Source organism: Triticum aestivum, chromosome 6A (assembly GCF_018294505.1).
Source record: "Triticum aestivum cultivar Chinese Spring chromosome 6A, IWGSC CS RefSeq v2.1, whole genome shotgun sequence".
Taxonomy (NCBI): domain Eukaryota; kingdom Viridiplantae; phylum Streptophyta; class Magnoliopsida; order Poales; family Poaceae; genus Triticum; species Triticum aestivum.
The window spans coordinates 69,873,126-69,945,214 of NC_057809.1; the positions used below are offsets into that span (position 1 = coordinate 69,873,126).

Here is a 72,089-nt window from a genome sequence, read left to right on the forward strand (position 1 = left end):
TGCTGGAGCGCGGGCGCGGAGTGGTGGCTTGCCGCGGCAAGCGCCTTGCCGCGGTCGTTGTCTTGTCGCGTCTGGGAGCTTGTCGCTCACCGGGCCTTGCCGGGGCGCGTGGTGCGTCGCGGCAAGTTCCTTGAGGTGCCTTGGTTGGCCTTCCCGGCAAGCTCCTCTTGCCGGGGTCTTGAGATGCCTTGGTTGGCCTTCCCGGCAAGCTCCTCTTGCTGGGGTCTTGTCTCCTTGGCTTGGATACTTTGTTCTTGAATGGCTCCAAAGGAACCACGAAGGACCCTGGCGGTCACCGGGCAAGCCTTGCCGCGGGATGCCGCGACTGCCCGTGCACAAGTTCGGGATACTAGGGTACCCCTACTCTAGTACACCGACATGGCTCTCATGATAGTTTCATATGGTAATTTTATTTTCTTTCTTGGAAAGTGTTCCATGCCCTTTTCTAATGGAAACTGAAATCTAATATTTCCTTCCTTCATATCAATAATCGCACCAACCGTTCTAAGGAAAGGTCTACCAAGAATAATAGGGCAAGAAGGATTGCAAACTATATCAAGAACAATGAAATCTACAGGCACATAATTCCTATTTTCAACAATAAGAACATCATTAATCCTTCCCATAGGTTTCTTAATAGTGGAATCCGCAAGATGCAAGTTTAGAGAGCAATCATCAAAATTACGAAAATCTAGTAAATCACACAAAGTCTTGGGAATAGTAGAGACACTAGCACCCAAATCACACAAAGCATAAAACTCATGATCTTTAATTTTAATTTTAATAGTTGGTTCCCACTCACCATAGAGGTTTCTAGGGATAGAAACTTTCAACTCAAGTTTTTCTTCATAAGATTGCATCAAGGCATCAACAATATGTTCGGTGAAGGCTTTATTTTGACTATAAGCATGTGGAGAATTTAGCACGGATTGCAACAAGGAAATACAATCAATTAAAGAACAACTTTCATAATTAAATTCCTTGAAATCCAATATAGTGGGTTTAGCAACATCTAGATTTTTATTTCTTTCAATCCCACTTTCATCAATTTCATCATTAAGATCTAAATACTCTGAATTTTTAGAACGCCTTCTAGGTAAAGGAAGATCATATTCTGTTTCATCCAAATTTATATTGCTAAATAAAGATTTAATAGGATACACATCAATAACTTTTAGATCTTCATCTTGATTTTCATAAGTATTGGAAGAACACACCTTAATAAAGGCATCTTTGGAAGCACGCATCCTAGCGGTTCTTTCCTTGCACTCATCAATGGAAATTGTCATGGCTTTGAGAGACTCATTGATATCATGCTTAGGAGGAATAGATCTAAGCTTTAAAGAATCAACCTCAAGAGAAATTCTATCAACGTTTCTAGCAAAATCATCAACTTTAAGCAATTTCTCCTCAAGCAAAGCATTAAAATTCTTTTGTGAATTCATAAACTCTTTAACACTATTCTCAAATTCAGAGGGCATCTTATTATAATTTCCATAAGAGTTGTTGTAGGAATTCCCATAATTATTAGAAGGATTACTAGGATATGGCCTAGGATTAAATTCCCTCTATAAGCGTTGTTACCAAAATTATTCCTACCAACAAAATTCACATCCATAGATTCATTGTTATTCTCAATCAAAGTAGACAAAGGCATATCATTAGGATCAGAAGAAACACTCTTAGTAGCAAATAATTTCATAAGTTCATCCATCTTTCCACTCAACACATTAATTTCTTCTATCGCATGCACCTTTTTATTAGAAGATTTTTCAGTATGCCATTGAGAATAATTAACCATAATATTATCTAGGAGTTTAGTAGCATCTCCTAAAGTGATTTCCATAAAAGTGCCTTCCGCGGCTGAATCTAAAAGATTTCTAGAAGCAAAATTCAATCCGGCATAAAAAATTTGTATGATCATCCACAAATTCAAACCATGAGTAGGGCAATTACGTATCATTAATTTCATTCTCTCCCAAGCTTGTGCAACATGTTCATGATCAAGTTGTTTAAAGTTCATAATATTGTTTCTAAGAGAGATGATCTTAGCGGGAGGAAAATACTTAGAGATAAAAGCATCTTTGCACTTGTTCCATGAATCAATACTATTCTTAGGCAAAGACGAAAACCAAGCTTTAGCATGATCTCTAAGCGAAAAAGGAAATAGCTTCAATTTAATGACATCATTATTGACATCTTTTTTCTTTTGCATATCACATAAATCAACGAAGCTATTCAGATGAGTAGCGGCATCTTCACTAGGAAGGCCGGCGAATTGATCTTTCATAACAAGATTCAACAAAGTAGTATTAATTTCACAAGATTCAGCATCGGTAAGAGGAGAAATCGGAGTGCTAAGGAAATCATTATTATTGGTATGGGTGAAGTCACACAATTTGGTAGTATCTTGAGCCATCGCGACAAACAAGCAAACTAGCACACAAGCAAACAAAAGCAAACGGGCAAAAAAGGAAAATAGAGAGGGAGGATAGGGAGAGAGAGGGCAAATAAAATGGCAAGGGTGAATTGGGGGGGAGGAAAACGAGAGGCAAATGGCAAATAATGTAATGCGAGAGATAGGGATTGTGATGGGTACTTGGTATGTTTGACTTTTTGCGTAGACTCTCCGGTAACGGCACCAGAAATCCTTCTTGCTACGTCTTGAGCTTGTGCTGGTTTTCCCCCGAAGAGGAAGGGATGATGCAGCAGAGTAGCGTAAGTATTTCCGTCAGTTTTTGAGAACCAAGGTATCAATCCAGTAGGAGCCCATGCTCAAGTCCCTCGTACCTGCACAAAACGATAGCTACTCGCAACCAACGCGATTAGGGGTTTTCAATCCCTTCACGGTCACTTACGAGAGTGAGATCTGATAGATATAATATTTTTGGTATTTTTGGTATAAAGATGCAAAGTAAAAAGTAAAGGCAAAATAAAAAGCAAAGCAAGATTAAAGTGATGGAGATTGCTGTGATGAGAATAGACCCGGGGGCCATAGGTTTCACTAGTGGCTTCTCTCAACATTATAAGTATTCTATGGTGGGTGAACAAATTACTGTTGAGTGCTACGTCTTGACCTTGCGTTGGTTTTCCCCAAATAGGAAGGGATGATGCAGCAGAGTAGCGTAAATATTTCCCTCAGTTTTTGAGAACCAAGGTGTCAATCCAGTAGGAGCCCATGCTCAAGTCCCTCGTACCTGCACAAAGCGATAGCTACTCGCAACCAACGCGGTTAGGGGTTGTCAAGCCCTTCAGGTCACTTACGAGAGTGAGATCTGATAGATATAATATTTTTGGTATTTTTGGTATAAAGATGCAAACTAAAAAGTAAAGGCAAAGTAAAAAAAAACAAAGCAAGATTGAAGTAATGGAAATTGATATGATGAGAATAGACCCGGTGGCCATAGGTTTCACTAGTGGCTTCTCTCAAGAGCATAAGTATTCTACGATGGGTGAACAAATTAGTGTTGAGCAATTGACAGAATTGAGCATAGTTATGAGAATATCTAGGCATGATCATGTATATAGGCATCATGTCTGTGACAAGTAGATCGAAACGATTCTTCATCTACTACTATTACTCCACTCATCAACCGCAATCCAGCATGCATCTAGAGTATTAAGTTAAAACAGAGTAACACCTTAAGCAAGATGACATGATGTAGAGAGATAAATTCATGCAATATGAAATAAACCCCATCTTGTTATCCTCGATGGCAACGATACAATACGTGCCTTGCTGCCCCTTCTGTCACTGGGTAAGGACACCACAAGATCGAACCCAAAGCTAAGCACTTCTCCCATGGCAAGAACTACCAATCTAGTTGGCCAAACCAAACGGATAATTCAAAGAGACTTGCAAAGATAACCAATCATACATAAAAGAATTCAGAGAAGATTCAAATATTATTCGTAGATAGACTTGATCATAAACCCACAATTCATCGGTCTCAACAAACACACCGCAAAAAGAAGATTACATCGAATAGATCTCCACAAGAGAGGGGTAGAACTTTGTATTGAGATTCAAATAGAGAGAAGAAGCCATCTAGCTACTAACTATGGACCTAAAGGTCTGAGGTAAACTACTCACACTTCATCGGAGAGGCTATGATGATGTAGAAGCCCTCCGTGATGATGGCCCTCTGCCGGTGGAGCTCCGGAACAGGCCCCAAGATGGGATCTCGTGGATACAGAAAGTTGCGGCAGTGGAATTAGGTTTTTGGCTCCTCTTCTGATAGTTTGGGAGTACGTGGGTATATATAGGAGGAAGAAGTACGCCGGAGGAGCAACGAGGGTCCCACGAGGCAGCGGGCGCGCCCTAGGGGGGCCGCCCCCCACCCTCGTGACCGCCTCTTTTGTTCCTTGGAGCAGGGTCCAAGTCTCCTGGATCACGTTCGGTGAGAAAATCACGTTCCCGAAGATTTTATTCCGTTTGGACTTCGTTTGATATTTCGTTTATCTGAAACACTAAAATAGGCAAAAAAAACAGCAATTCTGGGCTGGGCCTCCGGTTAATAGGTTAGTCCCAAAAATAATATAAAAGTGGAAAATAAAGCCCAATATAGTCCAAAACAGTAGATAATATAGCATGGAGCAATCAAAAATTATAGATACGTTGGAGACGTATCAGGCATCCCCAAGCTTAATTCCTGCTCATCCTCGAGTAGGTAAATGATAAAAAGAGAGTGTTTGATGCGGAGTGCTACTTGGCATAATTTCAATGTAAATCTTCTTAATTGTGGTATGAATATTCAGATTAGAAAGATTCAAGACAAAAGTTTATATTGACATAAAAAATAATAATACTTCAAACATACTAACAAAGCAATTATGTCTTCTCAAAATAACATGGCCAAAGAAAGTTATCACTACAAAATCATATAGTCTGGCTATGCTCCATCTTCACCACACAAAGTATCTAAATCATGCACAACCCCGTTGACAAGCCAAGCAATTGTTTCATACTCTAACTTTTTCAAAACTTTTTCAATCTTCACGCAATACATGAGCGTGAGCCATGGATATAGCACTATAGGTGGAATAGAATGGTGGTTGTGGAGAAGACAAAAAGGAGAAGATGGTCTCACATCAACTAGGTGTATCAACGGGCTATGGAGATGCCCATCAATAGATATCAATGTGAGTGAGTAGGGATTGTCATGCAACGGATGCACTAGAGCTATAAGTATATGAAAGCTCAAAAAGAAACTAAGTGGGTGTGCATCCAACTTTCTTGCTCATGAAGACCTAGGGCATTTTTGAGGAAGCCTATCATTGGAATATACAAGCCAAGTTCTATAATGTAAAATTACCACTAGTATATGAAAGTGATAACATGAGAGACTCTCTACTATGAAGATCATGGTGCTACTTTAAAGCACAAGTGTGGTAAAAGGATAGTAACATTGTCCCTTCTCTCTTTTTCTCTCATTTTTTATTTGGGCCTTTTCCTTTTTTATGGCCTCTTTTTATTTGGGCTTCTTTGGCCTCCTTTTTTTATTTATTTTATTTTTCGTCCGGAGTCTCATCCCGACTTATGGGGGAATCATAGTCTCCATCATTCTTTCCTCACTGGGACAATGCTCTAATAATGATGATCATCACACTTTTATTTTTCTTATAACTCAACAATTACAACTTGATACTTAGAACAAAATATGACTCTATGTGAATGCATCCGGTGGTGTACCGGGATATGCAATATGACAATGATGAATGTGTCATGAACGGAACGGTGGAAAGTTTCATGGCAATATATCTCGGACTGGCTATGGAAATGCCATAATAGGTAGGTGTGGTGGCTGTTTTGAGGAAGGTATATGGTAGGTGTATGATACCGGCAAAAGGTGCACGGTATTAGAGACGCTAGCAAAGGTGGAAGGGTGAGAGTGCGTATAATCCATGGACTCAACATTAGTCATAAAGAACTCATATACTTATTGCAAAAATCTAGAATTTATCAAAGCAAAGTATTATGTGCATGCTCCTAGGGGGATAGATTGGTACGAAAAGACCATCGCTCGTCCCCGACCGCCACTCATAAGGAAGACAATCAATAAATAAATCATGCTCTGACTTCATCACATAACGGTTCACCATACGTGCATGCTACGGGAATCACAAACTTTAACACAAGTATTCTTTAAATTCACAACTACTCAACTAGCATGACTTTAATATTATCACCTCCATATCTCAAAACAATTATCATGCTTCAATCTTTTCTTAGTATTCAACACACTCAAAAGAAAGTTTCACAAATCTTGAATACCAAGTATATTATTATTAAGAAAATTACCATGTTATTAAGAGACTCTCAAAATAATTTAAGTGAAGCCTGAGAGATCAATAGTTTCTTTAAAACAAATCCACCACCGTGCTCTAAAAGATCTAACTGAAGCACATAGAGCAAAATTATCTAGCTCAAAACATATAAGTGAAGCACATAGAGCAAAACTACTTAACTCAAAAGATATAAGTGAAGCACATAGAGTATTCTATCAAATTTTAATTCATGTATGGCTCTCTCAAGAGGTGTGTATAGCAAGGATGATTGTGGCATACTAAGACACAAAGACACAAATAATACAAGACGCTCCAAGCAAAACACATATCATGTTGGTGAATAAAAATATAGCTCCAAGTAAATTACCGATGGAAGTGGACGAAAGAGGGGATGCCTTCCGGGGCATCCCCAAGCTTTGACTTCTTGGTGTCCTTGGATTATCTTGGGGGTGCCATGGGAATCCCCAAGCTTATGCTCTTTCCACTCCTTGTTCCATGATCCATCAAAAGAATTCACCCAAAACTTGAAAACTTCACAACACAAAACTCAAAGTAGAAAACTCGTGAGCTCCGTTAGCGAAAGAAAACAAAAGACCACTTCAAGGTACTGTAATGAACTCATTATTTATTTATATTGGTGTTAAACCTACTGTATTCCAACTTCTCTATGGATTATAAACTATTTTACTAGCCATAGATTCATCAAAATAAGCAAACAACACACGAAAAACAGAATCTGTCAAAAACAGAACAGTCTGTAGTAATCTGTAGCTAGCGCAAGATATGGAACCCCAAAAATTCTAAAATACATTTCTGTACGTGAGGAGTTTATCTATTAATCATCTGCAAAAAGAATTAACTAAATAACACTCTTCAAATAAAAATGACAGCAGTTCTCGTGAGCACTAAAGTTTCTGTTTTTTACAGCAAGTTCAACAAGACTTTCCCCAAGTCTTCCCTACGGTTCTACTTGGCACAAACACTAATTAAACATAAAAAAACACAACCAAAACAGAGGCTAAATAATTTATTTATTAAATAACAGCAAGGAAAAATATTGGATTGTCTCCCAACAAGCGCTTTTCTTTAAAGCCTTATAGCTAGGCATTGATAATTTTAATGATGCTCACATGAAAGACAAGAATTGAAGCACAAAAGGAGCATCATAAAGCATGTGACAAACACATCTAAGTCTAACATACTTCCTATGCATAGGCATCTTATAGGCAAACAAATTATCAAGACAAGCAAAAACTAGCATATGCAAGGAAGAGGAAAGAAACAATAGCAATCTCAACATAACGAGAGGTAATTTAGTAACATGAAAATTGCTACAACCATATTTTCATCTCTCATAGTGATTACATGTAGGATCATAAGCAAATTCAACAATATAGCTATCACATAAAATATTCTCAACATGATCCATATGCATGCAAAGTTGGCACTTTTCCGAAATAGTGGGATTAACATTAACTAAAGTCATGACCTTCCCAAACGCACTCTTATCAAAAACTTCATAAGATTGAACATTCTCTAAATATGTGGGATCTAAAGTTGACATTCTTCCAAACCCACTTTCAATATTATTGCAAACATTATAATCAATCTCATATTCATCATGGGGTTTAAATAAATTTTCAAGATCAAAAGAAGAATCACCCCAATCATGATCATTGCAACAAGTAGAGGACATAACAAAACTAGCATCCCCAAGCTTAGGGTTTTGCATATTATTAGCACAATTTTCATTAATAGAATTTATAATAACATCATTGCAATCATGCTTTTTATTCAAAGATCTATCGTGAATCACTTCATAACACACTTCATCGCAATTTTCAGATTCACGAATTTCAAGCAAAACTTCATAAAGATAATCTAGTGCACAAAACTCACTAGCAATTGGTTCAACATAACTGGATCTTTTAAAAAGAATAGCAAGCGAATGAGGATCCATAAATCTTAGGTTCTCTGTTTAGTAATAAATAAATGACTATTCCAACCATACGAGCAAACAAAAAGCAAACGGGCAAAAAGAGGCAAATAGAGAGGAAGGATAGGGAGAGAGAGGGCGAATAAAATGGCAAGGGTGAATTGGGGGGAGAGGAAAACGAGAGGCAAATGGCAAATAATGTAATGCGAGAGATAGGGATTGTGATGGGTACTTGGTATGTTGACTTTCTGCGTAGACTCCCAGGCAACGGCGCCAGAAATCCTTCTTGCTACGTCTTGAGCTTGCGTTGGTTTTCCCCGAAGAGGAATGGATGATGCAGCAGAGTAGCGTACGTATTTCCCTCAGTTTTTGAAAACCAAGGTATCAATCCAGTAGGAGCCCATGCTCAAGTCCCTCGTACCTGCACAAAGCGATAGCTACTCGCAACCAACGCGATTAGGGGTTGTCAAGCCCTTCACGGTCACTTACGAGAGTGAGATCTGATAGATATAATATTTTTGGTATTTTTGGTATAAAGATGCAAAGTAAAAAAGTAAAGGCAAAGTAAAAAAGCAAAGCAAGATTAAAGTAATGGAGATTGATATGATGAGAATAAACCCGGGGGCCATAGGTTTCACTAGTGGCTTCTCTCAAGAGCATAAGTATTCTACGGTGGGTGAACAAATTACTATTGAGCTATTGACAGAATTGAGCATAGTTATGAGAATATCTAGGCATGATCATGTATATAGGCATCACGTCCGTGACAAGTAGATCGAAACGATTCTGCATTTACTACTATTACTCCACTCATCGACCGCTATCCAGCATGCATCTAGAGTATTAAGTTAAAACAGAGTAACGCCTTAAGCAAGATAACATGATCTAGAGAGATAAATTCATGCAATATGAAATAAACCCCATCTTGTTATCCTCGATGGCAACGATACAATATGTGCCTTGCTGCCCCTTCTGTCACTGGGTAAGGACACCGCAAGATCGAACCCAAAGATACGCACTTCTCCCATGGCAAGAACTACCAATCTAGTTGGCCAAACCAAACGGATAATTCGAAGAGACTTGCAAATATAACCAATCATACATAAAAGAATTCAGAGAATATTCAAATATTATTCATAGATAGACTTGATCATAAACCCACAATTCATCGGTCTCAACAAACACATCGCAAAAAAGAGATTACATCGAATAGATCTCCGCAAGAGAGGGGGAGAACTTTGTATTGAGATTCAAAGAGAGAGAAGGAGCCATCTAGCTACTATCTATGGACCCAAAGGTCTGAGGTAAACTACTCACACTTCATCGGGGAGGCTATGATGATGTAGAAGCCCTCTGTGATGACGGCCCTCTTCCGGTGGAGCTCCGGAACAGGCCCCAAGATGTGATCTCGTGGATACAGAAAGTTGCGGCGATGGAATTAGGTTTCTGGCTCCTCTTATGATAGTTTGGGGGTACGTGGGTATATATAGGAGGCAGAAGTACGCCGGAGGAGCAACGAGGGGCCCACGAGGCAGGGGCGCGCCCTAGGGGGGCGCCCCCCACCCTCGTGACCGCCTCTTTTGTTCCTTGGAGCAGGGTCCAAGTCTCCAGGATCACGTTCGGTGAGAAAATCACGTTCCCGAAGATTTTATTCCGTTTGGACTTCATTTGATATTCCATTTATCTGAACACTGAAATAGGCAAAAAACAACAATTCTGGGCTGGGCCTCCGGTTAATAGGTTAGTCCCAAAAATAATATAAAAGTGGAAAATAAAGCCCAAATATAGTCCAAAACAGTAGATCATATAGCATGGAGCAATCAAAAATTATAGATACGTTGGAGACGTATCATTGAGCAATTGAAAAAATTGAGCATAGTTATGAGAATATCTGGGCATGATCATGTATATAGGCATCACGTCCGTGACAAGTAGATCGAAACGATTCTGCATCTACTACTATTACTCCACTCATCGACCGCTATCCAGCATGCATCTAGAGTATTAAGTTAAAAACAAAGTAAATCCTTAAGCAAGATGACATGATGTAGAGAGATAAATTCATGCAATATAAAATAAACCCCATCTTGTTATCCTCGATGGCAATGATGCAATGCATGCCTTGCTGCCCCTTCTGTCATTGAGTAAGGACACCGCAAGATCGAACCCAAAGCTAAGCACTTCTCCCATGGCAAGAACTACCAATCTAGTTGGCCAAACCAAACGGATAATTCGAAGAGACTTGCAAACATAACCAATCATACATAAAAGAATTCAGAGAAGATTCAAATATTATTCATAGATAGACATGATCATAAACCCACAATTCATCGGTCTCAACAAACACACCGCAAAAAGAAGATTACATCGAATAGATCTCCACAAGAGAGGGGGAGAACTTTGTATTGAGATTCAAAGAGAGAGAAGAAGCCATCTAGCTACTAACTATGGACCCAAAGGTCTGAGGTAAACTACTCACACTTCATCGGAGAGGCTATGATGTTGTAGAAGCCATCCATGATGACGGCCCTCTTCCGGCGGAGCTCCGGAACAAGCCCCAAGATGGGATCTCGTGGATACAGAAAGTTGCGGCGGTGGAATTAGGTTTTTGGCTCCTGTTCTGATCGTTTGGGGGTACGTGTGTATATATAGGAGGAAGAAGTACACCGGGGGAGCAATGAGGGGCCCATGAGGCAGGGGGTGCGCCCTAGGGGGGGGGGCGCCCCCCACCCTCGTGGCCACCTCTTTTGTTCCTTGGAGCAGGGTCCAAGTCTCCTGGATCACGTTCGGTGAGAAAATCACATTCCCAAAGATTTTATTCCGTTTGGACTCCGTTTGATATTCCGTTTATCTGAAACACTGAAATAGGCAAAAAAACAGCAATTCTGGGTTGGGCCTCCGGTTAATAGGTTAGTCCCAAAAATAATATAAAAGTGGAAAATAAAGGCCAATATAGTCCAAAACAGTAGATAATATAGCATGGAGCAATCAAAAATTATAGATACGTTGGAGACGTATCACACCGCATACCGGGCAAGCGTTCAAATCCTCGTACTCACCGCGGTAGAGGATGCAATCATTAGGGCATGCATGTATCTTCTGCACCTCTAACCCTAGAGGGCAGACAACCTTCTTTGCTTCGTACGTACTCTCGGGCAATTCGTTGTCCTTTGGAAGCATATTCTTTATCATTACCAGCATCTTTCCAAATCCCTTGTCAGATACACCATTCTCTGCCTTCCATTGCAGCAATTCCAGTGTGGTGCCCAGCTTTTTCTTGTCACCTACGCAATTCGGGTACAACAATTTTTTGTGATCCTCTAACATGCGCTGCAACTTCTTCTTCTCCAAATTACTTGCGCAGTTTCTCTTTGCATCGGCAATGGCCCGACCTAGATCATCAACGGGCTCATCCGATGCCTCTTCTTCAGATTCTTCCCGCATTACCGGCTCAGCTTCTTCCCTCATTGTTGTATCATCGTATTCAGGGAACCCATGGCCAGGATAACTGCCGTCGTCCTCTTCTTCTTCATTGTCTTCCATCATAACCCCTCTTTCTCCGTGCTTGGTCCAAACATTATAGTGGGGCATGAAACCGGACTCAAACAGGTGGACGTGAATGGTTCTTGACGTAGAGTAGTTGTGACCATTCTTACAACCAGCACATGGACAAGGCATAAAACCATCCGCCCGCTTGTTTGCCTCAGCCGCAAGCAGAAAAGTATGCACGCCATTAATGAACTCGGGAGAGCATCGGTCATCGTACATCCATTGCCGGCTCATCTTCAATACACAACACCGAAAACACCAAATTAATACAATACATAAAGTTCATACAACACTTAAATGCAACAAACAAATAACTCTCTAGCTAAAGAATTTAAATGCAACAACAAATGCGATCAAGATTGCAACGAAGGTAACAATTGATCCAACAGCATAATGATACCAAGCCTCACTATGAATGGCATATTTTCTAATCTTTCTAATCTTCAAGCGCATTTTCTCCATCTTAATCTTGTGATCAACAACGACATCGGCAACATGCAACTCCAATTCCATCTTCTCCCCCTCAATTCTTTTCAATTTTTCCTTCAAATCCTCGTTTTCTCTTTTAACTAAATTTAACCTCTCGACAATAGGGTCGGTTGGAATTTCCGGTTCAACTACCTCCTACATACAAATATCTATGTCAACTTGATGGGCATAATTTGTCATAAACACGAAATGCAACAAATAGTTTTAAAAGAGAATATACCACATCCGAATCATAACCTGGACGAGGGCCGACGGGGACAGATATCAAAACCATGACACTATGTATAACAAACAACGTATGGGTAAGATAATTATACGAGTAACTATATATCCAAATCACACAAACATCAATTTTTTATATAAAAAATTCATGAACAAGAGGCTCACCACAAGGTGGTGCCGGCGACGGGACGTTGCGGGCGATCGACGGTGGTTACGATAGAGATTTAGAAGGCACTAAGTAAACCACACCTACATATGCAAACTAAGTGTTATTTTTGACCTCAAATTGCATATAAATCAAATACTAGCACATATATATAATTCCTCCCAAATTACTAAACTCAAAAATCAATCACTATATAAAGCATTGCACGAGCTAATCTAGCAATGAGAGATGAAAGGACAAAGTTTCTAACCTTTGTGATCATTTGAATGGATGGGAGCCTTCAAATCTTGACAAATTTTAGGCAAAATGTGTGATGAGCTTGAGAGGAAGAGGGAAAGAACAGAGAGGAGAGGGGAAAGGGGAAGAACAGAGCGAGCTCGGGTGGACGAAGGGTGTATGTAGGACAACATTTAGTACCGGTTCGTGATATGACCCGGTACTAAAGGTACTGGAGGGGCCCCGGACTGACAACATCCTTCCACCACTCACTTTAGTACCGGTTCATGGCACGAAACGGTGCTAAAGGTTTGGCAAGAACCGGTACTAATGATGTCCGCCCGCCTAGCCATTGGAACCGGCACTAATGGACACATTAGTGCCAGCTCAAATTCAAACCGGCACTAATGTGCTTCACATTTGACCCTTTTTCTACTAGTGATGATGGGACTGAATATTATCCACCTTTACCTAGAAGGCATTCCAAGAATTCGGAATTTGTTGATCTTGATGCTAAAATTGATAAAAGTGGGACTGAAGAAATTAAAACCCTAGATGTTGCTAAACCCACTATTATGGATTTCAAGGAATTTAACTATGAAAATTGCTCTTTGATTGATTGTATTTCCTTGTTACAATCCGTGCTAAATTCTCCTCATGCTTATAGTCAAAATAAAGCATTTACTAAACATATCGTTGATGCCTTGATGCAATCTTATGAAGAAAAACTTGAATTGGAAGTTTCTATCCCTAGAAAACTTTATGATGAGTGGGAACCAACTATTAAAATTAAAATTAAAAATCATGAATGCTATGCTTTATGTGATTTGGGTGCTAGTGTTTCCACGATTCCAAAGACTTTGTGTGATTTGTTAGGTTTCCGTGATTTTGATGATTGCTCTCTAAACTTGCACCTTGCAGATTCCACTATTAAGAAACCTATTGGAAGAATTAATGATATTCTTATTGTTGCAAATAGTAATTATGTACCCGTAGATTTTATTGTTCTTGACATAGATTGCAATCCTTCATGTCCTATTATTCTTGGTAGACCTTTCCTTAGAACGATTGGTGCAATTATTGATATGAAGGAAGGAAATATTAGATTACAATTTCCATTAAGGAAAGGCATGGAACAATTCCCTAAAAAAATTAAATTACCTTATGAATCTATTATGAGAGCCACTTATGGATTGCCTACCAAAGATGGCAATACCTAGATCTATCCTTGCTTGTTATGCCTAGCTAGGGGCGTTAAACGATAGCGCTTGTTGGGAGGCAACCCAATTTTTTATTCCTTGCTTTTTGCTCCTGTTTAGTAATAAATAATTTATCTAGCCTCTGTTTTGGTTGTGTTTTTTGTGTTTAATTAGTGTTTGTGCCAAGTAGAACCGTTGGGAAGACTTGGGAAACGTCTTGTTACACTTGCTGTAAAAAACAGAAACTTTAGCTCTCACGAGAACTGCTGCCATTTTTATTTGGAAAGTGATATTTAGTTAATTCTTTTTGCATATGATTAATAGATAAATTCCTCACGTCTAGAAATTTATTTTAGAATTTTTGGGGTTCCAGATCTTGCGCTAGCTACAGATTACTACAGACTGTTCTGTTTTTGACAGATTCTGTTTTTCGTGTGTTGTTTGCTTATTTTGATGAATCTATGGCTAGTAAAATAGTTTATAAACCATAGAGAAGTTGGAATACAGTAGGTATAACACCAATATAAATAAAGAATGAGTTCATTACAGTACCTTGAAGTGGTCTTTTATTTTCTTTCGCTAACGGAGCTCACGAGATTTTCTACTTTAAGTTTTGTGTTGTGAAGTTTTCAAGTTTTGGGTAAAGATTTGATGGATTATGGAACAAGGAGTGGCAAGAGCCTAAGCTTGGGGATGCCCATGGCACCCCCAAGATAATCTAAGGACACCTAAAATCCAAAGCTTGGGGATGCCCCGGAAGGCATCCCCTCTTTTGTTTACTTCTATCGGTAACTTTACTTGGAGTTATATTTTTATTCGCCACATGACATGTGTTTTGCTTGGAGCGTCTTGTATGATTTGAGACTTTACTTTTTAGTTTATCAAAATCATCCTTGCTGTACACACCTTTTGAGAGAGCCATACATGATTTGGAATTTGTTAGAATACTCTATGTGCTTCGCTTATATCTTTTGAGTTATGTAGTTTTGCTCTAGTACTTCACTTATATCTTTTAGAGCACGGTGCTGGATTTGTTTTATAGAAACTATTGATCTCTCATGCTTCACTTAGATTATTTTGAGATTCTTAAATAGCATGGTAATTTGCTTAAAATCCTAATATGCTTGGTATACAAGATTAATAATAAAACTTTCTTATGAGTGTGTTGAATACTATGAGAAGTTTGATACTTGATAATTGTTTTGAGATATGAAGATGGTGATATTAAAGTTATGCTAGTTGAGTAGTTGTGAATTCGAGAAATACTTGTGTTAAAGTTTGTGATTCCCGTAGCATGCACGTATGGTGAACCGTTATGCGATGAAGTCGGAGCATGATTTATTTTTTGATTGTCTTCCTTATGAGTGGCGGTCGGGGACGAGCGATGGTCTTTTCCTACCAATCTATCCCCCTAGGAGCATGCGCGTAATACTTAGCTTTGATAACTTGTAGATTTTTGCAATAAGTATATGAGTTCTTTATGACTAATGTTGAGTCCATGGATTATACGCACTCTCACCCTTCCACCTTTGCTAGCCTCTCTAATACCGCGCAACTTTCACCGATATCATACACCCACCATATACCTTCCTCAAAACAGCCACCATACCTACCTATTATGGCAGTTCCATAGCCATTCCGAGATATATAGCCATGCAACTTTCCACCGTTACATTTATTATGACACACTCCATCATTGTCATATTGCTTAGCATGATCATGTAGTTGACATCGTATTTGTGGCAAAGCCACCATTCATAATTCTTTCATACGTGTCATTCTTGATTCATTGCATATCCCGGTAGACCGCCGGAGGCATCCATATAGAGTCATATTTTGTTCTAAGTATCGAGTTGTAAGAAAAATAAAAGTGTGATGATCATCATTATTAGAGCATTGTCCCAGTGAGGAAAGGATGATGGAGACTATGATTCCCCCACAAGTCGGAATGAGACTCCGGATGAAAAAAAAAGAAAGAAAAGAGGCCACAAAAAAAGAGAAAAGACCCAAATATAAAAAATATAATGAGAGAAAAAAAAGAGAAGGGACAATGTTACTATCCTTTTACCACACTTGTGCTTCAAAGTAGCACCATGATATTCATAGTAGAGAGTCTCTCATGTTATCACTTTCATATACTAGTGGGAATTTTACATTATAGAACTTGGCTTGTATATTCCAATGATGGGCTTCCTCAAAATGCCCTAGGCCTTCATGATCAAGCAAGTTGGATGCACACCCACTTAGTTTCTTTTGAGCTTTCATATACTTATAGCTCTAGTGCATCCGTCGCATGGCAATCCCTACTCACTCACATTGATATCTATTGATGGGCATCTCCATAGCCCGTTGATACGCCTAGTTGATGTGAGACTATCTTCTCCCTTTTTGTCTTCTCCACAACCACCATTCTATTCCACCTATAGTGCTATGTCCATGGCTCACGCTCATGTATTGTGTGAAGATTGAAAAAGTTTTGAGAATGTCAAAAGTATGAAACAATTGCTTGGCTTGTCATCGGGGTTGTGCATGATTTAAATATTTTGTGTGGTGAAGATGGAGCATAGCCAGACTATATGATTTTGTAGGGATAACTTTCTTTGGCCATGTTATTTTAAGAAGACATAATTGCTTTGTTAGTATACTTGAAGTATTATTATTTTTATGTCAATATTAAACTTTTGTCTTGAATCTTTCGGATCTAAATATTCATACCACAATTAAGAAGAATTACATTAAAATTATGCCAAGTAGCACTCCGCATCAAAAATTCTGTTTTTATCATTTACCTACTCGAGGACGAGCAGGAATTAAGCTTGGGGATGCTTGATACATCTCCAACGTATCTATAATTTTGATTGCTCCATGCTATATTATCTACTGTTTTGGACATTATTGGGCTTTATTTTCCACTTTTATATTATTTTTGGGACTAACCTATTAACCGGGGGCCCAGCCCAGAATTGCTGTTTTTTGCCTGTTTTAGGGTTTTGAAGAAAAGGAATATCAAACGGAGTCCAAACGGAATGAAACCTTCGGGAACGTGATTTTCTCAACGAACAAGATCCATGAGACTTGGACCCTACGTCAAGCAACCAACAGAGAAGCCACGAGGTAGGTGGGCGCGCCTACCCCCCCAGGCGCGCCCTCCACCCTCGTGGGCCCCCTGTTGCTCCACCGACGTACTCCTTCCTCCTATATATACCTACGTACCCCCAAACGATCAGATACGGAGCCAAAAACCTAATTCCACCGCCGCAACCTTCTGTATCCACGAGATCCCATGTTGGGGCCTGTTCCGGAGCTCCGCCGGAGGGGGCATCGATCACGGAGGGCTTCTACATCAACACCATAGCCCCTCCGATGAAGTGTGAGTAGTTTACCTTAGACCTACGGGTCCATAGTTATTAGCTAGATGGCTTCTTCCCTCTTTTTGGATCTCAATACAATGTTCTCCCCCTCTCTTGTGGAGAACTATTCGATGTAATCTTCTTTTTGCGGTGTGTTTGTTGAGACCAGTGAATTGTGGGTTTATGATCAAGTCTATCTATGAACAATATTTGAATCTTCTCTGAATTCTTTTATGTATGATTGGTTATCTTTACAAGTCTCTTCGAATTATCAGTTTGGTTTGGCCTACTAGATTGATCTTTCTTGCAATGGGAGAAGTGCTTAGCTTTGGGTTCAATCTCGCGGTGTCCTTTTCCAGTGACAGTATGGGAAGCAAGGCACGTATTGTATTGTTGCCATCGAGGATAACAAGATGGGGTTTTCATCATATTGCATGAGTCTATCCCTCTACATCATGTCATCTTGCTTAAGGCGTTACTTTGTTTTTAACTTAATACTCTAGATGCATGCTGGATAGCGGTCGATGAGTGGAGTAATAGTAGTAGATGCAGGCAGGAGTCGGTCTACTTGTCTCAGACGTGATGCCTATATACATGATCATACCTAGATATTCGCATAACTATGCTCAATTCTGTCAATTGCTCAATAATAATTTATTCACCCACCGTAGAATACCTATGCTCTCGAGAGAAGCCACTAGTGAAACCTATGGCCCCCGGGTCTATCTTCATCATATTAGTCTCCTACTACTTAGTTATTTCCTTTGCTTTTTTACTTTGCCTTTATTTTACTTTGCATCTTTATCACAAAAATACCAAAAATATTATATTATCATATCTATCAGATCTCACTCTCGTAAGTGGTCGTGTGAGATTGACAACCCCTATTCGCGTTGGTTGTGAGGATTTATTTGTTTTGTGCAGGTACGAGGGACTCGCGCGTTGCCTCCTACTGGATTGATACCTTGGTTCTCAAAAACCGAGGGAAATACTTACGCTACTTTGCTGCATCATCCCTTCCTCTTCAGGGAAAACCAACGCGGTGCTCAAGAGGTAGCAACCCCCTTCTTCAAATTAGACGTGGGAGATGTGGAATGAACTCCTACCAGAAGATCGCATGAAAGCAATTCAAAAGGAATTAGCGGGATTCTTTCTTGACCACGTCATCAATAAAGCTGAAGAATACCATGTGGAACTTGATTTCAGATGCTAGGGGATTGTAACAGATCTTACATATTGTATATGTATGTAGCCAGTAGCGTCGGATAGATAATACGAAAACTTGTTGTTCGACCAATCTCTCGGAGAAGGAGAGGTCGATCACTTCTCTCGGTATGCATGAAGAACTTCCGTACTTAATGGTTTCCTTCATTTTCTTACTAGCTAGCGTGTCGAGGGCCTCTCTATACGTATAGTACGTAGCGTCGACCAAGCACGAAGATAAGAGAGGACACTTCTCTCTATTAATTAATTAATTAGCTACCTAACACAATATATGAAACACCTTAATTAACCATACAAAACCCCCAAAAATCCACCCCCCTTTCAGAAAAAAACAAAACAAAAACCCTAGCCCCTGAACAGCTGACGCGTGGATGCCTATTGGTCCCAGTTGGTGCCACCAACCGGGATTAAAGGCCCTCCTGCCTGGGCTCGCCACAACGGCCATGTGGAGGCCCATCTGTCGTGGTTCGTATAAGAACCGGGACTAAAGGCCAAGGGCATTAGTAACGACCCTTTAGTCCCGGTTCCGCAACCGGGACAGATGGGTTTTATGAACCGGGACAAATGGCCATTTTTCTACTAGTGAATGCTTGAGGCCATATTACAATATTTAACATATGAAAGTCTAATGATATACATACATATGACCATATAATGGGGAAAAGGGATATGGTAGATCTTTCCATCCCCATCCCATACTAGAGTGTGGTGATAAAATTTCCCCATACCCACCCCCTAATAGATGAATTCCTCACGGGTTCCTTCAAAGTCAACAACGACAACGTCAAAATATTCCGTTATGACATTTGGACGGACACTTGCCGGGTGTAGCGTCCGCCATGGACGGTAATGTTAGGTGCGGATGGTACCTGGGCGCTGGCGGGATGCGCGTGGAACGACAACATAGGCCAAGGCGGTCAGGCATTTCGTTGGCGCAACGGAGGTCCGACAATGCCTGGGCGGCGACCGTGGTGGTACAATGACGACGGCGGTCACCGGGTGCGGATATAGAACATGTGGCGGAGTGGGAGAAAAACGGCTCTGGATGGGGTATTTGAATAGGTAGGCCGGCACTGTCGAAGTCCAACATGGTGGATGTACGGACTCGCTAAACCTCCGCTACATTTGGTGTCGGTTTGTGGGATTTCAGATATCCGATTCAGAAAAATTTAGAAGGAGCGTTGCATGACAAAGAATGTCCGAACTATCCAGTGCAGACACTTAGAAGCGATTTGGTGAACCGCATTGGAGTTGCCTTAAGCATATATATAGTATACAAAAGGGCAGAACAAATTAGTGGGACTCAACTAATAAGAGCATCTACTACTCGACCTCCTACTCTCCCCATTTGTTCGAGCGTATAACCCGACATTGTCCGGACCAAAAAGCTACATCCAACCAGAGCCTCATAACCCCTCAAACCTTACTTATATGTGGGCAGATATGAGGAGGTCGGGACACGCCCAAACCCGACCGCCGTGGCGGCCAGTCCATGGTAGCCTACCCCAACCCCACATAAACCTCATCCCATCCCTATCTGAACCAAACCCTAGCCTCACTCTCGAGCGCTCCGCTCCTAGCCCCACCATGGCCGTCTCCGACAGCGGATCTAGCAGTGAGGCTGACCCATTGACTGGGGCACACTTGCCATCGTGTCGGATTCGAGCTCCGCCCATGACGATGAGGAGCTCGCCCTTCACCGGTCGCGGATGGACATGGGCGGGAGCTCGAGTTCCACGGCCTCCCGGTGGCCTGGAGGGGCAGCTCCAGCTCCACGCTCACCCGCGCCGGCCCGTTGCGCTCTCCATCCTTCCCGGTCAGGCGGCAGGGCGAGCAGTGCGAAGTACTCCCTCCGTTTCTAAATATTTGTCTTTTTAGAGATTTGAACAAGTGACTACATATGAAGCAAAATTAGTGAATCTAAACTCTAAAATATGTCTACATACATCCGTATGTGGTAACTATTTGAAATCATTAGAAAGACAAATATTTAGGAACGGAGGAAGTAATACACAATCAGACTTGTATTTTATTTTTACCACCATTTCCTAACATTAGAGATCGTTTCTTGTCCAAAAAAACATCATATATTCATGGACAAAGACGGGTACTTCAGTGCTGTAATTTTGAGAATTCTGTTGATCACAGAAACATGCAGCAGCAGCTATGGACGCATGGATGTCATTACTGGAAGTTTAAAACTCGACACTTGCAGTCATTTGATCATAAAGTCTCCACTTGAATATTTGTCCAGAAATGAAAATTCAACAACAGGTTAATGTTAATTGTTAAATGCAGCTAAAGATTTCGGCGGAACCGATATCATTACTGGAAGTTTAGAACTCGACAGTTGCAGTCATTCGATCATGCACATTTACAACGCAACAAAATCTGCACTGGAATCTTCGTCCAGTTAAATACAGCTAAAGGTCTTGGCGGAACAGTTTGTACCCAGAGTTGATAGCAAAAACCATGAATGCCAGGAAAGATACAACGGATGGAGCTGTTCGCCATATTCGGAAAGGATCGCTCCCCTGGTTGTCAATCCAATCGCTTACTCGAGCGGTTGCTGATGATGACAATGATATCAATAAATAAAAGGTACGCCAGTATCTGCAATATACATTAAAATAAATAATTAAGCACTCGCCTCTCCTTGCAGAGACTGAAGAACCGACGAATTGTATATTTCAGGGAAAGCAAGTTTGTTTGGTACAAACAGAAAATAATGAATAAAAGTAAGAAATATTTAAGCATACAACATGTACAAAACAAGTACACATTAACTGGAGGGCTGTTTAAGGCCCTAGAAAGCTGCTCTATGGGACATGAAACAAAATCGGTGCCGAGAAAATGGTTTAGCTGTGACAGACTATGGGGGGTATATTTATCAGACTACTATTCATATAGCTGGCAAAACAAAAGAAATAAGAGATGAACGAAGGAGCAACTCCAACACATGGTTCAAATGGCATATTTCCTCTTACTTTTTGTCATTTTCTATAGTTTGTTGGTCCATCTAAAACCAGTTGACTGATCACTGACACATGCACTGAACATGATGTGGTAGTGCTGCCTCACAACCAGGTCAGGCTATCACATGAGGGGAGTATATACTTAACTTAAAACAAAATGATATGTACAAGCAGTCAAGCATAAGGTGCCAGGGAGCACCCAGCAAATAATGTATTCATACCATACCAACCATTTCCCGGGGCATATTGGGTGCACTAGACAACTTAGTTCAATATTTAAGAAGTCTTGAAAACAATTAACAACATTCATACATGTATATACCATGTCATAAATTCTTAGATCCAAATTCTTACATACTCCCTCTGTAAATTAATATAAGATCCTTTAGATCACTAAGTACAACTCAAGAAATGAAAAGGACAAATCTGTCTGAATAGTACCACCAGGATACTACTCAGGCCAGATTTCAATTTGGTACTATTCATATCTTGATTTGTCTTTCTAGTTTATGAAGTTGTGAATCGCATTTGGATACTTAATTTTGTACATTCTGAATTAAACCACCACACATGAAAGCTCTGAAAACCTATTTAAGCATATAGATGGCAAAAGGAAGAGATTTAGAAAATATAAAAAAAATCTAGGATAAAATGGCATATCCCTTCTACTTTTTGTCCTCTTCTTTGCTTTGTTGCTACAAGTACCCATCTAAACTATTCGCAAAAAAAAGTACCCATCTAAACTACTCCCTCCGTCCGGAAATACTTGTCGGAGAAATGGATAGGGAGTATTTGACTGATTATTGGCACATGCACTGGTCATGATCCCAGTGCTCACACCCTGGGTCTGGTTTTGAACAGCGAATGTTACACACATGAGGGAAGTATGCCAAACGTAAACTGAAATGATACATACAGGCATAAGCATAATGGCTAATGTAGTATCATCATCACAGCAAGGTGCTGCCAGAGGAAGCAATCAGCTAATAATATCTTCATAGTAACCATTTGGCGCAATACTAAAGCTTCATGATCAGTGGCCAATTGTAGTGTTTGGCCTACAGAAATCACTTATGGCAGAAGAGTGAACTTGTTCTATTCTCTTTCTCCTAGAAAGACGGAAAAATGAAGGACCGTTGTACTGGAAAAAATCCCCTAAAAAATTCAGGTCGGCACTGACTCATTGTACCGAAATGCATGACCAGTACCTAACTGTGCCCGCACCGTTCACCTTACCCGTGGTACCTAGTTCACCATGACTTCCGGCAAAAGAGCCAGCAAGCCGTTAGTTTCAATGAGCATCAGCATTGAGGTGTCCTAGTCCCTTTAGACAAGCAAGGATCCCCGCTTCCTCCACACTAGCACACACAGGAACACCAGCCATGCATGATCTCGGACAGCGATGCCCACTCCTGCAGGCTTAGAGATTGCATCCTAGCCTGCATCACTATGCACGATATTATTCCAATGATGCTATCCACTTGCCGAACCAATCTGGCTCTTGAGGTGGAGCAGCTAGTCAGCCCTGGTGCCGGAAAAGCTTCTCCTCCGGTAGCTTTACAAGGAGCTGCCCTCTGGAAGCCGTCAGTACAGGTTTGATTGCATTTCTTATAAAAAAAATTATTACTTTTGTTCCATACAACATATTATCTTGAAATATTATTGTCAAAAGTATTACTGTGAAGAATGTGTCCAAGGTCCCAAGCGAAGGCCCGCATCTGGCAGTATACTCATCCAGCAAAGCTCGAGTTGTGCTAGAGAGATCCTTCAGATATAATTAGGCTGAAGCAGCCTGTTGAATCAGTGTACTTCTTTACTCACCATCAGCTTCAGGTGTTGTAACTTATAAGGTGTGTCTGGGATCATGTTCCGATCCTTATTGTATAGTATAAGGCCGCAGATGATTGTACACATTGCTTTGATTTTAATGGCCAGACTTCCATCAAGTTAGATGCTATCAGTATATATTGTTCTAGCATACATTTTGTACGAAACAACTACACGCGAAAGCTTTGAAAAGCTATTTAGACAACATGAAAAGAAACAAGTGCTGACAAAAATGGTTTGACAGTCAGGTAAAAAAAAGGTTTCACGGTGACAAAGTAATTTTGGTTTTGGGGAACATATTCATGTCAGATATATATTCATATAGCTGGCAGAAGGAAGAAATGAAAAAAGAAGAAAACGGAGCAAGTCCATCGCATTGGTTTGGTCCTCCTCTTTACTTCGTTGGTACAGGTTCCCATCTAAACCATTTGCCTGATCATTGATAGATAACGCTGGTCATGATGTCATAGGTGCTCACAACCAGGTCAGGATATGTAGCATCAAGTGTAAAATACAGGAAGAAAGTACGCCTAACTTAAACAGAAACAACAATACCATTTGACTCAATAGAAGGGCTTTGCAGTGTTTGAACTACAGAACATGAAAGAAAAGTGAAATTGTTCCCTTTTTCCTTGAATGGCAGCAATAATTCACTGGTCTTTTATCAATAGTTCATTATTTTGGAATGGGGCAAACATAGCAAGGCCAAACCAAAGCCCTTGTAGTCCATGATATATCAAGTATAAAGAGCACACTTGGACACTAAAGGAATTATGCATGCAACACCTAATCAGCCAGCTCACAATCCATCCTAAATATTTCAGTGCCTCGACAAAATCCAAACTAGACATCTATCCCACTACCAACCATAAGGCTTAATTCACACCTCAAATTTTGGTCCAATTAAGAACAATCAAAATATAATGCATTTAGAGCATCTCAAGATGATGAGAGCATAACCATGCAAGTAACAAGTGCTGTGTAATAACATAGCATCCAGTACTCTAAATGCGTCTTTTGTCTTGATGACTAGGCAATATCCGTCGATCATTTAAGTAAATGTAACAAGATCAGGCCTCTCACCAGTACTTATGACCATGTCAAAGATATTGTGTTCTTCAGTTACCCTTCTGCGGCCTATGACAAATATCCTTGTTCTTCATTTCCGTAATCAATTCCTTGGCTTTCTCCATCTTGGCTAGTACTCTGAATGCTTTCTCCATCTTGGCAATAAGCAATATCCATTGATAATTTTAGTGAATGCAGTAGGATGAGGCCTCTCACCAGTATGGGTAACCAAGTCAAAGATGTTGTGTTCATCGATTACCTTCCCACGGCTTATGATTAATATCCTTGTTCTTCATTCTGGTAATAAATTCCTCGGCTTTCATGGAATCACCATGATTGAAATAACCCTCAACCATGCACATGTAAACTTCTGTGTCAAGTGGTACTCCGATATCAATCATCTCACTGAATTTTTCCATCGCATCATCCATCCTGCCCATCTTGCAAAATGCAGATATCACAGTTAAATAAGTGAATTCATTAGGCTTCACACCCTGCTTCAACATGTCTTCAAAGAAAAGCATGGCCACATCCATCCTACCATACTTAGCATATGCATTAATCAGTATGTTGAAACAACGGAGGTCGGGTACAACTCCATCTCTTGCCATCAGCTCACAGAGATCAATCATTTCAACAAGGGATCCTTCTATAGCGTACCCATGGAGCATAATAGAGTATGAGACTATATCTGGTCTTCGGCCATTCACGGCCATGGAATAAAATATTTCCTCAGCTTCTTTGATTCTTCCATGCTTGCAAAGGTAGTCCATGAGTGAGTTGTAGGTAACAACGCTTGGCATAACACCTTGGCTTCTCATCACTTTCAACAACCTAGCGACTTCTTTCAACTGTCCCAAAGTCCTTGGATCAAGCTATTATATGTCACAGTATTCGGGTGTACACCGTTATGAACCATTGATCGAAGAACCACCTCCGCCTTGTCCATTGCTCTTGCTTTGCATAGCGCATCGATAACAGAGTTATACGTCACCACAGTAGGCACAACCCCCTGTTGTATCATTTCATGGAACAGATCGCATGCTTTGCTTACTTCGCCCTCCTTAAAGAAGCCATCGATTACCATGTTGTATGCAACCACGTCGGGGGAGTGGTCAGCTCCTTTTTTGGCCATCATTTGGAGCAGGTCAAGCGCAAGCTGGCTCCTCCCACTGTCGCAGAAACTCTTGAGAATTACTGAGTAGGAGATGGCATTAGGCAGGTCGTCGGGCATCCTGTGGAGCAGCACGCCCAAAGCCTCCTCCGTGCGCTTCATGTCACAGAGGCACTTGAGTAAGCTGTTGTAGGTAATGACATTCGTCTTGATGCCTGTCTTGAGGAGGCGACCGAAGAAGGCAGGCCCTAGGTCCGGGCGGCATGCTCGGTGGCAGCAGCCAATCAGTATGTTGTAGGTGATAATGGTGGGTGCTGGCACCTTGCTTGGGCCATGCGGTTGAAGAGATCAATGGCGAGGGCAGGGGCATCGGTGCAGATGGTGGAGGGCGGCGCACGCGCAAGGGCAGCAAATAAGCCGTTGAGTGCACGTACTGATACTGGGACTGGTTGGCGCAGCATTTCGTCCAACAGTTGGTGCGCGAGATCTGGCCTGAGTGTCCCGAAGCCCAGATGGCCGTGGAGTGGAGTTCGTTCAGCAGCTCGTTGGCGCATGAGGAAACGGAGCTGGAGAAAGAGCGGACCTGAAGGCGTGACATTGTCGCCGTCCAACTTCTGCAGCGGTGAATGCGGGAGGCAACGACCAAGTCCTGTTGTCCTGGTGGGAGGAGGACGGACGGAGGAGACACTGGACAGAGCTTCTTCCTGCAGCGACGGTGAGTGCGGGCCCGCGCCGGCGACGACCAACCACGGGCTGAGCGCATCCAGCGGCGGGAGGACGGTGGACGGAGGTGTGGGATTGAGGAATTTTAGATTCGATTTGGAGCTCGGCGCGACTGGGATTCCGTTTGCTGGGCGGGTGCACCATGCATTTTACATGGGATTGGGTGGTGTTCGTACGAACATGCATCTGTTGGATATTTTGAATTTCTTTGGTATTTGGATTTTTCAAAGGATATTTTGTCGACGTGATCACTGTTTTTTAAGACCTTTGTAACTAGCTTTGTTAAACTCAAATAGTGCTTACGTTGTCTGCTAAAATTTAACGATGGTACCTGGAGATGCATCTACTTATCGGGATAATATCATACGAAAACCAATATTCAATGAAAACTTCGTGAAAATCATATTTTTAAGTTTCAAAAAAATCTGAAAAAATGTGGGATGTTAAGAATGTGATGTTTTATTGCTACACAAAATTTCAAGTTGAAAAACATTATGAGATGTGAGCTATGAAAAAGACAAATTCACCCCTAAATAGTGACATTACTATTCAGCACTATTCAATGTTGATGTTGTCTTTTTCATAGCTCACATCTCGTAATGTGTTTCAACTTGAAATTTTGTGTGGCAATAAAACATCATCCTCTTAACATCCTGTATTTTTTTTAAATTTTTTTAAACTTCAAAACATCTTTTTCTCATGGTTTTCACCGGTTTCTGCCGAATGTTAATTTCCGTATGATATTCTCCCCTATCTATAAGGAAGGGGTGTTTGCATGCTCCCGCTCAGTTAGGTCATTAGCAACTACTCCCTCCATTCCTAAATATAAATCTTTCTAGACATTTCAATATGGACTATATACGGATGTATATAGACATAGTTTAGAGTGTAGATTCACTCATTTTGCTCCGTATGTGGTCTATATTGGAATCTCTAGAAAGACTTATATTTAGGAACGGAGGAAGTAGTACATTTGATCCTCTATTACAATACTCATCAATAGTAAACTTCCCAACTCACATAATAACTCTCTACGATCATCTAAAATTGAAGCTGACATAGAATGTCCCTCATTCAGACGTATAACATCGACCACAACTGAATTATCTATCCTCATCAAGACATTATTGCACCCCGTGCTTTAAAGTCTCTACCTAATAATAAAGCGGCTATTGCTTCTGCTCATACATCACCGAAATTACCCACCGTACCATCCATAATAAATAAGGAAAAACGCTTTCAGTTGATTCAATTAGTAGCAGTCCTCGTAGAAATGACAAGTTGGCAAGTTCTCTCTTCCAATGGAGAGACCCAAGTTCGATCCCAAGTAGCTCTCCCCTTTTCCCTTTTATAAATCGTGAACACCTTTTTCTTAGCAAAGAAGGCAGGTTTTATTCATCTATGGCAATGTTTACATGGATTACAAATAAATCATGAGGAATACCCAACCATGTGTGTCTACCCTCGGATAGGGTAACACCTAGCCTAGCCATCTTATGAGCTTCAACATTATAAGCTCGAGCTTCATGAGCAAAAACACACGAACTAAACATAGATTCTAACTCTGTTATTTCTTTGATAACTCCTCCATCCACGCCTCCAACTCCATCACGAATATGGTTAATGAACTCTTTACAATCTGAAGCAATATAAAGGTGTTGCATACCGAGATCATGAGCAAGTGCTAGTGCCTCTCTGCATGCCATAGTTTTCAACACTGTTGGAGAAGTAAGACCTTGAATAACTAGTGTTGACGAGCCCAGGTGATCCTCGCTGTTGTCATGGCAAATGGCTGTGGCTGCACCTCTGTTGTGATCTATAGAGATCCCAGCATATACATTAATCTTGGCACTTCCCGTCGTTGGTGGCAGCCACCTTTGTCTCCTTTCGGTAGGAGCAATTTTAGCATTCGATGTTGAAACTTCCTTCACTTGTTCAAGCTCCTCAATGAATCTGATTATAAACTGATGAGTAGGCAACGGACTTTGGTGTATACCCTCGTGAATAAGCTTTCTACACGTCGTCCAGACTACCCACAATGTAACTGTTAAGCAAGTCAACTCGTCATGCGATAGCACTTCCATCATTGAGAACAACCAATTCCTAGCTATTGGTTCAGTTGTAGCTATCAAATGCTCCAACAGCATTGGGTCTACTAACACCCAAACGCATCTTGCCATCGTGCATTCTATTAGACTATGTCTCCACGAGTCTTGCATACCACATATGCTACAACTATCTCCGGTAGTCATGTTTCTGTTCTTTCTCACATCCTCCGTTGGCAATGAATTTTTTGCGAATCTCCAAAGAAACATTCTCACATTTGTCGGTACTATTGTCTTCCACAACACCTAACAGCCAGCGCGCCCTATTTGGCTGGCCCACTAGCGAGTCTGGACGCCCTTTGATCTTTATTCCGGTTTCATTTTGGTTATTCGATATTTCTTTTTTTTCTGTTCTTATATTTTCTTATTTAAAATAATTCGGGATTTTCAAAAAAAAATCCAAGTTTCATTTTTATTTCTGAATGTATGAAAAAAATATTCCAGAAATAATAAAATGTTTATGGATTAAAAACAATGTTCATGATTTTTGAAAACTATTTGCATATTCAAAAAATGTTCGTGAATTCAAAGTATGTTCAAGATTTTTTTTAAATGTTCAAAAACATGAAAAAATGATTGTCAATTACAGAAGAAGTTCATTGATTCAAAAAATGTTCATGAATTCGGAAAATGTTCATGCATTTCCAAAAAATGTTCACCCATTCCAAAAATGTTCATTGATTCAAAAAAATGGCCGACTCATAATTTTATTTTATCAATTCAAAAAAAATTCCGACTCAAAATATGTTCGTCGATTGAAAAAAAGTTCATCGATTCAAAAAAATACATGAAAATGTTCGTGAATTTGAAAAATGTACTTTGCTATTTTCATATCCTAATGTTATATTTGTTGGACATCACTGTGGAGAACGACAAAAAAGGTGTAAACAGGTAGCGGCATAGATATTTCTTTTGTCTAATAAACTGAAAACACCGTGAGTACACTTGAAAAACATTGTTCTATCATAATGCAAAACCTTGGAGGCGGGAAACGGTTGGCACCCACGTGCATCATAATGCACAAGATCCGACCCTCACTCGTCGTACCCCTCCGGTACTCCTAAGCCCTCCTACACACCGCTTGTCATGCACTAGAGGTGCTCACATCTGACACCGTAGAGACAACCTTGTTCATGTCCAAGAAGTTGACCCATCAGTTGTGCTCTATTGCATGACTGCATCTATCTATCTCTAGTAGTCCCCAACCTTGATCTACACATACCTCATCATTCCCATCGAGGAGATTGGTGCCATTGCTCGACATGCGTGCCTTAACGCATCAAAAGGGTTCGTGCCATATCTATGTGCATGATCGAAGAGCCAGACATGCAAACTCAATCTATTGCTTGGGTTTGGCTATGTGGTCTTATTGGTGCCTCCGTGACCTAAATGTAGGTGCAGATGGCGAGCCACACAGGTGGGGAGGATCCAATTCATAGAACATATTTAAGAGAACATTGACGTCATTATAAACTAAAGTGGTGCATTTCATCCTGTACAATTATTGCGTTAGTTACATCTCTATAGAGATACTGAGCTCCCTTGATTTGAAGCATGCTGGTGCTTCAAAGGTAGTGGAGTCATTGCCCCCCCCCCCCCCTTGTAAGCGTGTGTGACGTGTAGTTTTATTTCTCTTTTTCATATTTTAATTCATGAACAGTGAAAACACAAACATTTTTTTAATTCACATTTTGTCTGATTCATTAATATTTATTAAGTTTGCGAATATTTTAAAAAAAATAAAAATTATTTAATTTACTAACATTTTCTGAAATATATTTTAAATTTCATGATTTTTTCTCTAAAATTCATGATTTTTAATGTTGCAGATTTTTAAAACACATTTAAAAAATATGTGTTTTTCCAAGTTAGCAGTTGAGCGAGTGAAGAAAACTAGCAGAGGAGAAGGAAGCCAAGCTAAGAGAAGGAGAGCTTTGTGGGTCGCGCCCATGTTAGTGTTACATCAACAATTCCACTATTTTAGCGTGGAATAGGAGCTCCCAATAGGTTCAAACAATCACCACAGACTAACACCAAGGCTGAAACATGTAAACACAACCCAATCACGCAACGAATAACTTCATTCTCCTCTCGGAACAAATATTTTCTACAATAGAAACCAAACACGATATACGAACAAAAAAACACCCCCGAAACATAAAAAAACATAAGCCAACACAGAAAAATCCAACACAAAACAACCAATCACAATAATCTACTAGATATAAAAGAGTTAATCCAACAAGTGAAGAACGGCCCAGCGAAGCGCGCGTTAGCCTCTAGTATAATTGAAATAATAATTGAAAGTTTTGCAGGTTTGCTAAAACCTAAAGTCTACACTTCAAAAAAACTTGCAATAAAAATGCTTTATAAAATCATTTCTCAAATTTTCTTGGGCATTCTGCACCCAAGGTGAGGCCCATTAAATTTGAATATTATTTTGATTTTTTGGGGGGCATACACCCAAGGTGAGGCACATGAAATCTCAACAATATTTTGAATTTTTTTTTGGTATTTGAATATTTTTCTGCGATGAGGACTACTTTTAGCTTTAATTTGATTTTCCTGAATTTCTTTACTCATTTCCGTGGATTTTTTTGTTCATTGGCATCCCTTCTCCATACATTTCTTTTCGTGATCCAGTATGGAGTGAGTCTCCATATACAGAAATGAGAAGTACTGACCCCTGTTTCCCTAACAATGTTGCATTACTAGTAGCAAGCAATGGCTACCCGATCAGCTGTGAGTTCCTTTCATTTTTTATCCTTATTCAGACTGGCAACTTGTACTCCCTTGTATCTGGAACTACATAATTTTAACACCCTAATTTGCAATGCCAAGTTTGTGCAGTTCCATCAGACCAATGCCTTCTTGCAACAGAAGCAGTCAGAGGAGATGGAAAATAATTTACAATCAATCCACCATGGAGAGATTTATGCCACTATATGATGACCGTGCAGAGTTGGTTGCGAGAAGCATCAGTGATCAACTGGAGAAACAGGATGAGAGTTATAACTAGCATAGATGATCAGCTGAAGTGAACAAATAGGGGTACTTATCATGCAGCAGCAGCTATGGACACATTCAGTTCACATAGGGACACAACATTACTGGATCCACAACTCATCAGTTATTGTCAATCGATCATAGGAGTACTATATAAGCACAACATAACAAGGCCTGCACCAAACCCTTTCTCCAGAAATGAAAACTTAACAACAGGTTATCTGCACATTCTTTTAAAGGTCTTGGCAGAAGAGATTGTACACGGAGATGAGGGAATTGATGGCAAAAACCATGAATGCCAGGAAAGATTTGGGCATGGAGATGTTCACCATTTTCGATCCAGTCCGTTACTCGAGCAGCTGAAATCCATGGAAATTGGTGGCAAAAACCATGATATTACTCCCCCAGTTGTTTGCTCCGGTGCATTACTCGAGCACCTGCAATACAAACCAAATAAACAATTCAGCATTGGTCTCTCCTTGCAGAGATTCAAGAACTAATCAGTTATAACATGTGGGGAAAGCATGTTGTCCCATGCAAAACAGAACGGAACGAACAAAAAGATAACAAATACTCCCTCCGTTCCCAAATATTTGTCTTTCTAGACATTTTAAATGGACTACAACATATGAATGTATGTAGTAGACATATTTTAGAGTGTAGATTCACTCATTTTGCTTCGTATGTAGTCACTTGTTGAAATCTCTAGAAAGTCAAATATTTAGGAACAGAGGGAGTAACATTTTGGCGCACACATAAAAGCTCCAGAAAGCAATTTAGACAATGTGAAAAAAAAATCAGTTCCGAACAAAATGGTTGGACATTGAAAAAATGTAATTCATTTTAAGCAATATATTTATCTCGGATTTTATAGCTGGCAGAAGGAAGAAGAAAAGAAGAACAAAGCGAAGTAAGTCCAATGCATTGGTCAAATGACGCATTTTTCCTGCTTCATGTCCTCGGCTTTAGTTTGTTGGTACAAGTGCCAATCTATGATTTGCTTACCGATCACAACCAGATCTGGGTATCTCACACCAAGAGGAAAACACATGAGGGAAATATCCGTAACTTAAACCAACATGATAACTACAAGCATAAGCCTAATGACTAATACAGTAGCATCATGATGAAGGTGCTACCAGGAAGCACACATCTAATAATATCTTCATAGAATTTTTTAGGCTCAATACTAAAGCTATATGATCAATGACCAATTGTAGTGTTTCGAGTTCAGCACACAATAATTTATCTCGGAAAAATGAAATTATTCTCTTTCTCCCTGAAAGATAGCAATAACTCTCAATTGCAACTTATCAATGGCTAACTCTTCCGTTATCTGTCATGTATGATGTTTAAAGAGCACTAACCAGCCAGGTCAGAACCCACCATAAGGGCATGTCCGGTTGGAAGGGTTTTGAAGGGGATTAGAGCGGATTGGGAAGGATTTAATCCTCTACAAGTCAAAATACCCCTCAATCCCCTCCAAACCTCTTCAATCCTCTCCAAGAGGGGTTTAAACGAACAAGGCCTAGATATTGCAATGGCTCGAGAAAATTCAAACTAAACAATGTACCCAACTACCAATAAACAGCAACTAGCAACTTTAAGGGTTATTTGACTTATTTCCCACTTGTCAAATTCTAGCGCAAGTTGGAACAATCAGATTGACAACACATGTAGAGAATATCAAGATGATGAGAGCATAACACTGGGCCACGCCAACTGATATCAAGTACTCTAAATGCTTTCTCCATCTTGGCAATAAGCAATACCCACATACCATTGAAGTGAATGTAATAGGATCAGGCCTCTCACCAGCACGGGTAACCAAGTCAAAGATGTTGTGTTCATCAATTACCCTTCCGTGGGCTATGAGAAACATCCCTGCTCTTCATTTTAGTAATGAATTCCTTGGCTTTGACGGAATCACCATGATTCAAATAGCCCTCAATCATGCACATGTAAACAGTTGTATCATGTGGTATTCCCATATCAATCATCTCATTGAATTTGATCATAGCATCATCCATTCTGCCCATCTTGCAAAATGCAGATATCAGAGTTAAATATGTGATATCATTAGGGTTCACCCCCTGCTTCAACATTTCATCAAAGAAAAGCATAGCCACATCGATCATTCCATATTTAGCATATGCCTTAATCAGTATGTTGAAAAAAGAGCGGTCGGGAACAACTCCATCTCTTGCCATCAGCTCACAGAGATCAATCATAGCAACAAGGGATCCTTCTTTAGCATACCCGTGGAGCATAACAGAGTATGAGATGACATTAGGTTTTTGGCCCTTCACAACCATGGAATAAAATATTTCTGCAGCTTCTTTGACTCTTCCATGCTTGCAAAGGTAGTCCATGACTGAGTTGCAAGTCACAACGTTTGGCATAACACCTTGGCTTGTCATCAGTTTCAACAACCTAAAGGCTTCTTTCTGCTGACCCGAAGTTAAAAACCCATGGATCAGGGTATTATATATCCTATCATGTGGTTGGACACCACTATGAACCATATGTCGAAGGATCAGCTCTGCCTTATCCATTGCTCTTGCTTTGCATAGCGCATTGATAATGGAGCTATATGTCACCTCAGTAGGCACAACCCCCTGCTGTATCATTTCGTGGAATAGATCACATGCTTTGCTTACTTCACCCTCCTTAAAAAAGCCATCCATTACCATGTTGTATGACACCACGTTAGAGAGAGTGGTCAGCACCTTTTTTGGCCATCATCCGGAGCAGGTCAAGCGCACGCTGGCTCATTCCATTGTCACAGAAGCTCTTGAGAATTACTGAGTAGGAGATGACATCAGGCAGGTCGTCGGGCATCCTGTGGAGCAGTATGTCCTGAGCCTCCTCCGTGCGCTTCATGTCACAGAGGCACTTGAATAAGCTGCTGTAGGTAATTTTTTTTCTTTTTCTTTTTTTCGAAAAGGAGGAATACCCCGGCCTCTGCATCTGGTCGATGCATACGGCCACTTTATTAATTATTAGCACAAAACCTTACAAAGTCGTACAACAGTAAGACCAAAGCCACCATCTTCGCAACCTCTGTCGCTACTCCTATCTAACTGATGAAGGGGCGCTGATGGTCTGGGCCTAATACCAAACAGACCTCGCAGCCAAACCTAACATTTAAGACCTGAGGTCCCAACCTGGACGCCTGTCGGGTATGGGCACCCACCAGTCCGGCGTGCTCCTCAACCAGGCCGCCCGCCGGGTATGAGGCCGCCACAACCACCTACCACATATCCATCTTCAGAGCTGTACTGTTGTAACGGCCTTGCCCGGTCTCGCTGCCGCCGACGCCACCACGACGCCAGACAGCGTCGACCTCCTGCGTGTGTCCGTCACCACACATCAAACTCCGAATCTGCACTGCGCCACGCCGTCAAGATCCGTCGCCATCAATGAATGGATGCAGCACCGCTCCACCAAAGAAACCGTCCGCTGGTCCCGCGAAGCAAGGCGCAGCACCAAGTAGAAGGCCGAAGCCACCACGCCACCAGCAGCCCCGCCACCAAGAGCTGTTCCCCGCCGCCGCCTTCAAGAAGGAGCACGACACCAGGGTGCCGTCGACGTCCAGACCAGGGGAACAAAAGCTTTCGCCATAGCTCGAGGAGGAGGCGGAAGGGAGAGGATCCACCCCAAAGCTTTCGCCATAGCTGCTGTAGGTAATGACACTCATTGTGACGCCTGTCTTGAGGAGGCGGCCGAAGAAGGCAGGTCCAAGGTCTGGGCGGCATGCTCGGTGGCAGCACTCAATTAGTATGTTGTAGGTGTAAATGTCAGGTGATATCCGGTGGCGGTTGAAGAGATTGATGGCGAGGGCAGGGCCATCTGTGCAGTTGGCCGAGGGCGGCGCATCCGCGAGGGCAGCAAACAAGCCATTTAGTGCGCGCGCTGAAACCGGGACGGGTTGGCGCTGCAATTCGTCCAACAGTTGGTGCGCGAGCTCCGGCCAGAGCGTCCCGGAGCCCAGATGATATTTGAATTCGTCTAGCAGCTCGTTGGCGCGTGAGGAGGCGGAGCTGGAGAAAGAGCGGGGCTGGAGGCGCGACATTGACGCCGGCTAGAGCCTAGAAGGCCGCGCTCCTTCTGGCAGGATGCAGCGGCGGTGAATGCGAGGCGGCGGTGGGAGGACAGCAGACGGAGGCGAGACTGGGCAGTGTACGGTACACGGCCGTCCCTGCAGTGGTGTGAAGAAGGCGGCCGGATCAGAGGTGGGATTGGATTTGCGGGGATTTTGGATCGAGACGGTGTTTGATTTGGAGCTGTGCCTCTGCGTGTGCATCGGCGTGCATCTCATTTCACAGTCAGCGCACGCCCGCTTCGGCCGCGCCGCTTAACCCGCGCATACGGCTACGGAGTACTACGAGTACATACTAGCAATAGCACCCGTGCGTTGCCACGGGCAAAATGAGTGAGTGGAATGCTCTCATGTGCCTTACGGCAAGCACCAAAGTTCTTCCACGTTTTTCTCTCTCTATTGACCACTATGTGATTCAAGGATCCATCGGCTCCATCCCGGCATGCACGACAATGAGGTGTTACAAATTTTAAAAGAAAATAACAAAAATACTGCAGTTGTATTCAATTTTGTAAGTTCGAACTTACCTTGAGCTTATAAATAAGAAATAAAAAGTTAGCAAAATATATAATGCAAGAAAAGGAAAGGCCTTTATTCAAGAGACTTTATGCAGTTGAGTCCTAATCTTATGCACCTAAAATAAACCTTGCATCATCCACGAGCAATGAGAATATTTAATTTTTTGTAGGAAAAAAACAGCCAAATAATAATTCCAAACTGAACATTTTTTATGGAATTGACCATGCTCTCTCTCTCTCTCTCTCCGCATCAAATTACAACGCGAGGAATATTCATAAATATTTAATCCATTGCATTTCTAGAAAGACAGAGACTGCAAGGTAGAGGATTTTGAGTAGCGCAGACCTTGCGGTGGTTGAGCTTGGAGTGGTTGAGACGGCTAAGCCTTGGCCCATGAGAACGAGTGGGTCATCACCGGCACCTGGGGTGAAAAACCTACGAAATTGGGATGACCCACTCAACTAACTAGATAATACCCCGCGCGTTGCGGCGGGAATTGGATGCAATACATTTGGATGATATTTATTTTCCATAGAAGATGAATATTTGGACAGACAATATGATAATTGAAATTTGGAAAACACATATGTATAATCATAAATACTTATTGAAAATTAGAAAATACATATGTATAGTCATAGTTATACGTTGTTCATAAAAAGAAGATAATATGTGGTATAATTTATTTGTAGTTGGGGTCTTCTTCGTTGAGAACTATCTGTTCATGTGGGTTCCTTTCGTAATGTACTTGAAGATGTATTTGGTGGTGTTGTCTTCACGTTCAACGGTTTCTCTGAAAGCAACAGACACTGGTGGTTTTGGAGTAGTCTTTTTCTTTTCAGTTGCCTCCATGTACTTCTTCTGAGCCCTTGATGAATTAGTTGTTGAGTGGGGCAGAACATTCCTTGGTCCATCATATTGTATCATGGAGAAAGATTTATGTGTTTAATGTTATTTGCAGCAAGCATAGGGATGTAGAAAACAACATTTTATGCAGTAGCCGTACATGTTGCCTTCGTGTTGGATGTCCATTTTTGTGCCGGTAGTCAAAAATTTTTGATTTGAAAGATGAAGTTGTGGCGAGTACAATATATTATGGGGGGTCTTATATAGGTGTCTCACATGGGAAAGAATGTCTAACCGAAAGATGTTTAAGTAATGGTTAATGCAAAAATCAAATTAGCATTCATGTATTTTAATGCAGAGTGTAGGTTTGTATTGAGATCCTAATTGCAAAAAAGAACATAAACTGATCCACTCATGAATTTACTTTAATGCACACTGTAGGTTTCTATCGAGATAATAAGTGCACCAAAGAACATAAATTGTATCCATTCATGAATATATTTGAACAGACACTGTAGGTTTGTATTGAGATCATAAGTCCAACAAAGAACATAAACTGGAACCACTGATAAGTTGGTAGTTGAACAAAATTTGTAATGTTCCTTGGTTACAATAGAAACTGAGCAAAGTGGTATGAACACAAGGACTATGTTATTTCTGGTTGTAGGCGATGTACGTTATTCCTCATTTCTCATTTGTAGCAGAGTGCAAGTTGTCCTGACCTGTATTGGAAAATGAAGTGTTGTCCAAAAAAGTAAATAACACAATATATTACTGGTTTTTTTAATCAGAAAATGAAAGTTTATATAGTCAATGTAAAGTACTTAAATCGTCCAAATGTTCCTTTACTCTGGTTGTTCCTGTTGATGCAATTTTTCTGGAAGTGTATCTACATTCCTGTTGATGGAGATTTTTGGCAACTTTAAATATATGTAGGAAGAAACTCATATTGTTGGCTAAATTTGTATAAAGGGTGTGAGAAACAGAACATACTCATGCTTGTTCTTTTTTGCAGTACTTTCTTCCGGTTCCTTTGAGCTGCATTTAGAAAATTGGTTCCATTTATTATATCAGATATTGAAAGTAATAAAGCATGAATCAAAATAGAAAATGAACTGGGCAAGAGAATATAAATGTAACCCAAGAACCTCCATGTACTTGAAATAAGTTACCATTTGGGAAACATACCATGGATGAGATGTAATCCTGAATATATCATATTCCCAATATTGAGCACAATATAGCATGTATAAGTTAGTGTTCACTTGCATGACCAGTAATGTTTGTGTAAGGAGACTACAAATAATTGTGAGTCGGAATTGATTTTGTGAAATTATCATTTAGTTGGTAAAAGCTTGGTAACTTATAGACTTTAAAATGGAGCAGGCAAAGAATTCTAGAAGACAGAGCTAGGCTTTAGCTTGACAACTCCATTAGTGTGACATGTAAACGCGAGTTAAATGAAGCCTAACACCACATTAGGAAATGTGATGCTTCAGGTACTGCCAATAGATTTATGTGATTTCTATTACTGTGTACTTTAGTTGTTGTTAATGGTTCTTCTAACTGCTACCAGGAAGTTTGTATGTGCCTTATGTAGTTATTGGAGAACCATGGTGCACTAAGGTTTTGTGAGTGTTCTCATACCTGTTAGATTTGTTGGCATCACTCTCAGTAAAATCAATTCTTCTTTTTGCGTTGATCCTGATTGTAATGTACATCACAGATGTAAAGAAGTCTTGATCAGAGGAATACAATAAGATGGAGGTTTATGAAAGATTACATGTAGCAGCATATAAAAAAGAGAAAGCATTTGAGAAGGGAAAAAGACTAACATTCAATTCCATTTGGACTTTCACATAAAAGTATCATTGTGGCAAGTCATATAATGGAGAAGCAATAAGAGAGATGTTTAAAATCCAAGTTTATGAAGCATTACCTATTTTTGTTTTCCTTTATGCTGATAGACGTTGGCTTATGAGTTGCAGGAGTATTGTCATTGGTGGTTGTATCCTCGCCTGACTGAAAAAGCTTCACACATTATGTTAATAACCATGATATATGAAGGTAATGAATCTGTAAGAAGTTGCTTACCTTTGGAGCACGTGGAAAAGGTGTTGATTCAGTATTGTTGACAGAGAAACTTTTTTTCAGGACATAATTTATAGGGTACTTGGCAGACGAATCAGTGTTCATTCCTATGTAGAATAACTTTTCTTTACCAATGGCCTTATCCAGGGTAAGCACATGATCTGTAGCTTCTATCTTCATACTCATTGAAACATGATCAGCATGACGCTCAACTAAGTCTTCAGCTACTCTAGCGAAAGCAATTGCATCCAAACTTCCCGAGTTATCTGTTAGTGTAAGGGGAAGTTTGTACCTGAAGCATGGTATAGTTGTTAGTGACACAATAAAAAAAGGAATTATTTAAGTATTAGATTTTAAGAAGATATATAATACATTGGGCATGGAACTGGAAATTGGCAGCCACATGTTGGGGTATCTGTCATGTTGTTATATCCTTTTCCACAACGCTTGCATGCTTTGTAGTACCATTTGACTGACGGTATAATTGATGCTACTTTTGCGATAGTGCTGAAGGTTGCTCCTCCCTGGCACAAAAAAGGATGAAGTATCAATAATCTATTTTATTTTGAATGGCGAGGCAGGAAAAAGTGAACTGCATGAGAAAGTGTTCACCTGAAAAGATGACGCTGGAAGGTTAGATATTTCTTCAATCTCTACTCCTAATGGAGCAGTTGGTAGTCTCGCTTCCAGGTTTTTTTTCGTCCGGTTTTTTTCGTAGGTTAACCATCGTAGATTTTTTTCGATGTTGGTTTCTTATTCACCGGTTTATTTACCCCTCAGCTCTTTCCTTGCAAATTAGCACTTTCCAAACGTGCACGCAATCACGGATCTAAATTTACTAACTTATCCAAATCAACCGATACCTTCCATTATTGCAAATTTCTTTACGAAACAAACAATAGATTTTAAGGAAACAAATAAAAGATTTTAAATACGCATCATACTTTACTAACAATCACTAAAAATCAAATCTATATTAATTAACCTTACCTTAAATCACTCAATCACTTTAATTAGAAAACATTTTCTTTCCTAACTGCACCCCGCTTAGTGTGCACATAACAATCGGAAGTAATTAGAGTCACATGATTGAATCCATTTATTTAGAGCGACATGATTGAATTCATTTATTAACAATAATCCTCACCAAAAGTGCGTTTAGCAATTTTAGAGGGCGGACCAAAACTCTGCCATCCGCTCGCCCGCGTTTGTTTAGGTACAGGAAAAAATGGCATATGGAAACAACACGGCCGGGGCGGCGGCGCAATCTTCGGGGATAGGGGATCGGAGGAGAAGGATTGGCCTGGCAGCATGATCGGGGTGCTTCCCCACGGCCGCGGCCGTCCTCGCGATGCCACCTACCCGAAATCAACGCTGCTCCCTGCCGTCAGCCAAGGCGACGCCGCCTGCCCTCCTACCCACAATCTGCTGCCGCGTGCGGCTACGGCGGGAGGAGTAGCGACGGGGCCGAGGTCCTTCATGCGTTCCGGGATGGAGGCCATGATTTCGTCGAGGTCGTTGCTGCCTCCTACACTCAGGGTGTGTCGCCGAGATCGAGGCAAGCATGAGGAGCTGTGGCCACCGCCATGGTCACCCCATCGCAGGGGATGGAGCACGCCGTCGGCCTACAGCTTGTGGAGATCACTGTTGCTCTTCAGGTCGCGTGGTGACCGGATCTTGCCGATGTGTCCCTCCCCGACGACCTCCTCTTCGCCCGGTAGGCCGGCATGGATCTCGCCACTGCTGCCCTCAACTTCTCTGCCTCGAGCTCGACGGTCAGCCACCATGGATCCCCCAGCTGGAGGGTCACGTGAACCAGCCGTCCTCCCATGCTGCAGCGGTGAGAAGGTGACATGGCTCTCCGTACACGAAGAGTGGAGTTCAGTCAAGTACTTATATACTTGGCCTCTACTGCTGATCCATATACATGGAGAAGAACAGACAACCGCTCATTCATGCTTCGTTCCACTCCTTTGCGCTACATTACTGGAGGTGACATTTTCCTATCTCTCTATGTTGTAACAAGCCTGCTGCCGGCATAGTTAATGGACTTTATTTAAATTTATCGCTGCTTAGTGCTTTGTTGCAATTGTTCACCCAAGATTCTTATATATAATCTGAGCGTATGTAGGCATACTTAGCTTTGCTATTATATTTTTTCTGGCGCATAGATAAGAGTATTGTCCAGGTTAGGTATTCAATTGAGTATGGTATTTGGATTGCTATCAGAATGTCTTTTCTATGCATGTGATTTCTCACATCTGGTTATAATATTTGTGAAGACGTGCATTGCACGTGCACTTGGAAGCGGGCCCGTGGCCCGCGCTGGACGGTGCCGACGCCGACCCGAGCCACCTCGTCCGCGTATTCTTGGAGCTGTGGCTGGTTGTTTTACATGAAATTAATTCCCTCAGTTCTGGTGGCAAATATAATACACATAATCTATATTGTTATGCACTAGCGTGTATGTGTGAAATAGATGGATTATGGTCACGTACCCAATAAGATGGATATATGTGTGTGTTAGAGAGAGAGAGGGAGAGGGGGATAGAGAGTGAGGAAGAGGGAGGGAGAGTGTGTGTCTGTGTGTGTGAGGATTTGATGGTTAAAAAGGTCGCCAATGTCGTAATATTGAACTCTTAGAGTTAATGTGGCCCCATTGCAACGCACGCGTGTTCTTCTAGTGGTGTATAGTTTGCCTGCTGCTTCAAGTGGAGATACTTGTTTGACCTGAGGGAGATGCTTTTGTAGAGTTGGGCATTTCCATTGATAGCTTCAAATGTTTTTCATATAAAATATTAGTTTGCTGTAGTGCTAAACATAAATTCTATATGCGCAAGAGTGAGAAAGAGAGAACCTGGTGCGGTACTTTTGAACTTCAGGTATATCAAGATCAAGATATATTTGTGTCGCAGAACTTGAGGATCCTTGTATCATACCTATAAACTTATGTTGTTAATAGGATGTTTAAATAAATATGTTTATTATTTCTTTGGGCAAGTTTTTTTTATAAGTTACATGTAAACCTTTGTAGATTTGCAGTTACACCAGCAAAAATGGCTATGACAATTCCTTCTTGAGATTTTTTAAGTATTGTTTCTACATCAAATGATTCTCCATGCTGGCCCCATAGAACTAATTCGTGTGTTTGTTCTCTGGAAAATTAAGGTATAGTCATTCTGAGGGGAACAGGTTATTAAGGTAAAAAAATTGAATAACAGGAGCAGCTATGAAGACATACTCTAGGTTGCGAATTTTGATCTTCCGAAATTTGTGCTGAGATGTTTGGCTAGCATAGTCATATGGACCAACATCACATATTACTCCTATCACATCTAAAAGGTTCAAGTATGCAAGTCGTTATGCATTGAAGTATAGTGGTTAAGAGATAGATAAGTCAAGCACATTATGTTACCTAGGAGTGGCTTGGAATCAATTGCTTTTTGTGGCAGCTGATCAAATGGGCAAAAGTCGAACGAAAGTGTAGGTATATCTGCACCTCTTGAATGTAGCGAATGAACCTTTGTGTCTTGTTTGAATTGCAGCATATAATTCTGATGGCGATAGACATATGATTTGCTTCTGATATCGATAGCTGCAACATTTGAAATAATATAGACAGATCCTTGAGATAGCAACCCACGAAATTGTTTTTAAAATTTTTTAGGCACACTAATTTGTGCCATGGATCCCTGCAAAAGTTCAAGTAATCAAATGATTTGGAACAACAATGTTATTGTGTAATGTTAAATAGGTAACTATAAAAATGGACGTACATCTTCATCCAAGAGAATGCCATCAATGCTGATCAAAGCATTTCCATATCTGGGATTCGTAGTTATAGCTTCCAAAGCCTTATTACCCGTGCAAAGACCTTACAGTTTTGCTGTCCCACTGTAATATCTTTAAGTTTTGTAGTTGACTCCATAGGGGAGATGGATCTGAATGAATAAGAATGTTAGGAAAAAAATGATGGCATGCAGAAAAAATGTATTACATACTTGTGAAATTTCAGGCATAACATAAATTTGAGTGGATAAAATACCTAGCTGTTTTAGCTTCTATGTGTATTAATTTGATTGAATACCTCGGCATATACTACATTATGTGTGCAATGCTCATAAGAAACTGGGCTATTTTCAATGAAAACTCGCAAGCCGTCTGGTGATGTAACTCTTGAAAATGCCACATATAATTGACCGTGTGAGAAGACATTAGATGGCAAGTAGACACCAACTCGGTTTAGTGTTTGCCCCTGACTTTTGTTTATTGTCATAGCATATGAAAGGCGAACAGAAAACTGGCGATGCCTCAATTTGAAATGCCACTTAGACTGAGATGACGTAGTGACAATTCGAGGAATATACACTCTTGAACCTATAGCCTTCCCTGTTATGATTTCTCCTTCAATGACACGACCAGTCAGTTGTGTAACAATGAGTCTAGTGCCATTACAAAGTCCCCTTGATGGATCAAGATTACGCAGTAGCATTATAGGAACACCAATTTTCAAATGCAGTATATGATCTGGAAGTCCAGGTATGTCAATGGTGTTTAGCAACTCTGTTGGATATAATGCTTCTAGAGTAGAATGATTAGGACAGCTATCATCAATTGAATCCGAACTATAATATGACATTTCACTTGTTGCTAGCTGAGAAATCATTCTTGTATTTATTTTAGAAACGACATCATTTGTAGGTGCAAGAATTGCACGATCACACAAATACGATGTAATGATAGTTGACTCACAGCCTGAGTTGTAGACAAATGATATCAATCCATCTATATTTCTAGAATCTGGGGACAAAAGGAGATATTGGGGGATCTGTATAAATATGCTATTGGGTTCATTTGGAACAGGAACAAAAGGCTCAGTGCCATTTCCAATTCGTAAGAGCCAGTCAGCAAAATTCTGTAGTTCTTCTCTCCTGGAGATGGAGAGACACCCTGAGGTGAGCCTCATATTTTCATTCAACTGTAGAAGTGTGCACTTGTTCCACAAATAAGAGTTAACAATGCAAGATTTCAAAATCTGTTGCTTGGTTGCATTTTTTATCACTGGTAGTGTTTGCCGAAAATCCCCACCAAGAACTACAGTGATACCTCCAAACTGCATGTCTTCGGCATTAGGTCTAGTATCTGACATTATATCTCTGAGAGTGCGGTCTAGTGCTTCAAAACAATATCTATGATTCATTGGTGCTTCATCCCAAACTATAAGAGATGTGTTTTGAATAAGTTCTGCCAGGTGTGTATTTTTCTTTATGGTACACATTGAATTCTCTGAAATTTCCGAAGGAATTTTAAAACGGGAGTGTGGTGTTCAACCTCCCGGGAGCAATAGAGAAGCAATTCCCGAGGATGCTACTGCCAATGCAATTTTCCCTTGACTCCGCAAAGAATAAAGTAAAGTAGTCCATAAGAAAGTTTTACCAGTCCCTCCATATTCATAAACAAAGAATGTTCTACCTTCATTATTTATGGCAGAATTATAGATAGCATGAAATACATCCTTCTGGTTGTTGTTTAGCTTCAGAATATTATCATTCAAAGTGGATGTCATGTTTGGAATGTCATAGGTAAGCTCATCCAGCAAAAGCCTATTTTGTGCAGAAGCATTTCCTATATCATCTGGCAGTGGCAAACTAAAATGTGATAAGCAATATCCGGAATCCTTCAGCAATTTATCCAGCTCAATGAGAAGACAGGATGTCACGTACGAATCTAGTGATGAACTTCTCAATTGAGAAGGATGAAGATTCAACCGATGTGCTATATCTTCAGACATCATTGATGCATGCTCCTCAAAAAGCTTGATAGGATTTGTTACATTGCAAAAAAGCAAAAGGGTAACAAAAAGCTGACGTAATTGGAATGGTGATGCCCACTGAGCCGCATCTTTTAATGCATTGGACCACTCTTGGTCATCACCTAGGAGGCCTAAAGCTTCACTTGCTGAACGAAATGTAGGATATTCTTGGCCTGATATAGTCCTGATATCAGTGAAGGAGGTTGGACCTTTACGAATGTTCAGCAACATTCACAAATAGAAAGGCTCTCCTTGTGAAGGGTTGACATGTGCCACTCGGCCAAATTTTTTTTGAGGACCTCGACGATGATCCCAGTATTTCCCTTGCTGGTGCCATGTCCAATATTCTGGAAATTCTATGTACGTGTATTGTCGAGCTTCAGGGTGTTGCATATTAGCATCTAACCATGCAATGAGTTTAGTGGTCACATTTTTGGGGTCTTCAATAACTTGTTCCAGATTATCATCTTCCGAATAAATTACATTGTTCTCAAGAGGAAGATGAACAGGGAGCCTTTCTACGGAAGGGTCTGTATGGTGAATATCATATTGCTGCAACCGCCAAGCAGCATCATTTGGTGTCACACAACGACACTCTAAATAATTATCAATTTCATTAACGGTTTCAGTTGATGAGGCTGATGTTGAAAAGTTGCCGTGGAGGCCAATTCTAGCACAATCAAATCCTTTTGTGACATACTTGAAAAGATATTTGTGCATACCATCATGGTTAACCTTCTCTACATTTATATGAGCATGGTACTTAACCACTAGGTCCACATTGTGAGGAACAATGAATCTATTGTCAATGTCAACATTATTTTTCCTAGTTGTTATTCCATTATTTGGTCGGGCATATTTTGTGAAACCATTCTCCCGTACAGTTGTTTGCTCATAGAACTCCTTTGGGTAAAATTTGGTGCATTTTCCTTCTGACATACACGGTGACGACTGGCCGAGAGGGCCGCAAGGGCCATGCACCATAAAAGAAGAAACAGCCTCATATCCTATTGGATCTTTTACAGGATCTGGCAACTGAGCAGAAATATAGGAATCTATCTTCTGTGCATCTAAAGGTGCTTCTTTGGCTAACCATATAATTATATGAACATGTGGGAGTCCACGTTTCTGGAATTCAACTGTGTAGATAACTACAGGAATGTAAAACATGTTTAATAACCGGCAGCAAACTATGTTGAGAGAAGGGAATATAAGTTTAAGAGAACGCTTATTACCTGCGTTTATGGGTCCAAGGAATTGTTTCTTTTTAATATCATCCATTAGAATATTAAGCTTCATTTTGAATACCCGGTTGACAATATCTGGACGGTCAGATGGTTCTTGACCAGGAATGGATGATAGAGCCTCTGTAATTTTAGGCCAAGCAGCATTTGATGTGAACGTGACAAACAGATCTGGGCAACCATATTTTCTACAAATAGCAATGGAGTCTTGGTAGTTTTGGTATAAGTAGCGAGGGCCTCCAGTAAATGAGGAAGGTAATATAATCCTTTGGCCAACAGAAGAACCTGATGTAATACCCTTTGACACAGAATCTGCTAAACAACTGAATGATGATGATCTATATTTCCATTGAAAGCTAGGCTTGCGGTAGAATGCAATACGAAAGGTTTCAACAGAACAATAGCCATCCACAAAGTAAGCCTGTGTTAACCTTTTGCATCGTAATGGAGTGTTGAAGTCATTTGGCCTATCATGTAACCTATATGCATAGTATTCTAGCATTGTGACTTTTTGGCGTTGATTTGATGCATTTGACACTGGAAGGCACATAAGCTCATCATGATAACCATCCTCACCATATGGAAATAAAAGAGGATATTGCATGGACATAAACTTGCAGTGTTTTTCATTGATCTGTTGTAACCGTGATGAATGATCTTCTATTATAATGTCTCGTCCAACATTAGAAGACCCTAAATCTCCAACAACTTCGGATGCAACTGGAGCACTATAGATATCTCCATGGGCATTAGGTTTGCCATATATTCTGATGTATAAATGGTCAGAATCATTGCCATGTAATCTTTGACTTGCTGTTCTAAATAGTTTCACAATGGGATTATGTGTGTTCAACATTGTTATGAGGGACTGAACAATGCCTTCATTAGCTTGGAACAAAGTGCGTGTAGATGAAGCAAAGCGCGAAGATGAAGTGGTGCGCGAAGATGAACCGGTGCGCGAAGATGAGGCAACATTTATTCTATTTGAAACCTCACACTCTGTATCAAATATGTATAATTGTGCATATTCTGGTCTCTGTCCTCTAGATGGTCTCATTGAACCAACACGGTGGCAGACTTGGCCACTGATCTCGAAAACGTATGGGCCTCGGCCATCATTTATGGACTCATCAATTTTAGCTCCCATTGAAGTCATGGCAAACATGGTATTGTACTGACGAATATGATGAAAGAAGTGGCTTGAGAGTGAACTATTATGTGAAGTGAGTAAATCCAATAGAGGTTGAGGAGGAGGATCATATGGCTGGAGGGAAACTTTTCCTCCTTTGCAGCACAAATTATATGTTGGATTTTGAGTATGTCTTTCTCTGCGTACACGCTCGTCATACCAAAAGAGAGCACCACAATGTTGGCAAGAACACTGGGGGCCTCCAAGAGTTAAGGGTTCAAATATAGTTCCTGAAAGATGAGGCACAAAGAAAGGGTTTTTTTGTAAACGTAAATGATCACTGAACTTGGACACATGAATAGGGATTAATTTAGGCAAAAGCTTATGTTTATGGGCAAATATCTGATTATGTGTGTCTGACATCGATGTGGTCGATGCTTCATTTCCTCGGCTCCTGTTTCTAGTGATTACATCCAAACGCCTACGACGGTTCTCGGTGGCAACATGTGAGTTAGATCGAGGAGTGGAATCAGGTACTGATGGACGGCGTGCCCGTCCACGTCCACGTCCACGACCACGTCCACGTCCACGTGGAACTCCTCGTGTATGACCAACCCCATGCCCACCTGAATAACGCGAAGAACTTTCTGCGCTATCCATGTCGACAACCCTAAGAAACCCACGGGAACGGGAATAGTTGAATGCAGGGCAAAATGGAAGACACTTTTGTTTAATTGTTCCACATGAGAATTGAAATGTAAGGGTACATGTTGAATCAAGCAAAACTTAATTCAATTTGAGTGAAGCAAACTACTTGGATGAAGCAAACTAAAATCCATAATAGGCAAGGAATTAAAATGCAAGGCTATGCATTGAATCGAGTTAAAAAAATTGCATATCAATGAAAATCCAGAATAGGGAAAGATACCAAATTTTAGGATTAGCACTGGGTGGGAACATTGTATACCAGTAGGAGCTGTAAACGTGAGGCACGTGGGCATGCAGCAAGGGAAGAATAACCAAGATGATTGAAGTGAGCAGCACCTGAAAAGTCCAAATTTGTGACTCAATCAGCAATATGTCAAGAGGGAATGGCATGGAGAGAGGAGAGAGATGCTCACCAGCGGAAGCACTATGAACACCCTATGAGAGACGTCCACCCATGCTGGAAGATGATGTGAAAAGGATGAGCTGAGGTGGGGCAGACTTTAAAGGGGATTTCTTTAGTTTCTTCTGCAGATCGTGGGGAGAGTAAGTGAAGCATCAATCATCAATTTCTTCAGTTTCTTGTGCAGATCGTGGGGAGAGGAAGTGGAGCGTCAACCATCAATTACCTACAGCAGAATGGTTTTTTCTTATTTTTAGTGCAGAATGGTTTTTTCTTATTTTTAGTGTGGGCCATTTGGAGCATTGGGCTGCAAATGGTTTGAAGCAGTGGGCTATGTAGGTTGGAGTCAGCAAACGAAAAAAACAGTAGGATAGTACCTTCATCCGCAGATGCATTGACCCAACGATTGAAGGTAAGCTACTAAGCAACTCGGAGCAACCCACCTGGGAAGTGAATGGAAGCACTAAAAATCAGATGAACAACAAACCAGCCCAATCCCAATCTACAATAAGGGGAAGACAAGCTCACCGGAACTGGGGCGTTGGTAGGCACGGCGAGCTTCTTCACCGGAGGTTGGCCATGGCGGGGAAGGCGAGCTCCCGTCAGGCCATGGCCATGGCGGCGGCAGGAGGGCGGGGGAGGGACCGGTGGTAGACGAGAGTACTCCTTCCCGAGCCATTGGACAGGCGCTGCTCGGGGATGCTCCATCGGATAGGTGCTGCTTGGGGGCAATGGCCATGGCGACGGCGGCGAGGAGGCGAGGGGAGGAGGTGGCGACAGCGATGGTCGAATCAACTGGGCGGGCGATGGGGTGGCCGCGTCCGCGTCCGCGTCCGGAGCGCCGCCGCCGTGAGGGGGATCCGGAGCGGGGGAAGGGGGTGAGGAGGTGCTCTGCAGGAACTGGGGCGCGCGATGGGACGGTCGGCCCGTGCCGGAGCGCCGCCGCCGTGATGGCCGGGCCGCATCAAGAGCGCCGCCGCCGCCGTCAGGATGATCCGGAGCGGATCAGAGGCAAGGGAGGCTGGCGGCGGTAGGAAATCGCGAGGGGACCAGGGGCGTGGGGCTTGGCCGCTGGGGGGATTTTGCTTTTTCTTTACAGGAAAAATAAGAAATAACCTCAGGAGGTGGGCTGCGTGGGACTGTTTAGGGGTGACGTGGATGCCTGTGATTGGATGCTGACGTGGCTATATTGCATGTTGAGATAAATCAAGTAGCGGGGGTGAACTTTTTAAGTATATAGGATCAGGTGCCGGTGATGACCCACTCGTTCTCATGGGCCAAGGCTTAGCCGCGCGACCAACAGCCTCACCTCACCGGCTGTCGGTCATCACCGGCACCTGGGGTGAAAAACCTACGATGAAAAATCACGTCAAGGCACACAAAAAATTGATCCCATACAACCATGCCATCCGATGAAACCGAGCCAACATCCACATCACTACACCTGCGACCCGGGCTCAAATCCAGAAATATTTGTTGGAGAAATGAATAAAAATAAATGCATTTAGAACTAAAATACGTCTAGATGTATTCATTCCTTCGACAAGTATTTTCAGACGGAGGGAGTATATATTTAGTACTTCAACAACCAACATCAGTTAACTTTCTTCTTCTTTTTCTTCTTTTCCATCCTTCTTCTCTCTCTCACGTCCACACGCACACGCGACAATTTTCCACCTTGAGACCGAAAATGGACTAAATTTAACTGATCAGTTAGCCTTGTGGAAACTTGATCCTTAGCTGAATAGTAAAATACTACAAATCGAAACATACTTTCTACTGAATTGGAGCTCTATCTCCCATTATAACAATTTTCTACTGGAAACAATTTTGCCAACTGACATTTCCAAAAAGAATATTAATCTGTTATTACAGGATTACATCACACAAAATATAGAAATAAAAGGGAAAATAGCAGTTAAGTTGCATTTTCTTCCAAGTCAATGCAATATCACTTGTTGTAGGAGCATAAGAAAGATCGGACCAATGGATGGGAAATTGCTGAAACTAAACAAGTGTTAATCAAACAGGACTCTAATTGAGGAGAAAATAATATGCTTTCCCGTGAAAAATGTTGTGCCTAACATGATGAGCCCTGGATGTAGCTTCGTAGTTTAAATTATACAATGTTAATTATAAGCTATTTACAGTCCTACGCGTTCCCGTTTCCTAGGAATGATACTACCTAATATTCATATATCTAAGAGCAAATTGGCAGATACATGCAGCTAAATATCTGGGTTGTGTAGGTTCAACCGAAGACTTGGGAGCCTAAATACTAATTGGACTTTAAGTTGAATAATATGGATAGGGAATTTTTGCTCACCAATTCATCCAACAGAATACTTGCACTTGCACCTACCCTAACGACACAAGTTGAATCAAACAAATTCTCTTAATCTGTAGGGAGAAAAAGAAAGCATTACCTGGCGATGTACGGATCCAGCAGCAGAGTGGCTGGGGACGAGTCGTGGCCAGGAAGCACTTGCATTGGATTTCTTGGAAAGCACTTGCATCTCCAAAAGTTCGGGGGGGGGGGGGGAATGGGTTTTCGTGATATGGAGCTGTTCAACCTTGCACTTCTTGGGAAGCATGGGTGAAGGTTCATGGTCAGCCCTGATTCACTATGCGCCCAAATTATGAAGGGTCGGTATTACCCGGATTTAGACTTTATGCATGCCATAGTGCCGAAGTCAGCCTCCCCAATTTGGCAGGCGATAGTGGCGGGGCGTGAGGCCCTTCAAGCGGGTTTGATCATGCGAGTTGGTGATGGAAGCTCCATCCCTATATGGGAAGATAAGTGGATTTCAGACACCATTAGTATGTCTCCCATGTCTATCATCACTCCTACTACATTACATACAGTCAATGAGCTCATTGATGAAGAAAATTGGACATGGAAGACGGATCTTGTTCGACAAAACTTTCTTGCTCCGGATGCAGAAGCTATATTAAACATACCATTGCGCATCGGAGGTGGACAGGATTTCTTTGCTTGGGCTTTTGAAAACTCAGGTGTCTACACAGTCAAATTGTAACACCCCGAGACCGATGTGCCAAGTGTCCTCCGCTTATTTGCTGTTGTTGGCTTGTCATTGCTTGCGTGTCATGCCTTCCATATCATGTCATCATGTGCATTTCATTTGCATACATGTTCGTCTCATACATCCGAGCATTTTCCCCGTTGTCCGTTTTGCATTTCGGCGCTCCTATGTCCTTCGGTGACCCTTTCTACCTCTTTTTCGTGTGCGGGTGTTAAACGTTTTTGGATTAGACCGAGACTTGTCATGCGGCCTTGGTTTACTACCGGTAGACCGCCTGTCAAGTTTCGCGCCATTTGGACTTCGTTTGATACTCCAACGGTTAACCAAGGGACCGAAAAGGCCTCGTGTGTGTTGCAGCCCAACACCTTTCCATTTTGGCCCAAAACTCACCTAAACCCCCACCATCATCTCGGTCGTTCGATCACGATCGCGTGGCCGATAACCGCACCTCATTTGGACTCTCCTAGCTCCCTCTACCTATATATATGTGATCCCCTCCGAAATATTCGCGGTACAAACCCTAAAATCTTTCCCCTCGCGCCGTCGGACGCGTCCACGTGCCGCCCGAACATGTCCGTGCCGCCGGCCACCTCACCTCCACCAATCAGGGGCCGTCACATCATCCCTGCCACCTCTCCCCTCCAATCCCACCTCGCCACGTGGCATGCGCGCGTCCAACCACCGCCGCGGCCCGCTCGGCCCGCGTGGAGCCCGCGGGAGCCCGCGCCAACCGCCGCCGCCTGCGCGAGGCCCACGCCCTAGCGCCGCCGCCTGTCGTTCCCACCGCCGTGCCTCACGCCTCATTGCCGGTGAGCTCCGGGTCGCGCCGCCGTCTCCTCTTTCTCCCCGCCTCGCCTTCCGCATCTCACCCGCCGCCTGGCCCTAGCTGCCCGCGCCCTGCCTCCAGCGCCGGGCGCCTCTCCTCCACCTTGGACGTCGCCGCCGGGAAGCCTCGTACGCCGTCGCCGTCGAATCTCCACCGCAGGAGCCGCCCGACGCCACCGGATCCGCGGGTCTCCGGCGCACCACCTGCCTCTGCCGCCTTCCAGGTCCTCGCCCTGCCTAACTCCGCGCCCGATCCGGCTCCCGCCACCCACCGGAATCGCTTCTCGTCGTCGCCGGCTTCGCACGCCTCCGCCGCCGCATCGTCGCCGGCGTCGTCGACCTCTGCGTCGTTCCGGTTCGCCTCCAACCTCACCGGACAGCAAGACCGGTGAACCGACCGGTTCACTTGCGAACCCGCCCGGTTCACTCGGCCCCGCAGACCTCCGCAGACCGCCCCGAACCGCCCGGTTCTCCACCAAGCCGGCCCATGGGCCCGAAGTGAGCACTCCCATCCAATCCTCCTCCTGGGCGTGTTTTATCTGTCCATCGCCCGTGTGTTTTTTTTCACTAAGTCCCAGATCCTGTTAATTATTTTGCTATCTTCATCATGTCATAACTCATCACCCATTGCTCCGATTCGTGCGTGTAGCATATAAATCTGTTCGTCTCAAAGAGTATATCATTTCATCTCATTGCATTATTTTCATTTGAGCTCATCTTGGTGCCCGAAATGCTGTTGGAAGAGGGATATGTGATGAATTTGTCAGATCTGTTTCAGCAAATGGCATTTTGTCATTTTTGACATGATTAATGTGTGCATGCTATGACCCTGAGCTCTACATGTGTTTTGTTATATGCCATGCCATCTTTAAATAGGTGTTTGTCATGTATTTTTGTGATATTTGTGGTGACTAGCACAAGCTTGCAAAGTAGCGTAATCGGTAATGCTGATTTCAGGGACTTAGAATTTCACTAAGTCCTTGTCCTGATTTTGTTGTTATGCCATATGTTCATGTTGTTTCCTAGTGATCTGTGCCTCTTTTGAGGATGATCAGTAAGGATGTTTTGTTAATATTATGGTGCTCTATCCATCCATGTCTTTGTTTGCAATTATGGAGCACCCTAGCTTTAGTCAATCGAGCTCTACTTTTGCTATAAAATGTTCCTCGCAGATTGTTAACATGTTTAGCGATTTTGCCAAGGATGTTGCTATTGGTCCGTGCATGCTATGTTGTTGTTCTTGTCATGTCTAGCTCCTATTTCATGTTTTCTTGATGGGTGTATGCTTAGTTTGTCATGTCATGCTTTGTAGTGAGTGTATCGAGCTCGTAAACATGTCAACTTGTTAACTGTTTTGCATGCTCCAATTTTTCACTAAGTCTGAATCTGTTTGTGTTTTTGCTATGTTCACATGCTTGCAATTATATTTTCTGATCCCTTTTGGCTCAAGGTCACTAAGGGATTTTTGTTAAGTGCTTTGAGTAGCTTCATGCCATGCCTTGCTTTGCCATGTTAAGTTCCTGTAGCTTGTAGTTTTCATGCTCCAAAGTGTGCTTCCTGATGATAAATCCCAGACTTGTGTTAATTTCACTAAGTCTGGAACCTGTTATCGTTTGCCCTTTTGTCATGCTTGTTTGAACCTGTTAATGGATGAATTAGCCGTAGCTCAGTGTTCATCTTTTGTCAAGCATCATGAGTGGATCCCTGCCATGTATTTTGTTGTTATGTTTGAGTGCTATAGCATATTTATCTTGATGCATTTAGTTGGTCATTTGCTGTTTATCGCAGACTGGTGCCATATTTGTTTTGCTTGCCATTTCCAAACCGTGCATCCGATTCCGATGATCTTTATATCGATTTCAACCGAAATCATCTCACCTTTCCAGTGGCACTCTTGGATTTCCAAGTTGAGGCCAGGTTCAATCATTCCTTTCCAACTCGAGGGCTGGTTTTAGTTGTACGGACTGCTCATCTGAGTGTGCCCTGAGAACAAGATATGTGCAGCTCCTATCGGGATTTGTCGGCACATTCGGGCGGTGTTGCTGGACTTGTTTTACCATTGTCGATGATGTCTTGTAACCTGGATGCCGAGCCTGATCGGATTGTCTTGGGAGAAGGAATATCCTTCGTTGACCGTGAGAGCTTGTGATGGGCTAAGTTGGGACACCCCTGCAGGGTTTTGAACTTTCGAAAGCCGTGCCCGCGGTTATGGGCAGATGGGAATTTGTTAATGTCCGATTGTGGAAAACCTGAAGTTGACCTTAATTAAAATGCACCAACCGCGTGCGTTACCGTGATGGTCTCTTCTCGGCGGAGTCCGGGAAGTGAACACGGTGTTGGAGTTATGTTTGACGTAGGTTGTTCTAGGATCACTTCTTGATCATAGTTTCTCGACCGTGCCTTGCCTTCTCTTCTCGCTCTCATTTGCGTATGTTATCCACCATATATGCTAGTCGCTTGCTGCAGCTCCACCTCATACCTTTTACCCTTCCTATAAGCTTAAGTAGTCTGGATCGCGAGGGTGCGAGATTGCTGAGTCCCCGTGACTCACAGATACTTCCAAAACGAGCTTGCAGGTGCCGTTGAACCGTGCAGATGACGCAACCAAGCTCAAGGAGGAGCTCGATGAAGATCTTGTCCTTTATGTTGTTTCGTTCTAGTTGATCAGTAGTGGAGCCCAGTCGGGTCGATCGAGGATCTGTGTAGCTTTTGGGGTAGTCTTCTTTCTATTTTGGTTCCGTCGTCGGACCTTGATTGTATCTGTTGATGTAATGCTTTATTCATGTATTTGTGTGAAGTGGCGAGTGTAAGCCAACTATGTATCTCTTTCCCTTATGTATTACATGGGTTGTGTGAAGATTACCTCACTTGCGACATTGCTTTCAATGCGGTTATGCCTCTAAGTCGTGCTTCGACACGTGGGAGATATAGCCGCATCGAGGGTGTTACACAAATCGGCGTACCGTGCTCTCGTGAATCAGAAAGAGCGTCATGCTCTAGAGGAAGGGACGGTTACCGGCGCCTCAGAATCAGAACAACAGATGTGGACATCTCTATGGAAGCTCAAAGTGGTGCCTAAGGTCAGAGTCTTCTGGTGGAGAGTTCTTCGCGGGATCCTCCCTGATGAAGCAACCCTAAAGCACAAACATATCAAGCCTCTTAGTCTATGCAATGTTTGCCTGGCCAAAGAGGAAGATCTTATGCATGCATTGGTGTCTTGCTCCCATGCACGTAGATTTTGGGATGAAGCGCAAACCTGGTTTGGCTTTCGACTCCCGCGCTTGCACCCTGCCACCTGGGCGCGCGACATCCTATGTGATGATCGTTTCTCGGATCAGGTAAGAGAACATATTGTGTCGGTTATGTGGGCTATCTGGCATTCGCGGAATCGATGGACTCGCGAGAAGGAACATGTTGACCCAGTATATTCCACTCGCCGCATTCGAGAGGATTTGGCCTTACTAGAGATTCCTATGAAGCAGGCCACCCTATTGCCAGGACATGGTTGGCGGCCTCCAGAAGCAGGATTTGTCAAAATTAATGTTGATGGTGCAATCAATTCGGAAGCGGGACTAGCCGGAGCAGGCGGTGTTGCTCGTTCTGTTATGGCAATGCTTGCTTCCTGGTCCAAACCGCATGTCGGTGTTACGGATCCTCTCATTGCGGAGGCCTTGTCACTACGAGAGGGAGTTCTCTTTGCTCGTCTTCGAGGCTATGCATATGTGATATTGGAATCCGATTGTCTGGAGATAGTGAATCTCTGGAACACTTGTCAAGGCTCTCGTTCGGTTGTGGCTCCGTTACTAGTAAAGATTGGAGAGCATGCTTTGTCTTTTGATTCTTTTGTAATTCAGCATGTAAACAGATCTGCTAATCTCCCGGCCCATCTTTGTGCAAAGCATGCCAGCATGTTGATGGTGACCGAGACTTGGTTAGATTCTGCACCCTCGTTACTGATCAGTAGCTTGATGGCTGATGATCCTAGGAGCGTTTTCGTTTGAATAAAGCTCTCACAATTTCCCGCAAAAAAAGGAAGCATCTAACTGTCGCAGATTGTAGCGTGGCCGAGGGGTAGCCACAAGGGTATTCCTTGGTATGCACGTGAATACCAAAGAACTATCCTAAGTCCTTCAAAGTGCACGCGCACTATCTAGTGCTCGCGAGTGGCCGATCGCTGACCGCACGATCTCGCCAGAGCATGCGCCAGGTGCTACCTGGTCGGGGCGTTCTCAACCACTGGAGTTCATCGAGGCGGTGGCCGACTCCCGCGCCCTCTTCTCCCCTCCAACCGTCCTCCCATCCATGCCATACTCGCGCCTCCACCTCGCCGCCTGCCCGCGCGTGCTCGCCGCCTCCCCCGCCTTCGTCCTGGCCACTCCCAAGCAGCGCTTCCTGACCCCCCCCCCACCCGGACCCCGCTGGTGGCTGCAGCGCCAGGGATGTCGTCGTGATGGAACGAGGAGCTACACTTGGATCGCTGCTCCCTGGCCGAATCTGCACCATCGCTTATCCGGCTGGGTAAATTTACTGCGTCTTCTTGCTTGGCAGGTTATCCCGTTCCTGATGTAAACAGAGTTTGAGCAGCCGCTGCCGGATTTGGCCTCGTTCCTTTCTTACAGAAACAGGATTGTGTGCCTGGGATGTGCCTCGTGCAGTCGCGATGATGGAGCACATGCTCACCAGTTTCTCTACCTTCAATACAAGGATGCGGAGAAGCCCGTCTACAGTACATGGATCTTTAATACCTGATTAGCATATAATAAGCTAATCCGCTCAACATCGCTAGTCGTTGGATGATTCAGATAGCATGAAGTGTGCATATTTTGTTGAAAATGATCATAGAGGTCACAATTCAAAAGTTATAATCAGCTACAAACATTTTTGCACACATAGTTGTTTTTGGTTGGACACGATTATTGGAAAGTTACATACACGGTGATCATTTTTGTTGGCATCTATAGTAGTTTTAATTGCACACATATTTGTTCTCAGTTGGATACGATCATTGGAAAGTTGCACACACAGCGATCATTTTTTGTTGGCATCTATAGTACTTCTAGATATTACGCACATAATTGTTCTCAGTTACACACACGGTGATCTTTTTTATTGGCATCTATAGTAGTTCTAGTTGCACACATAGTTATTTTCAGTTGGACACGGTCATTGGAAAGTTGCACACACGGGGTTCATTTTTAGTTGGCATCTATAGTAGTTCTAGTTGCACACATAATTGTTTTCAGTTGGACACGGTCATTAGAAAGTTGCACACACGGGGTTCATTTTTGGTTGACATCAATAGTAGTTCTAGTTGCACACATAGTTGTTTTTAGTTGAACACGGTCATTGGAAAGTTGCACACACGGCGGTCATTTTTTGTTGGCATCTATAGTAGTTCTAGTTACACACATAGTTGTTTTCAGTTGGACACGATCATTGGAAGTAGTTGGCAGGGGCAATAGAAGTAGTTGCACAGAATCTGCTAGGCAGTTGGCCAGGGCAACTGATAAAGTTGCACATCTCACTGACATGGATTCGTAAAAAATATACATCCATCGACCATGAGGGTGCAGAAAAGTTGTCTAAAGGTGAGACCCTCAAGATGCACATCTCACTAGTTGGGGTGGGTGGGAAGGGTTACTAGCAATGAAAACTACACATACACGGGTATGGGGGAAAGTTACACATGCACATCAACCGTTAGGTAGTTGGCTGAGACAGTTTCCAAAGTTGCACATCCACTGCTTGGTAGTTGACCGAGGTAGCAAATAGTAAAAATTGCACTTCCAACTAGAGGAGAAAAGTTGCACATCGACTACTAAGTAGTTGGATGGGGCAGCATACGAAGTTGCACATCTCACTTGATATTGGGTAGTTTGAGGCGAGGTGTCGTCATTGAAAACTGCACATCCATGGATAGAGAAAAAGTTGCACATCAACTATTAGGTAGTTGCACATCAACAACTAGCCCGTTGCACAAAACGGGGATAAAATTGCATTAAAAAAAGTTTGTCAAAATATATCCATGCGGGATCTTGTTTCGAAGAGCACATCACGAGGATTTCAGTGGTGAAAGCGGATCTTAATTTTAATGTTTGGTTCAAAAGTTATGGCTTTTTTAAGAAACAAAAATTAAAAAAGCAACGGAAATGTTAACGCCCATACGTGTGGGCGTTAGCCAACTCGTCCCCACGCCTTCATTGCCGTCCAGCGCTTTTTGCACGAATCTTGGCATGAAAAGACTGAATTTGTGTGCCACGTAGGACAACTCGTGTGTGTGGCGTGTGAGGGAGTTCGCCCGCACGCCGTTTTCTCTCCGCGGTCAACGGTTCGCCAGTTGGGGCGTGCGATGAAACTGATGTCGCGCCCGCATGCCACGCACCATTTCTGTTCCCCATCTCCCGCGACTGCCCATTCTCCCACTCTCCCACACCCAGGCTGTCATTTGCCATGTCTTTTGAGGGTTACATGGCAACTGCCCTATTTGTGATTGTAAACAGATGGCAACTCTCTTTCACCCGAACATGTTATTATTGCCACGTCTGTTTGTAGCGCTACATGGCAATTGTCTAGTGTTAGTAGGTGGCAACTCCTAAAGATACCACCATCGCCCACATGCCCGTCTCCTCTCCCACACACCAAAGCTATCAGTTGCCATGTGTTTTTGCAGGGTACATGGCAACTGCCTCTAGCGTGCTTGTAAGCAGATGGCAACTCTCTCTTTACCCGAAACATGCTTTTTGCCATGTTTTTTAGTGCTACATGGCAACTGTCCAGTGTTAGTAGGTGGCAATTCCTAAAGTTTTTCAAATCATGGTAACTGTAGTAGATCAGACCATACATGGCAACAACTGCAGTTGCCCAAAAATGACATCTGGCACTTGACCTAAGATGGCAACTGCAGTTGAGAAACCATGGCAACTGTAGTTGTTCGACATGGCAACTGTAGTTCAGCAACATGGCAACTGTAGTTCAGCAACATGGCAACTGAAGAGGGTCCGGACCATGGCAATCGCGACGGGACGCGTGGTTACTGACACGCAGGGCGTGTGACACATGGGACGTGTGGCTCGCAGGCGGGGAGGGGCGACGGCCGAGACGAGTCGTGCGGGCCGCGTGCTCGCTCGCCCATACATGCTCGTGTGGGGCGATCGTGCTGCACCGGACATGCGGTCTGTGGCTGCGCGCGCCCGGACGCGGTCGTTCTGGCGGGGTCGTCTCCGTGCCACACAGGGCGTGCGGCACAACCACCCGATACACCACACGTGTGGAAATGTTAACGACCACACGTGTGGGCTTTAGCCAACTCGTCCACACGCCTTCATTGCCGTCCAGCGCTTTTTTTAGGGTCCCGATAACTGCCACACGTGTGGTGTATCGGGTAGTTGTGCCATACGCCTCGTGTGGCATGGACAGCAACCAGCCCACACACCTACGTGTGGGCAAAACAACTAATGCCCACACACATCTTTTTCCCTCCTGAACCCTCTCACACGCGTGCGTGTGGGCGAAGTTGATAACGCCCACACACCCGTATGTCAGGCCTCGTACCCTTCTGGTCCCACACGCGACGCGTGACGCCCACCGCGCGCCCGCAGTTGCCATGGTCCAGACCCTCATCCATGTTCGTTTATCTGCAGTTGCCATGTCGCTGAACTACGGTTGCCATGTCGGACAACTGCAGTTGCCATGGTTGCTCAACTGCAGTTGCCATGTATGGTCTGATCTAATGTAGTTGCCATGATTTCATAACTTTAGGAGTTGCCACATACTAACACTAGGCAGTTGAGAGAGTTGCCATGTGCTCACAAGCATGCTAGGGCAGTTGCCATGTAAAAAGGAAGAGTTGCCATCTACTTACGTACACGTTAGGGCAGTTGCCATGTACGTGCACGTTGGGGCAGTTGTCATGTACCATGCAAAAACACATGGCAACTCGGTAAAAGAGAGTTGCCATCTGCTTACGTGCACACTAGGCAGTTGTTGTGTACCCTGCAAAACACATGGCAAACTCGAGTAAAAAAAGAGAGTTGCCACCTGCTTATAAAAGCACACTAGGGGCAGTTGCCATGTGCAGTGCAAAAACACATGGCAACTAGCAGCTTGGGTATGGGAGAGGAGAAGGGCGTGTGGGCAAGATGCCAAATGCCCACACACTAGCCCTTGTGTGTGCGTGCAAAGTGGCGTGTGGGCGAACTGCTGAACGCCCACACACCAGCCCCTTCTGTGTGGTGAAACGGCCGTGTGGGCGACCGTCTGAACGCCCACACACCAGGCCAGTCCTATGTGGCACTAGAAACATGCCAAGATTCATGCGCTCTTGAACGGACGCGGATCCACGCGTGTGGGCGAGATGCAAACGCCCACACGTGTGGGCGTTAACATTTCCGAAATAAATTGATAGGCAGTTTTCGGCAAGGATTTCACTGCAAGTGTTGTAACATAGTTTCGATAGATAATGTGATAGCAAGATAATTTATACTCCCTCCGTTCCGAAATAGATGACTCAATTTTATATAAAGTTAGTACAAAGTTGAGTCAACTATTTTGGAACAGAGGGAGTAGCAAGTAACAAGTAACAAAACTAGTAAGGTGCAGCAAGTGGCACAGTCCTTAATTATGCTAAGGACAGGTCAGGACTCAAGAGGTGATTTCTCAAAAAAGGTTCATGGATATGTACAATTTTTTGTGCATTTCTCAACAAGGGTTCATGCATATTTAGAAAAAAGTTCATATGAATTTTAGAGAAACATTTTTGAATTTTAAAAATCTCACACAATTAAATAAGTGGAGGTATTGAAAAAACATACTAAACATAAATAAAATATGAAATTTAAAAGAAATAGAAAAACCAAAAGGCAAATGATAAGAAATCCCCCTTCTCCTTTTCTGGCGAGCCCTTGGGCTAACTCCGGTGGTTCTTCTTCTGGACGGCTCGGCTTGCCGATGCCCGTCCGGATCGAGAGGAACGGCGCGGCCATAACGGCGGCTCTACTTTCTCCGGAGAGGAATTTTTCTTTGCCCTGTTCTAGGGTTCTTTGGGGAGGGGATTTCTGTTGCTACCAAAAATCCATAACGCCAACCTGGGCTGATACCATTGATAGGATCTGTTGATCCAGTGGGCATGGGGATTCCAGTAGTGGTGATAGGTATTACCTTTTCCTCGAGGAGCCACTGGTGCCGGCCATGGTGACGGTGGCCGGTGATGGTAGAGAGTAGTGGGCGAAGTGGTGGCGGCGCTTCCCATCAGCACTGCACTAACCCTAGATCGGTAGGGGATTAGGTGAGATGTACGATGTTGCGACGTACCTCGTAGGGCGAGCCGCCGGCCCCCACCTCTTTATATAGTGCATGCGACAGGGGGCCGTCAACCATAGTGGGTTGAGCGCCCCCGATCAGGGCGCGAATCTAAGGGCCCGGTGGGTCGTTGGGCCCACACGGTGGAGATCATCCTATCTTATTGTTGGAAATATGCCCTAGAGGCAATAATAAATTGGTTATTATTATATTTCCTTGTTCATGATGATCGTTTATTATCCATGCTAGAATTGTATTGATAGGAAACTCAGATACATGTGTGGATACATAGACAAGACCATGTCCCTAGTAAGCCTCTAGTTGACTAGCTCGTTGATCAATAGATGGTTACGGTTTCCTGACCATGGACATTGGATGTCGTTGATAACGGGATCACATCATTAGGAGAATGATGTGATGGACAAGACCCAATCCTAAGCCTAGCACAAGATCATGTAGTTCGTATGCTAAAGCTTTTCTAATGTCAAGTATCATTTCCTTAGACCATGAGATTGTGCAACTCCCGGATACCGTAGGGGTGCTTTGGTTGTGCCAAACGTCACAACGTAACTGGGTGGCTATAAAGGTACACTACAGGTATCTCCGAAAGTGTCTGTTGGGTTGGCACGAATCGAGACTGGGATTTGTCACTCCGTGTAAACGGAGAGGTATCTCTGGGCCCACTCGGTAGGACATCATTATAATGTGCACAATGTGACCAAGGAGTTGATCACGGGATGATGTGTTACGGAATGAGTAAAGAGACTTGCCAGTAACGAGATTGAACAAGGTATCGGGATACCGACGATTGAATCTCGGGCAAGTATCGTATCGATAGAGAAAGGGAATTGTATACGGGATTGATTAAGTCCTTGACATCGTGGTTCATCCGATGAGATCATCGTGGAGCATGTGGGAGCCAACATGGGTATCCAGATCCCGCTGTTGGTTATTGACCGGAGAGTTGTCTCGGCCATGTCTGCATGACTTCCGAACCCGTAGGGTCTATACACTTAAGGTTCGATGATGTTAGGGTTATAGGGAATAGATATACGTGGTTATCGAATGTTGTTCGAAGTCTCGGATGAGATCCCGGACGTCACGAGGAGTTCCGGAATGGTCCGGAGGTAAAGATTTATATATGGGAAGTCCTGTTTTGGTCGCCGGAAAAGTTTTGGGTTTTATCGCTAATGTACCGGGACCAGCGGGAGGGTCCCGGTGGTCCACCAAGTGGGGCCACCAGCCCCGGAGGGCTGCATGGGCCAAGTGTGGGAGGGGACCAGCCCCAGGTGGGCTGGTGCGCCCCCCACCAAGGCCCAAGGCGCAAGGGAGAGTGGAAGGGGGCAAACCCTAGGCTCAGATGGGCCTAAGGCCCACCTAGTGGTGCGCCCCCCTCTCTCCCCCCTTGGCCGCCCCCCCTAGATGGGATCTAGGGCTGGCCGCCACCCCTAGGGGTGGAAACCTAGGTGGGGGCGCAGCCCCTCCCCTCCCCCTATATATACTTGAGGTTTTAGGCTGCCAGAGACACGATTCAATCTCCTTCTTGGCGCAGCCCTACCCCTCTCCCTCCTCGTCACTTGCGGTGCTTGGTGAAGCCCTGCTGGAGTACCACACTCCTCCACCACCACCATGCCATCGTGTTGCTGCTGGATGGAGTCTTCCCCAACTTCTCCTTCTCCCCTTGCTGGATCAAGGCATAGGAGACGTCACCGGGCTGTACGTGTGTTGAACACGGAGGTGCCGTCCGTTCGGCGCTAGGATCATCGGTGATTTGGATCACGACGAGTACGACTCCATTAACCCCGTTCACTTGAACGCTTCCGCGTAGAGATCTACAAGGGTATGTAGATGCACTCTCCTTCCCTCGTTGGTAGACTTCTCCATAGATTGATCTTGGTGATGCGTAGAAAATTTTGAATTTCTGCTACGTTCCCCAACAGTGGCATCATGAGCTAGGTCTATGCGTAGTTTTTATGCACGAGTAGAACACAAAGTAGTTGTGGGCGTTGATTTTGTTCAATATGCTTACCGTTACTAGTCCAATCTTGATTCGGCGGCACTGTGGGATGAAGCGGCCCGGATCAACCTTACACGTACGCTTACGTGAGACCGGTTCCACCGACTGACATGCACTAGTTGCATAAGGTGGCTGGCGGGTGTCTGTGTCTCCCACTTTAGTCGGATCGGATTCGATGAAAAGGGTCCTTATGAAGGGTAAATAGCAATTGGCATATCACGTTGTGGTTTTTGCGTAGGTAAGAAACGTTCTTGCTAGAAACCCATAGCAGCCATGTAAAACATGCAAACAACAATTAGAGGACGTCTAACTTGTTTTTGCAGGGTATGCTATGTGATGTGATATGGCCAAGAAGAATGTGATGAATGATATGTGATGTATGAGATTGATCATGTTCTTGTAATAGGAATCACGACTTGCATGTCGATGAGTATGACAACCGGCAGGAGCCATAGGAGTTGTCTTTATTTATTGTAGACCTGCGTGTCATTGTACAACGCCATGTAATTACTTTACTTTATTGCTAACCGGTAGCCATAGTAGTAGGAGTAATAAGTTGGCGAGACAACTTCATGGAGACACAATGATGGGGATCATGATGATGGAGATCATGGTGTCATGCCGACGACAATGATGATCATGGAGCCCCGAAGATGGAGATCAAAAGGAGCAATATGATATTGGCCATATCATGTCACTATTTGATTGCATGTGATGTTTATCATGTTTATACATCTTATTTGCTTAGAACGACGGTAGTAAATAAGATGATCCCTCATTAAAATTTCAAGAAAGTGTTCCCCCTAACTGTGCACCGTTGCGAAAGTTCGTCGTTTCGAAGCACCACGTGATGATCGGGTGTGATAGATTCTTACGTTCACATACAACGGGTGTGAGCCAGATTTACACACGCGAAACACTTATGTTGACTTGACGAGCCTAGCATGTACAGACATGGCCTCGGAACACAAGAGACCGAAAGGTCGAGCATGAGTCGTATGGTAGATACGATCAACATGAAGATGTTCACCGATGATGACTAGTCCGTCTCACGTGATGATCGGACACGGCCTAGTTGACTCGGATCATGTAATCACTTAGATGACTAGAGGGATGTCTATCTGAGTGGGAGTTCATAAGATGAACTTAACTATCCTGAACATAGTCAAAAGGCCTTCACAAATTATGTCGTAGCTCGCGCTTCAGTTCTACTGTTTAGATATGTTCCTAGAGAAAATTTAGTTGAAAGATGATAGTAGCAATTATGCGGACTAGGTCCGTAAACTGAGGATTGTCCTCATTGCTTCATAGAAGGCTTATGTCCTTAATGCACCGCTCAGTGTCCTGAACCTCGAACGTCGTCTGTGGATGTTGCGAACATCTGACATACACATTTTGATAACTACGTGATAGTTCAGTTAAACGGTTTAGAGTTGAGGCACCGAAGACGTTTTGAAACGCCGCGAAACATATGAGATGTTTCGAGGGCTGAAATTGGAATTTCAAGCTCGTGCCCACGTCAAGAGGTATAAGACCTCCGATGATTTTCTTAGCCTGCAAACTAAGGGAGAAAGGCTCAATTGTTGAGCTTGTGCTCAGATTGTCTGAGTACAACAATCATTTGAATCGAGTGGGAGTTGATCTTCCAGATGAGATAGTGATGTTTCTCCGAACTCATTACCACCAAGCTGCTAGAGCTTCGTGATGAACTATAATATATCAGGGACATATATGATGATCCTTGAGATATTCGCGATGTTTGACACCACAAAAGTAGAAATCAAGAAGGAGCATCAATTGTTGATGGTTGGTGAAACCACTAGTTTCAAGAAGGGCAAGGGCAAGAAGGGATACTTCATGAAACGGCAAATCAGCTGCTGCTCTAGTGAAGAAACCCAAGGTTGAACCCAAACCCGAGACTAAGTGCTTCTGTAATAAGGGGAACAGACACTGGAGCAGAATTACCCTAGATACTTGGTAGATGAGAAGGCTAGCAAGGTCGATAGAAGTATATTGGATATACATTGTGTTAATGTGTACTTTACTAGTACTCCTAGTAGCACCATGGTATTAGATACCGGTTCGGTTGCTAAGTGTTAGTAAACTCGAAATAAAAGGCTGCGGAGTAAACGGAGACTAGCTAAAGGTGAGCTGGCGATATGTGTTGGAAGTTTTTCCCAAACTTGATGTGATCAAGCATCGCACGCTCCCTCTACCATCGAGATTGGTGTTTGCGTTGAGCATAGACATGATTGGATTATGTCTATCGCAATACGGTTATTCATTTAAGGAGAATAATGGTTACTCTGTTTATTTGAATAATACCTTCAATGGTCTTGCACCTAAAATGAATGGTTTATTGAATCTCGATCGTAGTGATACACATGTTCATGCCAAAAGATATAAGATAGTAATGATAGTACCACCTACTTGTGGCACTGCCACGTAAGTCATATCGGTATTAAACGCATGAAGAAGCTCCATGTTGATGGATCTTTGGGCTCACTCGTTTTTGAAAAGTTTGAGACATGTGAACCATGTCTATTGGTGTATATGCATGAAGAAACTCCATGCAAATGGACCATTTGGACTCACTTGATTTTGAATCACTTGAGACATGCAAATCATACCACATGGGCAAGATGACTGAAAGCCTCGTTTTTAGTAAAATGGAACTAGAAAGCAACTTGTTGGAAGTAATACATTTTGATGTGTGCAGTCCAATGAGTGCTGAGGCGTGTAGTGGATATCGTTATGTTCTTACTTCACAGATGATTTGAGTAGATGTTGAGTATATTTACTTGATGAATCACGAGTCTAAATTATTGAAAGGTTCAAGTAATTTCAGGGTGAAGTTGAAAGATTGTCGTGACAAGAGGATAAAATATCTATGATATGATCATAGAGATGAATATCTGAATTATGAGTCTGGCATAGAATTAAGACATTGTGGAAATTGTTTCACAACTAATACAGCCTGGAACACCATAGTGTGATGGTGTGTCCGAACACCATAACTGCACCCTATTGGATATGATGCATACCATGATTTCTCTTATCGAATTACCATGATAGTTTATGGGTTAGGCATTAAAGACAACCACATTCACTTTAAATAGGGCACCACGTAATTCCGATGAGATGACACCGCATGAACTATGGTTTAGAGAAACCTAAGCTGTCATTTCTTAAAAGTTTGGGGCTGCAACGCTTATGTGAAAAAGTTTCAGGCTGATAAGCTCGAACCCAAAGCGGATAAATGCATCTTCATAGGACACCCAAAACAGTTGGGTATACCTCCTGTCTCAGATCCGAAAGCAATAAGGGATTGTTTCTAGAATCGGGTCCTTTCTCGAGGAAAAGTTTCTCTCGAAAGAATTGAGTGGGAGGATGGTGGAGACTTGATGAGGTTATTGAACCGTCTCTTCAACTAGTGTGTGGCAGGGCACAGGGAGTTGTTCCTGTGGCACCTACACCAATTGAAGTGGAAGCTTATGATAGTGATCGTGAAACTTCAGATCAAGTCACTACCAAACCTCGTGGGATGACAAGGATGCGTACTACTTCAGAATGGTACGTAATCCTATCTTGGAAGTCATGTTGCTAGACAACAATGAACCTACGAGCTATGGAGAAGCGATGGTGGGCCTGGATTTCAAAATGGCTCGAGGCCATATAATCCGAGAGAGGATCCATATATGAAAACAAAGTGTAGACTTTGGAAGAACTACTTGATGTTCGTAAGGCTGTTAGGTACATATGGATTTTAAAAGGAAGACGGACAATGATGGTAAGTATCACCATTAAGAAAGCTTGACTTGTCGTTAAGATGTTTTCCGACAAGTTCAAGGAGTTGACTACGATGAGACTTTCTCACTTGTAGTGATGCTAAGAGTCTGTTGGAATTATATTAGCGATTACTACATTATTTATGAAATCTTGCAGATAGGATGTCAAAACATTGTTTCCTCGATGATTTTCTTGAGGAAAGGTTGTATGTGATACAAACGGAAGGTTTTGTCAATCCTGAAAGATGCTAATAAGTATGCAAAGCTCCAGCAATCCTTCTAAGGACTGGAGTAAGCATCTCGGAGTTGGAATGTATGCTTTTATGAGATGATCAAAGATTTTGGGTGTATACAAAGTTTATGAGAAACTTGTATTTCCAAAGAAGTGAGTGGGAGCACTATAGAATTTCTGATGAATATATGTTGTTGACATATTGTTGATCAGAAATGACGTAGAATTTCTGGAAAGCATATAGGGTTATTTGGAAAGTGTTTTTCAATGGAAAGCCTGGATTAAGCTACTTGAACATTGAGCATCAAGATCTATAAGGATAGATCAAAACGCTTAATGGTACTTTCAAATGAGCACATACCTTGACATGATCTTGAAGGTGTTCAAGATGGATCAGTCAAAGAAGGAGTTCTTGCCTGAGTTGTAAGGTATGAAGTTAAGACTTAAAGCTCGACCACGGCAGAAGAAAGAGGAAGGACGAAGGTCGTCCCCTATGCTTTTGTCATAGGCTCTATACGGTATGCCATGCTGAGTACCGCACCTGATGTGTGCCTTGCCACATATCTGGCAAGAGGGTACAAAGGTAATCTAGGAGTAGATCACCAGATAGCGGTCTAAATTATCCTTAGAGGAATAAGGATATGTTTCTCGGTTATGGAGGTGATAAAGAGTTCAACGTAAAGAGTTACGTCGATGCAAGCTTAACACCTATCCGGATAGCTCTGAGTAGAGACACCGGATACGTATAATGGAGTAACAATTTAGAATAGCTCCAAGTAGAACAGTTATTTGAAATGGCTCCAAATGTAGCGTAGTAGTTGCATCTACAAGATGACATAGAAATTTGCGAAGTACATACGGATCTGAATGTTGCAGGCCCATTGACTGAAACCTCTCTCACAAGCGTAACATGATCAAACCCAGAACTCTTTGGGTGTTAGTCACATGGGGATGTGACCTTGAGTGTTAATCACATATCGATGTGAACTGGATTACTGACTCTAGTGCAAGTGGGAGACTGTTGGAAATATGCCCTAGAGGCAATAATAAATTGGTTATTATTATATTTCCTTGTTCATGATAATCATTTATTATCCATGCTAGAATTGTATTGATAGGAAACTCAAATACATGTGTCGATACATAGACAACACCATGTCCCTAGTAAGCCTCTGGTTGACTAGCTCGTTGATCAATAGATGGTTACGGTTTCCTGACCATGGACATTGGATGTCGTTGATAACAGGATCACATCATTAGGAGAATGATGTGATGGACAAGACCCAATCCTAAGCCTAGCACAAGATCATGTAGTTCGTATGCTAAAGCTTTTCTAATGTCAAGTATCATTTCCTTAGACCATGAGATTGTGCAACTCCCGGATACCGTAGGGGTGCTTTGGGTGTGCCAAGCGTCACAACGTAACTGGGTGGCCATAAAGGTACACTACAGGTATCTCTGAAAGTGTCTGTTGGGTTGGCACGAATCGAGACTGGGATTTGTCACTCCGTGTAAACGGAGAGGTATCTCTGGGCCCACTCGGTAGGACATCATCATAATGTGCACACTTTGACCAAGGAGTTGATCACGGGATGATGTGTTACGGAACGAGTAAAGATACTTGCCAGTAACGAGATTGAACAAGGTATCGGGATACCGACGATCGAATCTCAGGCAAGTATCGTATCGATAGACAAAGGGAATTGTATACGGGATTGATTAAGTCCTTGACATCGTGGTTCATCCGATGAGATCATCGTGGAGCATGTGGGAGCCAACATGGGTATCCAGATCCCGCTGTTGGTTATTGACCAGAGAGTTGTCTCGGCCATGTCTGCATGACTTCCGAACCCGTAGGGTCTACACACTTAAGGTTCGATGACGCTAGGGTTATAGGGAATAGATATACATGGTTACCGAATGTTGTTCGAAGTCCCGGATGAGATCCCGGACGTCATGAGGAGTTCCGGAATGGTCCGGAGGTAAAAATTTATATATGGGAAGTCCTGTTTTGGTCGCCGGAAAAGTTTTGGGTTTTATCGGTAATGTACCGGGACCAGCGGGAGGGTCCCGGTGGTCCACCAAGTGGGGCCACCAGCCTTGGAGGGCTGCATGGGCCAAGTGTGGGAGGGGACCAGCCCCAGGTGGGCTGGTGCGCCCCCCACCAAGGCCCAAGGCGCAAGGGAGAGTGGAAGGGGGCAAACCCTAGGCTCAGATGGGCCTAAGGCCCACCTAGTGGTGCGCCCCCCTCTCTCCCCCCTTGGCCGCCCCCCTAGATGGGATCTAGGGCTGGCCGCCACCCCTAGGGGTGGGAACCTAGGTGGGGGCGCAGCCCCTCCCCTCCCCCTATATATACTTGAGGTTTTGGGCTGCCAAAGACACGATTCAATCTCCTTCTTGGCGCAGCCCTACCCCTCTCCCTCCTCGTCACTTGCGGTGCTTGGTGAAGCCCTGCTGGAGTACCACGCTCCTCCACCACCACCACGCCGTCGTGTTGCTGCTGGATGGAGTCTTCCCCAACCTCTCCTTCTCCCCTTGCTGGATCAAGGCATAGGAGACGTCATCGGGCTGTACGTGTGTTGAACACGGAGGTGCCGTCCGTTCGGCACTAGGATCATCGGTGATTTGGATCACGACGAGTACGACTCCATCAACCCCGTTCACTTGAACGCTTCCGCGTAGCGATCTACAAGGGTATGTAGATGCACTCTCCTTCCCTCGTTGGTAGACTTCTCCATAGATTGATCTTGGTGATGCGTAGAAAATTTTGAATTTCTGCTACGTTCCCCAACACTTATGTGACATGGTGCATTAAAATGTCCAAGTTTTTCTCTTGAGGAGTTTGAGCGGAGGACGTCAGTTGTGTTCATGGGAGAGGGTTTGTAGCACGCAGAGGCGAGGACACACAACCCCCATTTTGTTTTGGCTTCGATTTTTAATCTTTCATACCTTTTGAACCAAAAGTCCAAGTTAAGTTTTGTTTGCATATTCGTGTTTCTGGCAACGAGGACTTTCAAATGAGATCCATTTTCAATACATTTTGACAAAAGTAAGTTTCCAAACCTGCAAGTGACAAAATCGTAAGTTTTATAAACTAAAACTTAAAACTTGGTGTGCCCTTGTGCGGGATCCAACGACTTTGGGGATCTTGAGCAATCGGGAGGCCGCCACGGTTGGGCAGGTACCATATTTGTATTTGTAAATTAAACCCGGACATCTTTCATTTTCATTCTCATTTTAGTTTAGATGTGGATGTTTAGGATATGAATAGGCATTTCTCATGTATGAATATCAGATATTTCAGATTATCCACTGCCACTTTCCACATTTAAGTGTGCCCTAATGTGAGATAAGCTAAGCACACATTTTTCAAATTGGAAGGTTTTTGGTTTTGCAATGGCTTTAAATCAATTGGTATGTACCTACACAAAAATGGCTACACGAAAACCATGATGTGCCCTTAACAAAGTTTAACTATAAATTTTGTTTTAAATTGCACAAAGTTAAGTCCTGGCCATTCTAGCACATCTGAATCAATTTGTTTCATGACAGATCCAGTGAAATCAATTTGATGTTGTAAGCGTGCTTGTGAATTTGTTAATTTAAAGATGTTGTGTCAACTAAATATCTCATAGGTGCTCAGGCAGGGTGTGCGTACGTACGTCGTAGGAGTGATTGTATGTGAGTATTTGTGATTGTATTGTTTTTTTTATATTGGGCATGTTGGTGAACCTTTTTATCTGCTTTTTATTACACTTATATGTGCCCTTAGTTGAGCCCCACTAATTTTGTTTTGCCCTTTCTCTGCGGCTATGCTTACTTCTGCCCCTGCTCCGTCAGAAAAGAGAAACAAGGTCCTCTAAACCAACGACGGGTGGATGCGCTCGCGAGGTATCTCTACTCCTAATGTCTGAGTTGATAGGATTGCGTCCATAGTTTATTTTTGTCTGGTTTATTTTCGTCTCACATCTCATCATCATATCTCCTCACATTGAGTTTTTTACCCTCATAATAAAAACTTTCCTAATCTTTCCAAAAAAATTCCTAACTAAACACGTTATAAACGGGCAGGAACCGATAGCATGTTACCAATTAATAAAATTTAGTTCCATGACAATCAATTTCAAATCTTAATTTTCCTAATGCATCCATCTTTGCTTTTTCTAAGTGGTTGTTTGGATAGGTAGGGTTAGCCACGGAAATCATCGCTCCATCGATATTAGCATTTTTCCGGAATGAAATATGTGGGTTAATATTTTTTTGCATTCTTTCCAATTGCAGCCTCTCCTTCCGTTTCAGCTCCTTCTCGCATAAACACCTCCACCACAGAGCCAGCTGACGCCACTCCAGACCTCCTGCCTCTCCTCAATTCGTCGGCGTTATCTCGAGTCCATACTGCCAATAAGCATACCGCATGAGGCGTGACACCGCTACCTCCAGTACATATACATCGACGTCCGCCCGCTGCCGCCACCTTTGCATGAGTTTGCTCCATCGGCGAGCTGGCTGGCTGTGAGAACCCGGAATTAACTTCCAGACCCTTCTGTGTATATTTGTCAACCCCAGGATCATTGTTGA

The 72,089-nt window shown here is 42.8% G+C and overlaps 2 pseudogenes; both read right to left on the reverse strand.

The window, feature by feature from the left end:
- Window positions 1-21,086: 21,086 nt before the first annotated feature.
- Window positions 21,087-26,461, reverse strand: LOC123130306 (protein Rf1, mitochondrial-like; annotated as a pseudogene).
- Window positions 26,462-33,307: 6,846 nt separating this feature from the next.
- Window positions 33,308-35,532, reverse strand: LOC123129447 (protein Rf1, mitochondrial-like; annotated as a pseudogene).
- Window positions 35,533-72,089: the final 36,557 nt, after the last annotated feature.